Here is a 72,089-nt window from a genome sequence, read left to right as displayed (position 1 = left end):
AATTGTTCATTTTTAGTTGTCCATGCGGAGAATTTTGTACCGAGGTTAGTGGTCCATTTTATCCTGCGCGGGACTTTATCACATTCTTCGCCCGTGTATGAATTTACACGATGCAGCAGTGGAAAGACTGAAAGATGCTCTAAGGGGCCTGTGTGCAGCAGGCATTCCTCAATGTTGGTCTCAGTGCTCACGACCAGACACTGCAGCGTATCCATGAAACGACATCGCTGCTATTTTGGGTGAGGTGATGTGGCTATGTTGTCAAAGTTAGGGACGTAATTTTGTGTTTATGCGTCTGGGTTTAAAGCCAGAGCCAGTTCTGGTTGGTTTGTGTTGCCACGCTGACGCACACACCTTACTTCCTTTACTTGGCGTTGTGTGCTCTGTGTCGGTGACACGCACACCATGCTTCCTCATTTTGGCAGCCAGTGTGTGAACTCCATTTCGATGACACGCACACCATGCATCCTCCTTTTGGGCAGTCTTAGAGGAGTTAACTGGGGAGCAAGGGTCAGATCAATGATGTTGGGGCCCACGCATGTATGTTTTACTTCAGTTACATGTACACTGCCTCGAGGAGGGGAGATACTTTTTGGGTAGTGGCAGATTACTTTTAACCACTTGGAAAAGTACTTTTAACCATTTTTTATGCAAACTACTCACTGTACTGGCAGATACTGGCAGTCACACGCTTGCCATAACGTAAAGGTGTTCTGTTCTGGGTAATGCCCATTATATTGTTGTGGGGGGTGATCTTTTGGGCAAGTTGTTAGCAGGAAGTTGGAGATGAGTGGTGAGCTGTTTTTTATTTTTATAAACAGGAAACGAGAATATACTATCTTAAAAGAAATATACTACAGGGATTGAGGAATTTTGGTTTAAGTGTTTTCTAGCTGTCAACTGCAAGCATGTCTCAGCCTCCGCAATATCTGTATGATAAGGGTGAGCCTGCTTTGCCCTGGAAATGATGGAAGCAAATATGATTTCTATTTACTTGCAATTGGGGTAAAAAGCTTTCAGCTGTGCTTGAAAAAGCTACCTTTTTACACAACCTTGGGATTGAAGGCAGGAATTTATATAAACGTCTAGATGAAATTGTGTTGGGGCAATGGGAAGGTAAGTCTAACAATGTATATGAGCTGTACATGTTGATGTTGGAGAATCATTTTGGCTCGCAAATCAATGCAGTGCTAGAAAGGCATGCATTTTTTACAAGGATGCAAGGGATACAGGAGAAAATTGGCAGCTATGTTGCCTCTTTGAAGACTTTAGCACACTTTAGCACACACGTGTGATTTTGACCAGCTCACTGACTCCTTGGTCAGATTGTGAGATGCAACAATAATATTAAGGTGCAGTAAAAAGCAGCTTACAAAGAATCCTTACTTGAAAGAAGCTTTGGCCATTGTGAAAGGAATGGAAAATACTAGTATGTGGGTGTGAGAAATGCAGGATGAGAGGGGAATAGATGCTCAGGCATCAGAAGAATCTGTGCATGAAGTTAAAGTGCTGAGCAAGAGTGCAGATAGGGAGGGTGACAGGAATTCGAACACCAGGAGTAGAGTGGGAGCTAAAAAATTGAACACTAGGAAAAATTCTCATGGCGAGAATTTCACTTTGACAAAAGGCGTTCGAATAAGGTGCTTCCAATGTGGTAGTGAAGGACACCTGTCAAACAGTCCAGGATGTTTTGCTAGATTTGCTACTTGCAAAAAATGTGGCAAGAAAGGGCATTATTCTTAAGTGTGTAGGGGGGCTAAGTCATAAAGTGTTAATTGTGTGGAAACTGAAGAGAAATTTGTGTTGAGTGTGAGGGATGACAGATTAGTTGATGTAGAACCCATAGAGATGCCAGAGTGTGGAAGTTTTATAGGTGGAAAGAGCATATCAGTGCTTGCACATTCTAGGTCACCATACACCATCATTGGTGATAAGAACTGGGAGGTGGTGTTTGTGGAGGATAACATTTAACTACAACACTAGACATCAGTCTTGTGGGTTATGGGGGTATGAAGATAGATGTGTTGTGATTTACTGTGATGAAAATTCAGTTTTCCAATCGTTAGATGGTGGGGAAGGTGTATGTGGTGAAAAGGGGTGTAGGAGAGTAGGATCTGCACTTATGTTGCCCCCACTTTTTTTCTGATGTATACACTGGTTTCTGGCTATAGTCTGGCTGGGTCCCTGCTAATCAGGGCCCCAGTCTCTCTGCTCTCTCTAAACGACTTGGTGTGCATATTAGATGCACTAGTGATTGGATACTGTGCTACCTTAAGAGCCCCTAGTATATGGTACCCTAGGTATCTAGGGCATAGGCACTTCACAGGCCTACCAGGGGCTGCAGCATGTATTATGCCACCTCTGGGAAGCATTCTCAATCTGACACCACAGGCCTGCTACTGCAGCCTGTGTGAGGTAGTGTTAGCACTCCTCACTGAGGTATATGTTCCTATATCTCACCATACACACACATATAAACCTATCAGCCACCCCTATGGCAGGCCCTATCAATCCTGAGGGCAGGGTGCTTGGTTTACAATGTGAGGGGGTGCCTCTGCCTGAGCAGGGCCCCTCTGCAGCTACCAGAGTCTATTCTCTATGGCTGTTTGTGGATGCGGTTAAACCATATACTCTTAAGTGCATTAAAATGCTAACTTTGGAATGACTGCATCAAAACATGTCGTGTTTGGTGTCAAACAACTTGGAATCATACCCCCACATCAGTCCATGATGTGGGAGCATGATCCCACCCTTCTAGAGGGGCCGACATGTAAAACGACAGAAATCCTATAGAGCCCTGACATCACAAAATGGATGCCACCAGCACAGACACTGGGCTGCCCTCCTGCTGCTGACTGAAACTCGCAGTGGAGGAAGCCCAACAAAAGGCATCCTGTCACGGGGAGGTGTCACCACCTTCGAGACAGGATTTAGTGTATTGGGGCTGGGTGGGTGCACTCCTAGAGTGCTTTGAAGTCCTGCACTGGGGGAGCAGTAGGCTCCTCTGTGCATATACCAGCTCAAACCGGTTCAGGGGCTACCTGTCCCTGCTCTGGTGCGAAACTGGACAAAGGGAAGTGGGTGTAACCACCCCCTCCCCTGACCCTCCTAGAGGAGTTGTCATAGAGCTAGTCCCTCCCCTATCTTCACTATAAGATAGCAAACTTTGCCATTGCAAAACAGATAACCCTGTACGACGCTCTACAAAGAAGAATCCTGGTCCTTCGATGTTCCACTACCTTTGGAAGACAAAAGACTCTCCCTTGGAGTCAAGAAGTGACTCCCCTGCTTGGCAGGCTCCAAACACCTTAATCAATGGTTGCAAACTTTCCCGCTTCCGCCGGAGTTCGAAGTCCCTGCTGGCCTGGAAGTGGATTTCCTGACTTCTCGATGGCCATTGTGAGTCCCCAGCAAAGCTGTGGTGAGTGGACCCCACGAGTGATGGGGAACAGCAGTACCTGGGGAACATGCACTATTGTCAAGTGCAAACCTTTCCCGACGTCCTACAGACTTGTGCTTTAGACCATTTGTGGCCCAAGCCTCCAGCACATTTTGCAGAGAAAATCAGATGCCTACCCCATCCCGAGTGACCGTGGGCTCCTGTGAAACATTTCCTGAATAGGCGTCTTTGCGATCACTTGCCCATTGGCTAGTGGGTCCCCCGAAGACTTTCTTATCAACTAAAAGAGCTCCTGTGGTTGCTCCAGGCCTGCCCTCACTCACCCTTGCTGGGTGAGTCCCTCAGACCTTGCTGGTCTGCACCATCAACTTTCTTCAGTCTACACAAGACTTGCAGTTGCTAAGGCTTGTTGGCTCCAATTTGGTTGCCAACACTGCCATCAGCTGCAGACGTCATGGGACACTCTGAATCCAGCTGCTGGTCATCGTTGATCCCTCCTGGACCTCGTGAGCAAAGAGTCAACAGACCATTGATGACCTGAAATCACCCGACATCCGTGGTCAGCCATCTTCCTGGCCAACGGTCACTGGCAAGTGACTTTGAACACTGTCCCTTCAATTGTCAGGTCACCTCTATCTTGAATCCACCCTTGGATTCCACCGTACACTTCTTCAGTCGACGCAAGCAGCAAGTCTTCTTTGGTCTCCATAGAAAACAGCGACGCGACCTGACACCAAAAGACACCTATGCACCTGGCTTCCCTGGGTGAGGTAACTCGTGCACTCCGGTGCCCTAGTGTGTGTTGGCACTCGAAGTACTTACCTTGTAAGTGGCTTGCTTGTAGACTTCCTCGAAGTACCCTAGAACTTTAAAAATCAAACCGCGACTTGCACCATTATAATCAATAGGGAACCCGCGGCTGTGTTCACACACTGCACGTGTCTCCCGTGGGCCTGTTACTTACCTGCTAACACTGCAGTAGTGGAGCCCCAGCGATTCCCCAGGCCCTGGGCCTTGTCATTTTGCAAGTCGACACTGTTATACCATTTTTTTAGTATATGGTCTGGTACGCTCCTAGGGCTCCAGCCATATTTGTGCTTAATTTATTGTGAAACGTTGACATTTGAATGTGTATCTGGCTTCAAATCTCATAAAGAGATTAGTAGAGTGTGTCTAGTAATAAATACATATATATTTGATATATATACCTGTGTGGTGTTCTTTCATTTGGTAATTCAAGAGATTATAAGGTAAAACAAGCTGCTTTACATTCCTCTGAGACTTAGCCTGAAGGCTGCTCTCCACAGCTACCACTAGGATAGCTTTCTTTAAAAGGTTGTCTTAAATCTATCTACCATAAGAGTCGAATTGGACTGGTGCAAGGTGGCCACTATAACTAGTGACCAGCATATGCCAGGCCAACTTCTCACAAGGGGGGACAGCTTTTTGGGCTGGAGACATCAAAGGGATATGGGTATAACCTAGATTCCTAGTGCTCAACAAAGGGCGCAGTTGCTGTCGGCTCAGGACTTACCTGAAGAAATTGGGTCTAGGTATCCAGGTGTTTTTGGAGAAAAGCTTGGGTTACTTAAGAATTTCCAGCAGAAACTTGTGCTGAAGAAGGGAGCTGTGCCGCGTGTGTGTGTTTAAGGTGAATAAAGTGCCTCACATGATGCTTGGTCCCTTAGAATAAGACTTATGCAAGGTGAAGGACAATGGGGTTATTGAGGAAATAGAGTGTTCAAAAGGGCTTGCACCCATAGTTTTAGCTCCCAAGGATGGTGCCAAGCAGTTGAGAATGTGTGCCGACTTGAGTGGACTAAACAAATACAATTGGGTGGACAAACAACCATTACCAAGCATTTCTGAGACTTTGCCGTTGATAAAGGGAGCAAAAGTGTTTAGAATTATGGATTTGTCCTTCACTTACCACCAGGTTTTACTTCATCTGGATTTGAGACCGTTGGCATCATTTGTGACTTCTCTGTGTGCCTTCAGATTCATCTGAATGCCGTTTGGGCCAGCCTCTGCTATTGCATGTTTTCAAAGGGTCATGAAGAAGGTTTTGGATGGGTTGGTAAAAGTGTTGTTTTTCCAAGATGACATTTTAGTTTATGGTGAAGATGATGTAGTGGAACATGATGCAGTTCTGGGTAAGGTGTTGGAACAATTTCAGGAGGCGGGGCTGGTGATAACGAAGGAGAAGTGTAGATTCAGGGTGTCATCAGTGACATATTTGGGTCATACCATTTCAGAGGAAGGGATTAGCCCGAAGCTTGATCTTTCAAATGATATAGTTGGAACTCCCACATCAGAGAAAAGAGACCAGGTACGCTCCTTTTTGGGATTGGTCGAGTGCTTTTCCAAGTTTACCTGTAACTTTGCGAGCTTATCCCATCTTCTAAGGGTGTTGCTGAAGAAGGGGACTCAATCTGAATGCACTGAAGAGTGTGATGAAGCCTTTAGGAACATCAAGGACAATATTGGGAAGTTGCCAACACTTGGTCATTTTGATGTTTACAGGAAAAATGTTTTGTCAAGAGATGCTAGTATCAGTGGGTTGGGTGCAGTTTTGGCTCAGGTGGTTGATGATGAGTTGAAAGTGGTGGCTTTTGCTTCCCGCTCATGGAAAGGTGCGGGGAACACTACTCAGTCAATGAGTGAGGAAGAAGCATTGGCCATGTATTGGGCAGTTTCCATGTAAAAAAGTTTCCTGTGGGGAATACCTTTCACTGTTAAGTCCGATCATTAACCACTTGCTTGGATTTGTATGTGCAGGGAGATGGGGAATTTGTCCCCTAGGATTAAATGGTGGAGAGGTTAACCTGTTTCAATTTCACTGTGGAATATGTGCCTGGTTCGAAGAATTGCGTTTCGGATTGTTTATCAAGATTATCCATGGATCAGAGGGAACAAGGGAGTGAAAGCACTTTAGTTGGATGGGTGGATAATATTAAGTGGACAGCTGCTTATGCAAGGGATCTAGATTTGTAGGATATGAAGAATTTCATTGTGAAGGGATGGTCGATTGACAAAGACATTTCTTCCAGTTTAAGGGGTTTCACCAGTGTCAAGGAAGAGTTGTGTACTGTGGAAGAGAAGATTTTCTGTAAAGATCGTGTGGTAGCTCCTGGCAGTCTAAGAAATAAGTTGATTAATTTGCTCATGAAGGGCATTTGTGCAGGAATATGACAAAGGTCAGGCTAAGAGAATGGTATTGGTGGTCTGGAATGGATCATGAGGTGGAAGAGGTAGTGAAAGGTTGTTGGCAGTGAGAGAACAATGACAAGAACAAGAAGACACATACTGTTCCCATGTCTGCTGTGGAGATTCCTGTCGAATCCTGGATGAAGTTGGGGTTGTACATTGCTGGGCCATTTGAGCTGATGTCACATGATGCAAGGTATGTTATGTTGTTGGTGGATAATACATCAAAATAGATGGTTACCAAGTGTGTGTCTTCTGTCAATGCCAAGATAATAGAATAGAATTATTTACCGAAATTCTCAAAGAGGAGTTCTCTCGGAGGGAATACCAAAGTGCCTTTTCACAGACAACGGGGTGCAATTTATCTCCCAGGAAATATGTACGTTCCTCTAGAAGTTGTTCATCATGCATTTCAAGGCTGCTCTTTACTCACCTCAAGCTAATGGTTTAGCTGAGAGCATGAACAAAGCAGTTAAGAATTGTGCTTAACGGGCACTTCTTACTAAGTCTTCTGTGATGATGGTTTAGAGAGAAACATGGTGAGCACATCATAACACACCTAATAACGTGACATTAATGTGACTTTTTGCCTCATTGAGAGGAAGGAAGCCTCACAGTAAACTTAATCTAGCTTGGTTGAAGTTGTATGTAAGCAACAAGTTACATCAAACTGATAAAGATCTATTGATGCGCAGATCTATACATCAAAATAGATATAAGCCCGATTTGATTTCAAGAATGGTGTACAGGAAGGAAGGTGGAAGGTTGGTGACAGAGATTTGGTGAGAAGACCTGGAATGCTAAATAAGGGCTGTTCAAAATTCATGGGTCTTTTCATTATTTAATCCACCAAAAAGAGTAGAGAGTAATACAATGATTATTTGTGATGGCCCTCACTCACACAAATGCGTGACATGCTTCATCATAGGGCTGCTTACAATACACTCCAGAGTAGCCACGCATGGGGAAGAGCAATAGGGTGGGGGAAGACAATACAACACAAAAAGAGACAAAATATATCACAGTGGCTGGGAACGATGGTAGTGAAAGTGCAGTGATAGGTGAGTTAAAACTAGCTCAGAGGTGTCGCCGTGACTAAGACTTTTATTCCTGGATCCACCGGCCAGAGTTAAAAACGTGAGAGATGGAGGTGATTAGGAGATGCCATGTGCTCCTACCACCACTCCTTTACCACCTGGCAGTAAAGGAGGGGTGGTTCTGTCAGCAATCTCATACTTTAATTGGCTCTGTGTAAAAAAGTGGGTTTTTTTGTGTTCTGTTCTAATTTTTCCAATCCTTATCATCAATGATTTGGTATGGGGGAAGATGTGCTGTGAGTTAGCTTTCACTGGTAGATTGTTATATTAGTTCAGCTATGACCTAGTTGTGTTCTCTGAGATGCTTCAAACGTGTTTCCATCATTCTAGTGTGAAGCAGTTGGATTGGAGATGTAGGAACTGGCAGTTGTGTTGATGGTCTGTTAAGGTGAACTGAATTAAAGCATCTTCGAAACATTCATCGTGTTATCCTTAATACTGAACATAACAGTCCAGTCTGTCTCAAACTGCCAGACTAGGCCCACTCAGAAAAGACCACTTGTAACCCCCTTGGGACTCATCAGTAGGGTATAGCCTGAGCCCAAAGCTGGGTCTGGTGGCTTAGTGCACTAATGCGTACACTGTAGGGGCCTGTGCTTGAACTTATGGTCACAGGTTCAAATCCCAGCGGGTCGACTCACCCTTTCATCCTTCTGAGATTGACAAAATGAACACCATTGAGTTGGGTAACAATAGGCAAATGTTTTTCAGCTCCAAGAGACCCTTCTGGTTGAACGTGCCTTTACTAATACACATGTTATGCTGAATGTATGATGTTACAACGCATACATTTACAATGCATGCCTTTACAACGCAGTTTTTACATCGCAACATCCTTTACAACATATACATTTATATCGCATGCCACTACAACATATTTTTTTTATTACATTTACAACGCATTACATTACATCGTATTATACCTTTACAATGCATACCAGTACAACGCATACCATTAGATTGCATTTAAGGTAAGTGTTGGATAGTGTAGGGGCAAACATTACTATTCTAACTCCAGGGGGTGCAACAGTAGGGTAAGTGTTGGATAGTGTAGGGGTAAAAAGAACTATTCTAACTCCAGGGGGTGCAACAATAGGGTAAGTGTTGGATAGTGTAAGGGTACTATGCATTGTAATGGTATGCGATGTAATGACATGCAATGTAATGCCTGCATTGTAGTGACATGCGTTGTAGTGTCATGCGTTGTAGTGACATGCAATGTAATGGCTGCGTTGTATTGACATGCATTGTAAAGGATGTTGCTATGTAATGACTGCATTGTAAATGTAGTGCGATGTAATGACTGCGTTGTAAAGGTTGTTTCCAATGTAATGCTATGTCCTATGGGACGATGAGCATGGGACCTATGTCTTGGCATACCCGTTGCACTTAGGGCATTAACTGCAACAGCAATAAGGTGATGGGTGGAATGCTTGAATTAAATCTCAGAGGGGCGTAATCACATATTCAAAATTGCCAACGAAAAGTTTTCATAACATTTATACACAATGTGTAATCAAATTCAGGCTCAATCCTTTCTATAGTGCATCAAACTTAGATGAAACACAATTAAAGAAATAGTTCCAAAAATAAACTCCAAGAAAACAAATGAAGTCTTCTGCCTTTATTCTTGGTGGACGCAGATAGCTTCTTATTTAAAATCAACAAAACGTTGCTTGTAGTCAGCCGTGTTACATTCATTAAACTTCACAAGTCAACGGAAAATCCCAATGCATTTCGGGCTATCGAATGAGCCCTTCGTCAGGGAAATCTACAAATATAAACGATAATCATGTGTGGTTTGCAAATATTGAAAATAACAACAATGAAATGCTTTACAAATAGTAGTTGTGGACTCAAAAAAAAGCGAGGGGCTACCCTGTGAAAGTTATCAATGAAGCTGAAACAAGATAATTGACGAAAAGTCGTGATGCTTTATTACAAAAGCAAGAAAAGCCATCAGGACCTAATCGTGAAGTATTTGTATCCACTTTTTCCACTAACTCTGATTCTGCTAAAAAAAAGTATTCTACAAAGATGGGATTTGCTGCAATCAGAATCTGACTTCAAAGGTATCTTTTCTGAGCTACCTCTGTTTGCATATAAAAGATCTAATAATCTAAAAGAAATTTTGAGTCGCACCACATTAATTTCTGATACTGCTTTTAGAGGTATGACAAAATGTATGAATTGTTCACACTGCAACAATGTCATTTCTGGCAGGTATGTTTCACATCCTTGGACTGGTAAAAAGATAAAGTTGAATTTTGATGCGAATTGTAACAGTCATCATGTGATTTACTTGATCAAATGTCCTTGTGATTTGTATTATGTGGGCAAGACTGAGAGGGTTTTACGTATTCGCATCACCGAGCATAAGAGTAGAATACGTACTAAAACTACAAGTTCACCCCTAGCATTGCATTGGTCAGAAAAGAAGCATTCTATTGCTCAATTGAGATTCTGTGTTTTGGAAAAAGTTGAACCACGTTTAGATAAGGACATGACGAAATTCTTGTTACAGCGTGAATCACACTGGATCTGGTTTTTGCAAACCCTACTTCCAAAGGGGTTAAATGATAAATTCGAATTGGCATGTTTTCTCCAAAACAGTTTTTTCGTGGTTGGTTCCTACTGCGCATTATTCATAGTATATAGTGAATGGTTGTTTATAGTTCACATTGAGTTGACATTGTGATGATTATGCATTTTGTAACAAAGCTGATATCGTGATGATTATACATTCTGTAACAAAGCTGATATTGTGACATTTATCGATGTTGCTTATTATGTATCTGTATTTGTTCACAGGTTCTTTCATTCCTTTCCATTCCTTTCATATTTCAAACTTTATTGCTTTTGTCGTAAGTCATTTCTCGACATTTTTCTTGGTGGTGGGTTTCCTGGTACAACATGGCGGCTGTTTTACAGCTTGCTTCTGAGGTTGAGCGCAGTATAACGATCGGTATGGGCGTGTGGCCTGCAACTCAACAACCTACTTGCACCTGTTTCTATGTTTGCTTCTTAGCACGGTAATAAACACTTGACCACGCTATGCTTTACGAGCCAGAAACTCGGTGTGTCTTTACGTGGAGTTGACTCTGTACACATACCTTTTTGGTAAGTGAGATATTTTTAGTGTTATCCACAGTTTGTTCGAGGATTGACATCTCTTTGAAATTGTGGATTTGAGGCAAGCAATTTATTTATTTTTCGCTATAGATAATTGATGTTGGAAATCTATGTTTGACGCCAACGATAAGTGTTGGAAATTCATCTTTTGATGCCACGATAGGCTGATTGTTGGTAAGCAGACCTTGTTGTTCTTCGACACACACACACGTTTTTTGGTAACGGGCACCCTTGACTGATGTAGTGTTTTTGGATTGCAGACATTTAAGATAGTCTTGCTACAGCTCCATAAACTGCGTACAGATTGACTCAACGTATTTGTATTTGAGTCCACGAACTTCAGTAATCCAAGGTACGCTTTTGAGATTTTGGAGACCAGTATTAGAATGTATTTGTTAAATGTGCACGGGTGTTGATCTTTATGTATTTTCAGTCTTTTCTTGATGTGGGACTTAACTTTTAGTTTTGCACGGTGGATTCTTCCCTTGCCTGTTGACTCTACATCACATTTTCATAAACCCCTGACTTCTTTTGAGTCCACAACTACTATTTGTAAAGCATTTCATTGTTGTTATTTTCAATATTTGCAAACCACACATGATTATCGTTTATATTTGTAGATATCCCTGATGAAGGGCTCATTCGATAGCCCGAAATGCATTGGGATTTTCCGTTGACTTGTGAAGTTTAATGAATGTAACACGGCTGACTACAAGCAACGTTTTGTTGATTTTAAATAAGAAGCTATCTGCGTCCACCAAGAATAAAGACAGAAGACTGCATTTGTTTTCTTGGAGTTTATTTTTGGAACTATTTCTTTAATTGTGTTTCATCTAAGTTTGATGCACTATACAAAGGATTGAGCCTGAATTTGATTACACATTGTGTATAAATGTTATGAAAACTTTTCATTGGTAATTTTGAATATGTGATTACGCCCCTCAGACTGAGGCATTATGTAGTGCACTCGGTATTTCTAGACATATGTCCAGAATCTCCAATACTTCAGTTTAAGTCAGGTGGCTGGCAGTGCCACTTACCTGGTGCACACACTACAAACTACCGTTTGTTTAAATTTTTTAAAATAATTTTTCAGTATTGATTAAATTGCTTAAACGATTGCTTACCTAGCTGCTACTTCTTTACAGTGAATTAAATCTCAGCCACTGGCAAATGTTTGAGACTTTTTCCAGTCCATCGTTTTTTGCCCACCATGCCACTCTACAAAAAGGCCTGCTTTATGCAAATCAACACCAATCTTGCCCCTAATGGGGACAGTCTGACCCAAACAGCCAGGCAGCTCTGGCTGGACCATTCCTCCTTTGGTAGGATTAAGACTGATTAGCATATGGCTGGACCTAAACTAAGTGGGTTAAATAATGGTGGGCAAAATAATGATGGCCTGCGATGCTGCCTGAGTGACTGAGATTAATTCAAGCTTCCACTCATCCCTTCTTTGTAAACTTCAGTGCAATGCCCTAAGTGCGACAGCAATGCCCAGATGTGGGTCGCATGCTCACTGTGTCACTGGAGCCAAGCAGAACCCGACTGAAGAGCCCCAATCAATGTGAAACTGGTTGTGCATTGCTTGTGTTCAGTTCATGCAGGACCAGGCCACGCAATTTGATCAGGACTATTCCTATTACAGCAGGGTCAAGATTGATTTGTATATGGCTGGGTCCAAACTGAGATGGTATGGTGTGCAAAATAATAATGGGCTGGGATGCTGCTTGTGTAAATACCAGTGGCTGAGAGTAATTCAAGCATTCCACCTATTACTTTATTGCATACTTTTTTTATTAAGAAAAAGCATAACTACACTTGTCCAAAATGCTATGGGCCTCATTTATGAGGCCCCTTGCAGCACTTTTGCACTGGAAAAATGTCACTTTTTTGGCGTTTCTGTCACGCAATGTGCCACGGCATATTTACAAGGCCACACAAAGCCACTTTACGTGGTTTTCATGGCATTGTTAATATATGCCCCTTTCAAGCAGAACACTGCTTGTAAGGGGCGTTCCATGGGTGTTGCCGTGGGTGTCCCCACGCCACACCCATGGAATCTGAAGCATTCCCGGAATTAAGAGAAATCATAAACCTGGGAATGCATCAGACTCTATCGCCACCCCATTCTGCAGCACACATAGAAAGATGAAATTGCCTGGTGCCCCTTCCTGCACAAAATCAGGCCCACAACGCAGGTACCCTTACACCATGGTGCAATAGTGCCTGTGTTGGTGCAATGCAAGGCATTGTGCACCAGTGCAGGGGAAAAGGGCAGGAATGTGCCATATCTTATAGATAAGGCGCATTCCTGCCCTTTTCTTTTGACACAGGGCAGGACATCAAGATTCCTTGTGGCGCTGCCCTGCGCAAAACCTCATACACGAGGCCCTATGTATTTAAGCACTTTGGTCTGACTGACATTTTTCTAGTGAAAGCCCTGGTCAGATGTTTTATTCTTTTGCTGTGCTGCTTGCTATTTTGCATTAAATGCTAGTTGGACTTTAGGCTTTTCAATGTGTTTTGTTTTATTTTGAGCTGATGGTGCATGTGGAATTGGGAAAAGCCTCAGCATAAAGAAAGCAGGGGTGCACTGGACTGAGATCCACATAATGATTCCAGGCACCAGAGGTAACCAACATTTTAGGTTAGGTCTAACAGTGCTTTCCTTCTGTTTGTTGCTTGGTTGCCTGACGTGTACTACTTTGTGACTAATGTATTGTCAAAGAGTCTATGCACAAATGTCACCTGGGTAGGAGCTGATGGGAAAGATACAATAAAAATAGTTGGGCAGGAGGATTTGGAGGAGTCCAGAAGAACAAGAAAATTATCTGAGTGTGAGCCCATGATATAGAGTGAGAGGGCTCAAGAGGTAGTGAGGCAGCGGTCACAATAGCAAGGAGTGCCAGAACCTGGACCACAGACCCTTGAAGAATGAATATGAGAAAAAAGACACCCTCAGATCTGGCCACCTAACCTCTTTGAGAGCCCCTCCTGGTGGCGAGCCACCCCTTATCGTGATACAAGTGGCATTGCTTGACTTCAGGAGACCCCCCTGGTCAGACCGCCATCCCCAAGAATGCCGATAGGCGTTTGAATGTAGCTAACACCTTCACCCACCCCACTGTGAGTGCTGTGGGGACTCGGGATGGTGTGGATTCATTTGTCCTTGCCACTGTAGCTCCTGCACTCTGCATCTGAGCAACCACAGAGGACTGGAAGGTGCTTGGTAGTTTACCTGAAAAGGACGTGCCTCAGGCCTTAGATAGGAGGTCTTTGTTGTAGTAGCAGTGCAACACACTGTGAACTGGAACCACCCTGGACCTCCATGTTGCTGTACCTGGCTGGGGATGTGCACTGTGCCAGATCAAGGACCTACAGCCTGGGCCCCCTGGGAGAACATCAGCTTGGGGCTATGTCAGCTTGTGGGGCTCATTGACCCAGCCCAGTAAGTTTAGGCCTGGCTGGAGCGGTGCGAAGGGGTGAATTGGCAGATGCAGCAGAGAGAAGGAAGGCAGGGTATCCCCCCTTCAGGCTTGACAGACATCGGTCGTGATAGGACAGATAATCCAGAAACATCCTATATAGAACAGCCAGTCCTCTGGTGCCTGGCAGATTAAGCAGAACCTGGAGAGCCAATGTGCACCAATTCAAACAGACTACGTGGTTACAATCATTGGTAAGCACATCTTCCAGTGGAATGCTTGATGAGAGCATGGGAATGACACCTAGATGCAATTCCCTGATGCTGAAAATAGTGATAGCATGCATCCCTGTACTGGCCCTTCTAACTAAGAGGCTGTCCTAGAAACCACAAGATTCCACACTGCTGTAAAGAAGAGATAGGTCTGTGTGAGCCCTGCTATTGAGGCAATGTAACTGGCCTGCAAACAAAGTTGGACAAGTAAACCAAACTCTCAAAAGGCTCCCAGACAGAGCTAGTTTCTATGGCAATACATGTGACCCCCTCCACTGCAGCAATCCTGCAAACCATCCAGGAGATAAGGACCTCACCTGAAGGGTTTATCAGTTTGAGTTGCCCTGATGTTTCACTGCATAACCAAGACTTGCACAACACAGTTGACCAAATCACAGAAACAGAGGGATGTATCTCTGTGGCAGAGGATTCGCTTCTGGCTTTGCAGACCGTGGTCTCACTACTCACATGCAGTGGCTGGAAGACAGGGTCTAATATCCAGAGTGGAAGGCCTGCCAAAAAAAATCAGATTTGAATAATTCTCTTCTTCTTGAAACAGGATAGGTGGGTAGGAGGAATTTGAGTTACTTCTTATGTGAGAGTTCAGGTCAGAGGACCTTTTCTGAGTTGCTTTCCCTTCAGACCACCAAAATAAGTTGTAGAGACCATGTCCAGGTCAAGGGGTGGGTGCTAGACCATTCATAAGTTGAGGAGCGTAAGGTTAGAATTGCATAACATGAGAAAAGTGGGGTTGGGGGATGTCATATGTTATTAGAAATTCAAGTTCTAGTTTGGCCTGAATGGAAGAATTTCAGGTTGGGCAATTTGACAATGCAGACACATAAAATAGTACTGTTGTGGGATATTAATGGCTTAGAAGACCAGATTAAAAGGGTAGTAGCTATGCAATACTTAATAAGACTGAGTCAGGACTTGTTCCTTTTGTAGAAACTCACATGCTGGAAAATGAATGAACGTTTCTGCATAGAGAGAGCTATCCCACATTAGCATATGTTGGCTACACCTGGGGCTCTAAGGAAATGGGCAACATGGCTAGGAAACCACCATCTTTTATGGTTAGAAAGACATGGTTTCAATCATTCAGGATTTATAAAGTGCGGCTAATCACCCAATTAGGTATCCAGGAACTTGCATGCCTTGGAGGCTTATTCAAACAGCCAGGTTTTGAGGGCCATTTGGAATTCCGAAAGTGAGGTGATGGTCCGGAGGTGTGTGAGGAGGCTGTTACAGGTATTTGATGAGATGTCGGAGAAGGAGCCTCCTCCACTTCTGCTTTGATAGATGCGGGTAGTATGTGCAAGTGAAAGGAAGCCGGAGAATAGTCTTCTAAATGGTTTGTGTAATTTCAGGAGGTGCTTAATGTAGGCGGGTCCTTGGATGTGCAGAGCTTTGTGTGCGTAGGTCAGCAGCTTGAATTGGCATCTCTTCTGTACGGGGAGCCAGTTGAGTTTCCTGATGTGGGGTGTGATGTGGGTTCGTCATGGAAAGCTGAGGATGGGTCTGGCATGGCGTGGTCTGAAGTCTCTGTAGAAGGTGTGCGGCGATTCCTATGTAGAGGGCATGCATTGCCGTAGTCCAGTCGGCTGGTGATGAGGACTTGTTTCACGATGCATCTCATGTGTAGGGGTAGCAACTTGAAGATCTTACCTAGTGTGTGCAGAGTGAGGAAGTAGGTGGCGGAGATGCCGTTGATCTGTGATTTCATGGTGAGCTTGTTGCCAATGATGATTCCGTCAGGCATTGCAGCGCCGGCTTGACGAGGAGCGGCTTATGATGAAGCACGACACCCTACCAGGTGTGTGAGGGCATGTTACATCCTGCTTTTCCTTCTCCTCTGTCCTTCTTCTGTTTTTGTTCTAAGCCCCTCAGCCTGTATCTGTGATGTCACCTAAGAGTTCCTTTTGTGTATGTTTGATTCTACTGCCAGTTAGATCTGAGGCTGAGCAGCAGGGCAGCTGCTCCCGGTGGGGCTTAACTGGGTTTTAAACTGGGCCTTAACTGAGCTTTAACTGGATCTTAACTGGGGCCTGTATCCTGTACATTGATTCCTGATTAATGAGAATAAACCAACATATGGATGCAGCAACTCAAGGACCCATCTTTTATTTTATGAAATGTTACAGGGCATTAAGATCTGACCTCTCGGATCCCCTGTGATCCCTTCAGTTGGTCCTGTGATTCCACCAGACTTAGGGTCTTATTTTTCCCTAGAGAGGAACTACTCCAGTTGAAGTTTTCAGGAACATAATTCTTGGAGGAGCATGGGTGTAGGACCTCATTAAATATAGCTCATCGTCCCTCCCTTTTTGATTACCCATAAGACAGACATCACAATTTTTACCTCTATTCACCAATGAGATTAAAGAATCGTACACTGAATTATGTTATCCCCTTCCTACTGGTGACACCCCACTCGTTCTACATATTCAACAGAGACTTTAATGATGTAATGTCAGAGGAATTTGACAAGTTGGCAGGCCATGAGACATGGTCTGAAGCACCCACACACCACGCTCCACGCATGAGAGCCCTGGGCCTGGCTGATATCTGGAGGATGGTAAAAACTTCAGAGGTGGGTTATAAATATATATTGAGGGTGCACAAGAGGTTTTCGAAATTGGATAACGTTTTTATCCTGTCAAGTGAAATCCCAAACAAAGCAGAAATGCCTAGTGTGAGGCAGTTGTAAACACAGACTTTGCATGAGTGAACTCTGGTCTATTTCAGATAGCATCACAAAAGACACCTTGACCTGCCACAAAAAAAGATACTGGCATCATGTTCATTGCCTTCAGTAGTGCTGATACTTTCTGTGCAATTTCCGCAAATGACGAAAAAATAGCCCCACTAGAGGAGCATGATTCCATACATGTGGAAACTCTTGCCAACAACCTGAAAAAAGAAACACTTTAAAAGACATAGGGCCATATGTAGATAATTTCTATTCACCGATTGATAAATACCGAATTTTACCGATTCGGTATTTATGAATCAGTAAATAGAATGTAGGTAAACATTCGGTAATTATTACCGAATCGGTAATATTCGGTATTACTGATTCGGTATTTACCGAATCGGTAATAATGCATCCCTTCCAATTCATTCCTATGGGCCTGGAGCCCATAGGAATGAATGGGAAGCCATTCACTATTACCGATTCGGTAAATACCGAATCGGTAATAGGGGGAGCATATTCATGGGTGGCAGGGTGTCACATTGACACCCTGTTGCACCCCTGAATCGTGCATGTGTGCACATGTGGCGCACATACATGCCCTAAGGGCATGTATGTCTGCCACATGGCACTTTTCAAAAAGCACAAAATTGCTTTTTAAAAGGTATTCGTTATTTACCATCAACTTGTAGTTGGTGGTAAATAACGAATCCAGACACCAAAAATGCACTCACTTGAGTGCCCCCTACATAGGATTTCAGGATTCGGTAATTTACCGAATCGGTATTTTACCGATTTCTTATAATTCCGATTCGGTAAATTACCGAATCCTGAAATCAAGCCACCTACATCTCAATTGCCTAAATACCGGTCGGTAACGGGATATTTACCGATTTTCGGCCGTTACCGACCGGTATTTAGGTACCTACATATGGCCCCAAGTCCCCACCTGAGACCATCTGAGCCTTATACCCTGGTCTTTAAGAGAGAGCACACCTTATGCCTCAGCCGAAGTCCTAGCACCACCATTTAATCCACCAATGACTAAGGAGACGGGGTTGTGATCGCTACATGGGTTGTGAACTATACTAAAGTTAGAAATAAGCAGAAACAGGGGAGCTGACATGAAAATAAAATCAATTATAGTGACACAGCCCCCTCCCTCTAACCATTGGTAAAATACATGGTTTTTTTGGTTTTTTTACAGAGTTTTATATAGCGCGAACATGACCCGAAGGTATCAGCGCTTTACACATGCACCAGTTGCGTTAGATGAGGACACATTCATTAAAAAGAAAAAATCTTTAGGCATGTGGAGATTAAGTGATTTGCCCAGAATTATAGGATGTTACACGTCCTTGCCAAGACTCGACCCCAGTTCCTCAGATTTGTGGTCAACCGCTCTGGCCGTTAGGCCGCATCTTCTCCGCTTAACTAATTTCTCCATAGGAAAACAAGGTGCATAAGAGTGTATTTAGCTCTGAGCCCTCCCTCGTATGAGCTATGTGAAGCCCCTCTGCCAACATACACTTGGGCTTGCTATGAAATGAATCTAAAGTACAATCACACAAATGGCAATTAAAATCACCCGCTTGTGTAAACTTCTCCATCCGTTGTCCATAACCCGCCATGGTTTCAATGGCGGAACTTAGTCTAGAGATGTTTGATGGCTCCTCAAGCCAGGCTTTCGCATTATAAAAGTGAATTAATGACAGCGATATGCAGTCTGGAAAAGATAACTTCAACACTTGTGGAGCCCATGCAAGATCCTTGACTTTCCTTCACATTTCAACAAAGACAAAAGTGATTAATCCCCATTGCCCCTCCCTGCTGCTGCAGCCGCTGCATGGATATTATAGGTTTTATATCCTTCGGAAAAAAAGTGTTTTTTCTCTTCCCAGGTTTTTTGCAGACAGATCACCTGTGTTCTAACAAATTATATCTAGTTGCAGTCATTAAACTTGGAAGACAGGCCCACAATAGTCCAGGATAACAACAACAAATCATAAGAATTACCAGTCAGGATGTCCAAAGGGTAGGTTGTACGAAAAGTGGTGGGAGGGGTAGAGCAGAGTGGGTCACTCAATTACAGGTATTAAAGGTACCCAGGGGAGCTAATCTGTTAATTATCTGCAGAGCTGGAGACCCAAAGGGGGCGGATATAAATGTGCCCCAAGAGCCCTACCCTTTGCTGGACCTGTTTCCATGGGGGTTGACAAACTGTTTCTGGCTTTGTAGAAAACCCCAAAGGGGAGGGCCTGAATGTTAGACAGTCTAGAAGATCTAAATGTGGCTAAGGTAGTCAGAATACGTGCAGAAAAGGTGGGTTTCTTAAACTTTACCACAACACAATCCACCGCCCACCTCTTGCCATCAGATCCCAAGCAGTTTACCCTTCAAACTATGTTTATGGATCCATAAAGCTGCGTGCCTAGATTAGATGCATGTTAAAACTATGAACCACTTTTTTTTTACCTCCTCATGTTTCAAGTATAGGTTTAGTTGAGGGGGGTAGGACATTCCCTAGGATCACCATGCGCGGGTTCTCTCCAGGAGGCATGTTAATTACAGCCCCTGTCTTAGGGGTTGACGGGTGACCCACTGGCAGAAGACTGGACCATGCGATGGGAACTAAAGGTCTGAGGAAACAGAAGGGACACCAGATAGCACTCTAACCTTGTCCACTGAAATACTCTTGCAGTCTTTGTGACTAAACAGGACAAGTCTTGTTGGGCACACCGCAGGATAATGTACTCCATCCCGGCATTGGTCTGCAAGATTTTCATATAGTCCAGGATCTCCGATAATCTAGATTCAATGAATGCTAGACTTGACATGACTGGGTCCTTTTTAGCGTTCAAGACAAAGTAAAACTCCCTCAAGTGAGCATCAGACAGAAGGTATACTTGGTGGGAGGAGCATAGCATTGTCTGTTTGCACACCCACATTGACTGCACTACATCCCTGTTTAGCGACTACTGCCTGTCTCCTGCGCTTGTACCTGGGACTTGCAATTGAGCTTGATTGGATAAGCTCCTGGGTGAGATCAGCTGGGACGCCCACTCTCAAAGGCAAGGCTATAATCACTGAGGTTCCATTCAGGTCGCCCTCCGACGGGCTTATCGCTGATAGAGCGCGATGGTGCTCTTTTCGTATGTAGGGATGCATCATAATCATGGGTAGGTTGCATCTACATTTATTCTTTTGTTGAATTAACATGAGGGTGTTAGAAATGTATTGTAATAACATGGAAATTATGTGTTAAAGTCTCATTTACATAACATGCACAATTAATGTTGCAGAGTAATTTGTGCTTGCCTGAAAGCAGTAACGTGTAGAATGTTGTATATCCTACTTACAAGTATTGACATATTTGATGTGCTCATGTAACGTGATGACTTAGAAATGCTCAGTAAAGTGTCCACATATATCTAATGTTATGAGGCTTGCATGCCACTTTCTTATGTTGGCCGATTTCTGAAGGCCTGGAAATGCTTTTTGCCCCTCTCTAAGGAGGGGGGGGTTGAACGTGTTAGTTTGAATTTCATGTGCATGTTGGATTTTGTTCTTTCTCACTTTCTCATGTTCTGTTGCAGGTGGTGAATTTCTTGTAGTTAGTCAGAATAACGCTTTTGTTTTAGGAGTTAGGCTTAGGGAGGAGAAGATACAATGAGCGTATGAGAAGCTGATAATGAGAGACGGTGTATTTTCTCGCTAGATAAGGCCTGGCAACCAAGGTCATTGTGTCGGGAGCTGGGAGTGTCGAGGTGGAGTGGAAATTCACCTATGAGAAGGTGTCCAGTGGGATGAGTCGATCAGGAGACCCGAATAGGCGTGTTGTGTGATTCTGATGTTGGAATTAGGGACAGTGACCTGAGGTTCCGTGTGGGACGGAACGACACTTTTGAGTGGTGACGAATATGGATGAGTTGGGTATCTACGAACCGCAAATGACGAGTATAGTGGGTGTACGCAGTTTCGCTACGCAACCACGTATGGTTCGTCTTATTTTTGGGTTTATTCATCTGAACCCTCGGGTTCCATTTTAGATACGGCATCCATTTTGTTTCTTGCCCTCAAGTAGCCAGCGAACGGACTTCTGTCCGCTTCGTGACCCTGGGACTCTCAAGCTTACGCGAGAGACATGTGTTCCCTTAAGTATGACTTTTATGATGAGGGAAACGACACGACGAAGGCAGATGGCCCCGCTCGAGGTTCATCTTGCCGTGCCGGTCTATTGTTTCAGCCATGCATACATTAGACACGGTATCTCTGATCCCGTTATCAAGTTTCCTTTATTACTCCTAACACTCTTCTTTAACCTGTTGTGCATCCTTGTTCTTCCTTTGCATCTGTTTTTGTCCCTTCTCCTAATGTGTTTACGATCAGGATGGAATGTGTTTTATATGCTTTTACAGTTGGGAACTGGCAATACTGTGGTAATCATGTTCCGGCCTCCTGAAACATGAACGCGACCCTTTTTGAAGTTTATTGTGGGAACTGAGTTGTAATCTTTGTTCACTATATTGGGCTATGGGAAAAACGTGTATAAAAGGAGCGATCCACTTTTTCAAATTGAAGCAGTCTCCGAGAACCTACACGCTGTGTACTTCTTGTGACCTCTGTATCCCTGCAGTAAAATAAACGCTGATCTCTGACGCCGCTGGAAGTGTCCCGTGTCTCTGTGTTTGGTACGCCAGAACAGGTAACCCACGAAGGTTTCAGGTGTTGTTCCCTGGCACCGCTGGGTCTTAGAAAAACCCAGTCCTTCAGTTGGCGCCCAACGTGGGGCGACATCAGCGGTACCGGTCCAAAGCCCGATGATCGTGAGGAACTTCGTGTGAAATCTCCGAGGGAAGGTGCACCCCGCTTCATCGATCCAGTTGTCGAAATAAGTGGCCCGACGTCTTTTCCCGCGAAGATCCCCGCCTCCTGACGGCTGCGACGGACTGATGCCCTGTCGACCTGTTTTTGGCGCCTGGCGTAGTCCTTTGTACGGCGAGACGATAGACGGGCCTTCCTGGTGACGCCATTGTTCTTTCAGTTAAGTATTTGTGGGTCGCTCCCTGTGTTCCTTTGTTGTTTACATGGTACCATAGCATTTGTGGTTCTTAGTTGTTGGGTTTTATTTGACGATTGCAATTGCCAAAAACCGAGGGTCTCGCAAACTTTTTGCGAGGATATCGTAAATTCGATAGCCCTTGAAGTTTGTAAACTCGGTTAGTGTGCGCGATGCCTAGCCGTAGTACTTTGTTTGGGTTTCTTAAATGTTGCAGAATGGATTCCCGGCTGGAGGATTCATGCCCGATACCTCCGGTTGGAATTCCGATTTATGAGCTCTATAGTCGCCATGGCGTAGGTCCTATCGTGTATAATGAATATTGGGTCCGCTACACTAAAAATGATGGCGTTCTTAGTTGGCCATCTCATGGTAGTTTTGAAACTGCCGTTTTAGATAATTTGGAAGCTAAACTGTTTAAAAAGAAGGCTAGGCCGGCCATGTTTGATTCCTTCCGGTTGTGGCGGAAAGAGGCCAAGCAGAAAGAAATCAAGCAGAGTAAGAAAAGTAAAAGAGAAGGCGTTATCGCGGTGATGCGAGATGCTGAACAGTATCAGCGAGACAAAGATGAGAAAGAGCAGGAAGTTAGTGCTCGACTTCATCATATGGCGGTGGATAAGTGTTATCCGGTGCTACCGTCTAATGTCGATAAGTCGGGAGAAGAAGCGGTAGAGGATTCGCTATTGTCTTATCTGTTGAAATCACCACCACCCTATGCTCCCGATACTCTGGGTCCTGTGATTCTACCTCTTCCTCCACCTGCTGTTTTGGCGGCTGCTGGTCAGCCCGCTGTTCCTCCCGCTCTCCCGAATCCCCTTGTGCCACAGATCGTTCCTCCTCTTTTACCGGCTTCTCTTCCTACTGCGCCTTTTCATGTCCCTCCTCAGTCTGTTGTTCCTGCTACTCCTGGTGCCGCGTCAACTTCTATTGCCTCTACCCCTACTGTCGCCGCGCCTGGATCTTCTTCCTCTTCTCCTTCTGTTCGTAGTCGTCTCTTGACTGCTGTTGCTTCTCTTTATTCTCCGCTTTTTGGGCCAATACTCGGCTCGACTCTTTCGGATGTCGCTCAGAGGCGCAGCCAGCTTCCTAACGATAGAGAACGCGAATCGCTGGTAAAAATGGCACGTAAATGGATTCGTAATCCTGTTAAATATCCTTCGCGTGTAGTGTTTGACACATTTTCTCAGTTTAATGCGCCCACTCAACGATTCGTGTTTGAGGAATTGTGTAAATCGTTGAAGGAGGAGTGGGATCACGATGTGGTAGATACTGTACCGTCTGAGGTTTCTGAGCTCCAGCATCGGTTCACAACTGGTGTGATTGTAGGTGACAAAGTTCGAGAAGCTCTAGAACGTTTGTTATCCTTTCGATGTACAGTGCACCCTCGAGCATTGTTTAAGGAGGAGACGGCAGCATGGATGGCGCAACCTGGTCAATATCCGATGCGGGAAGTTCCCCCAGTATGGATGCCAGGCGATCCTAATGCTAACCCTGCTGTCCCAGGCCGTTTTCAGAGAGTGTGGATACACCTCCCTTGGAAAAGATCGGAAGTCTTACAGGTGAAGCAAACTTTGCCTGATCCCCGTAAAAATCCAGCAGGTTATTATAAGGAGTTGTCCCAATTGGTGGATGCTACTGTTATGAATCTAGCTGATATTGATATGTTGTTTGGCAATGTAGTGCCTCAGCCGATTTGGGCGAAAATTCGTCACGAGAATCACGCGGCTGAGTTAGGCGGTGACTGGGCTGCCCTTACAGCGGCAGACGCTCAGCAAGTCGGTGGGGCTAAGCCTGAGCAGCTTATTGTGGCATTGCCCCAGAGGATTATTACCCTCATGAAAACGCTTATGCCAGCGATGCGCGTTAATTGGGACAAGCTGTCCGCGTGCAAGCAAAAGAGGGATGAAAGCGTCTCCGACTTCTTTACGAGATTTGAGGAAGCATTTGTCGATCATAGTGGCCAGGACATGGGCTCAGAGGGTGGTCAGCGGCTGTTTGTTGATAAGTTTGTGTCGAACTTGTTGCCCGAACTTAGTAATAAGTTGAAAAATTCTGAGAGTTCGTGGGCCGTTTCTACCACTGCTCAAATATTGGCTACGGCCCAATATTACGAAAATAGGGAAAAGGAGGAAAGTGAACGTGCAGATAAGAAAACAAAGGATCTTAAAACTAAGGTCTTATTGCAGCAAGCGTATCCTCCGCGCTCGAATTTTAATGATTCGCAACAGCCAAATAGATCGCAATCACAGTTCTCTAGATCGCAGACGCGAAATGACTCTCCCGCACCCCGTTTTGTGTTGGGATACAATCAATGTGCGTACTGTCGAGGGGAGGGCCATTTGAAGTTTAATTGTCCGGTTCTCCGTGATAGGAATAATGGTGTGTCAGCTCGAGGAGGACGTGGTGGTCCTCAACAAGCTTCACGTGGTAGAGGTCGTGGAGTTACTCAGAGTCAGGCCGAGCGTTTTGCCACTTCCTCAGACTCGCAGAATTGTTTCGATCGACGTGAACCATCGTCCGGTAGATCTGCACAGTATCATGTGGATGACTGTTACGTTGAGCGTGATGTTGATATGGATGGTATCTACTAGGACAGCCATAGACGAAGGAAGGGAGAAGTATCAGTTCCGGTTGATCAGAGAGGGCCTTATGTTGACGTAGCTACACTGGGTATCGTCGAGCCTTTTCTGTTGGACACTGGTGCAGCAAAAAGTTCCATTATGCATTCGAAACTCCCTGGCGCGCCTTTGTCTGGCTTAACGAATGTTTCCGTTGGATTCTCTGGCGCCCCCGTTAGCAATCCAGTTTCTAGCCCCTTGCCACTTACGATTGGGTCTCATGAGCTAGAAGCTCCTTTGATTTTGACTACTGGTTGTGGTGAGAATCTTTTGGGTTTGGATTTGTTGAAGAGGTTACATGCGACTTTGTACTGCTCTCCTACGGGTGTGGAGCTCACGTTGGGTGAGAATGTGATTTCCCCTATGTATCTATCGATCGATAAGCTCCCACCGGAATTGAGTTCTCTTCCAGCTTCTTTGTGGGCAACAGGTCCCAATGATGTGGGCCTGTTGGATATCCCACCTTATGTTTTTCAATTGAAAGTTGATGCGCGCTTACCACGCATACCACAGTATCGAATTTCTCTTGATGGTGAACGAGCACTATTAGCGATCATTTACGATCTGATCGGTAAAGATGTTATCGAGGAGACACGAGGTAACGTGTGTAATAGTCCCGTGTTGCCTATTCTGAAACGAACTGATCCGTCCAAGCCTCCCGTGTACCGTCTAGTTATCGACTTACGGGAAGTCAATAAAATTGTTGTCCCACAGTTTCCTGTGGTTCCAGACATTACAGCTTTACTGACTCTGATTCCAGCCTCTGCATCATGGTTCTCGGTAATAGATCTGAAGAATGCGTTCTTTAGCATTCCGATTGCTGAGGAAAGTCGTGATTTGTTCGGATTTTCGTTAGGAGGTCGCAGTTTCCGGTTCAAACGCGCACCTCAAGGCTATTGTGAGAGTCCATCGATCTACAGCCAAGCTCTTAAGAGTCAACTGGATGCATTTGTACTGCCGACTGGTGCGGCTTTGATTCAGTATGTTGACGATCTGTTGGTAGCCGCAGATACTGAACAAATTTGCAAGACTGCTACTGTGTCACTGTTGCAGCATCTCTGTGACTTACACCACAAAGTGTCACCTTCTAAATTGCAATATTGTTGTCAAGAAGTTACCTACTTAGGTCACTTATTGTCAAAGGCGGGAAGAAGGTTGACCCCTGAAAGAATCGCAGCAATTGCTCGAATGACTGTGCCAACAACTCAGAGAGATGTGCGTGCCTTTTTGGGTATCACGTCGTACTGCAGACAGTGGATTCCGAACTTTTCACTGTTAGCGAAGCCATTGATAGCTCTCACGTGCAAGGATGTTTCGACTCCTTTGCCGTGGACGGAGGAATGTCAGAAAAGTTTTTCTGAACTACGTGATGCGCTGTGTTCGGCTCCCGTGTTAGGTACTCCTGATTATAGTAAGCCATTCACATTATACGTTCACGAGAGGGAAGGTTGTGCGTTGAGTGTTTTAACGCAACAATTTGGCGACAAGCAGCGCCCGTGTGCATATTTTTCCTCGACCTTAGACCCGGTAGCTAGAGCGTTGCCAAGTTGCTTGAGGGCGACAGCGGCAGCAGCGGCGTCTATACGATAGTCCGCAGGTCTTGTTATGGATAATATGCTCATGGTGATGGTTCCGCATGCAGTTGATACTCTCTTGAATCGGACAAAGACTCAACATCTGACGAGTGCAAGGTTGTCTGGGTACGAGCTGACCCTTTTGGCAAGTCATATACAGATCAAACGTTGTAATGTACTGAATCCAGCGACATTGTTGCCGATTAATATGGAATCAGATGATGTGCCACCACATGATTGTTATTTACGAACTGAGGAGGAAACAAAAGGTCGTGTGGACCTGAAAAACACTCCCTTGACAGATCCCGATGGTACCTTGTATGTGGATGGGTCGTGCTTTAAATTGCCGAATGGTGATGTGACGACTGCGTATGCTGTAGTAACGTTGAGCACGATTGTGGAAACTGCGAGATTGAATCAGAATTCAGCACAAGCTGCAGAGTTGATCGCATTGACAAGAGCGTGCGTTTGTCTAAAGGAAAGCGAGTGAATGTGTTTACCGACAGTCAGTATGCATTCGGTGTTGCGCATAACTTTGGAAGATTGTGGAGAGAAAGAGGATTTATGACATCGCATGGTACGAAGATCCAGCATGGACAGCTCGTGAATGACCTTTTGGATGCACTTACACTGCCTAAACAAGTGGCAATTGTTAAATGTAGTGCACATCGGAAAGTGACGGACGATGTCGGTCGTGGTAATGCATTTGCGGATGAGATTGCTAAGGAAACGGCTAAGGATCTTGCGACCCGAATGTATGTCACGAGTTCAGTAAGGTGGCCGACAGAGACTGGTATGTGTGAAAATACTATTGAGAGTGTGAAAGCAATTCAGAACGAGGCTACCAAAGTTGAGAAGACTAAGTGGAAAGAAAGTACGGGAAAGTTGGATATGTATGGATGTTGGGTTGACCTGACGGAATGTCAGAGGTGGATGTTACCAGATGCGTATGTATTAGCTGTTGTGACGATGGCTCATGGGTTGGCACATATCAGTGCGAAAGGCATATGCAGGTTCTTGTCCCCTGTATGGAGAAATGAGGGTATTGCTAAATGTGCCGAGAGAGTGGTTAAGAATTGTATGGTGTGTTTGATGCACAATCCTGGCAAGGGTACCCCCACTCCACCTGGTCATTTTGCTCCTCCTGTTTGTCCCTTTGAGGTTATCCAGCTGGACTTTATCCATATGGAGAGATGCAATAACCTAAAGTATGTTTTGGTTGTGGTTTGTGCGTTCTCCAGATGGATTGAGGCCTATCCTCTTAAGGATAACACTGCCCTGTCCACAGCAAAAATCCTGCTGAAGGAATACTTTCCTCGGTACGGAATGCCACGGATTGTATGGTCGGATAATGGGAGTGAGTTTGTGGGAAGTGTAATGCAGAGTGTGTGTAAGGGCCTTGGAATTTGTCAGAAATTCCATAGTGCTAATCATCCTCAGGCAGCGGGTTTGGTTGAAGGGTACAATGGTACCCTGAAACTGAAACTCGCCAAGATTCAGGCTACGACTGGTTTATCGTGGCCTGATGCCTTGCCTCTGGCCCTCCTATCGACCAGAGCGACCGTACACTCTCGAGTAGGGCTTAGCCCATATGAGATTGTGTTCGGCCGCCCTGCGAATATTTGGGGGGTTCCGAGACCAAGGGCCTTTGATAGTCTTGAGTATCCAATGTTAATTGATTACTTGCATGATTTGACCACTAAACTACGGTTAATCCATCAACAGGTCTTTGAAGCTCTACCGGCGCAGACAGAGGGTCCTGGACACCAGCTCCGGCCAGGGGACTGGGTCGTTACCCGAAATTTTGGTCGAAAGCGTAACTTGGAGCCAAGATTTGTAGGACCCTTCCAAGTCTTATTGACGACGAGGACTGCGGTTCGACTGGAGGGCAGGAAGAATTGGGTACACGCCAGTCACACGAAGAAGGTGCCGATCCCCTTACCAACGGATGGTTGGGTGAGGACTGGGATTTCGGCAACAGAAACTGAGACTCCTTTGCACTTTGTGCCGTTTAGCGACGCTCAACCTAGGGGCAATGATTTGTCACTGCCAAACCCACATGAAGAGTCATCGGTAGCAGAGAACCAAAGGTCTGACTCGTTGTCCATTTCATCGAACACTGTTGCGCCAGCTGAACAATTGTTTGTAGAGCAAACTCAACCTGGAAGAAGCCGATATTTTCTTCGTTCAAGGACTAATAAAAATTAGTTATATATATTTGTTTTTTTGATGTTATGAACATTATGGACAATTATATCCTTTCTTTTTGAGTTTTTATGTGCTGTCCCGCGGCTAAGAGATTTGTGATTTGAGTTTTTTTTGCGAGGAAACCTCTCCATCCGGGTCACCGTAGGGCCGTGTGGGTACTCCTTTCTGTTTAGCAGGTTTCTGACGCTAGGTCGGTTACTTTTGTCGATTCCTGGGAACTCCTGGGGATTGATAATCGCTTCTCAGAACGAAGTGCGTCAAGTACGTCACGGACGGTTTGTAGAGGATGGCATTCTCTAAGCTATTGGAAGCAGAAAGGATGTCGGCGCAGAGATCAGAATTAAGAAAAGTTGTATGTACAAAATGTTTTTTGTTTCAGGTGTTCCTACTGTTCCTGACCGTATCTATGTTATTGGTGGGTGGAGTATATTTTGGAGTACAGTTGTTATTACCCTCTGTTTCACCTACCCTTTCTCCTAAACTAAGCTCCCTCACCACTGTTTCCCCACATTCTTTTCATCCTCTGCCTCAACATGAACAGGTTAGACGTGCGGAGTTCATGAACAACTCCTTTGTTCAACTTCTACATCAGCATCAGTTGGTGATGAACACTACCAATTGTTGGGTGTGTGGGTTAATGCCACATACCATGGATAGGGGTATTCCGTATTTGGTTCTTCCCTACAGTTCCCAGGGTTCGGCTCGAGCATTCCAAACTATGTTCCGTAGTGCACTAGATTCCTACCCCAGTCGAGAGCCACGTTCTGCCAATTTTGGTCCTGGGCCGTATCACAAACCTTTGGCGATAGCGATAGCGGATTTAGATAGAGATGTTTTTGATGCATCGCTTATCCCAAGTGAGGAGGTACAGGCTTACAAGGATCTGAGTATAGTACGTCAGTGGGTGATAGACAGCTTAAGAGCTCGTCCCCAATATGGATTGTACCACACCTCGGTAATTTCTGCTTGAAAGGTTTGGGTCGAAATCCGAGAGCACAACTTGGGAACAGTGCTTGCACCGACACGTATGTTCTGCCGATGCTCTCTTCCCCTGTTTTTCTGACCGCCAAGGGCACTTATTTTGTATGTTATGAACGCGCATATACATGGTTACCCCGTGATTTTTCGGGTACCTGTTATATTGCGAATCTTCTACCACCGACTTTCACTGTCGCCTCAGATTATCACAAAACTAGAGTTGTGAGAGGTGTTATTAGCAAAGAGGATACTGCCGGTCAAGAAGCAGGAGACTTCTTTAAGGGTTTCCTCCCGTTTTGGGGACCTATGGTTAATAGTAGGAACTTAAGACAACTGACACGTGTAGTAGAGTCGACTGCTAATATTACTGCAAGTGCCCTTGGTAATCTCACAGCTGAACTTCAGGCGGATAGACTCATGACGTTACAGAACCGTATGGTTCTAGATGTTGTTCTCGCAGATAGAGGTGGTGTGTGTAAAGTTATCCATTCGAGTTGTTGCATTTATATTCCTGACAATGCTCCAACTGTTTACCAAGCCATCTCGAAGTTGCACAAGATCTCCGAGTCCATACACGTGGACGAAGGTAATTGGACGCTCCTAGGATGGTTTTGGGGCCTGATGTCAACTTGGGGTTGGAAGATTCTGATGATCGTAGGGGTTGTTGTAACATTTCTGTTCACGTGTTGTCTTTGTGTACAGTGTGGTCCTGCCTTATGTGGCCTATGTGCTACAACGTGTATAAGACGACCATCTGTTACCAAGGAGACGTTGATGAATAGAATGATGTTCCAGCAGCAACTGAACGACCTGATGAATATTGAAGTAGATTCTGATCTTGACTAGTGCTTGCCTACATGAGGGCAAAAGGAGCGTCTGAGGTTCCGTGTGGGACGGAACGACACTTTTGAGTGGTGACGAATATGGATGAGTTGGGTATCTACGAACCGCAAATGACGAGTATAGTGGGTGTACGCAGTTTCGCTACGCAACCACGTATGGTTCGTCTTATTTTTGGGTTTATTCATCTGAACCCTCGGGTTCCATTTTAGATACGGCATCCATTTTGTTTCTTGCCCTCAAGTAGCCAGCGAACGGACTTCTGTCCGCTTCGTGACCCTGGGACTCTCAAGCTTACGCGAGAGACATGTGTTCCCTTAAGTATGACTTTTATGATGAGGGAAACGACACGACGAAGGCAGATGGCCCCGCTCGAGGTTCATCTTGCCGTGCCGGTCTATTGTTTCAGCCATGCATACATTAGACACGGTATCTCTGATCCCGTTATCAAGTTTCCTTTATTACTCCTAACACTCTTCTTTAACCTGTTGTGCATCCTTGTTCTTCCTTTGCATCTGTTTTTGTCCCTTCTCCTAATGTGTTTACGATCAGGATGGAATGTGTTTTATATGCTTTTACAGTTGGGAACTGGCAATACTGTGGTAATCATGTTCCGGCCTCCTGAAACATGAACGCGACCCTTTTTGAAGTTTATTGTGGGAACTGAGTTGTAATCTTTGTTCACTATATTGGGCTATGGGAAAAACGTGTATAAAAGGAGCGATCCACTTTTTCAAATTGAAGCAGTCTCCGAGAACCTACACGCTGTGTACTTCTTGTGAACTCTGTATCCCTGCAGTAAAATAAACGCTGATCTCTGACGCCGCTGGAAGTGTCCCGTGTCTCTGTGTTTGGTACGCCAGAACAGGTAACCCACGAAGGTTTCAGGTGTTGTTCCCTGGCACCGCTGGGTCTTAGAAAAACCCAGTCCTTCAGACCAATGGGTTGAGAGAAGAAGAAGAGGTGAGGCATGATGAGGAGAAGGAGCATCTTAGATCAAGCTCTATAGCTTATGCTACTTGACCCATTCAATGTGAGTGTACTTCTTAGGAAGTCTACATGTGCTGACACCTTTTTCCTTAACTTGCTTGAGAAGATTCTAAGTAGGGATTCTACCTTAGAGATAGTGTAGGGATAGACTAATGATTTACTTACGAGCCTCAGATGAAGTCTGACCTAGACATGGGGGCTCTCATTGCCTGCATTCTGGTCTTGAGTTTGTCATTCTGTTTATGATACATCGAGTTAACTTTGCTCATAGGTTTGCCTATGTATTAGTTCCAATGTATCCTTACAACCTTGTCTTGAGGTACTTGTATGTCCAACTATCTTTGGCTTTGTAATAAGTAGACTAAAGGTAGAACTGGAGTCTGATGCTTCGGAGTCATGAGTCAAAGAGGACAACAACAAACATCAACATTTTGCGCAATGAACTTTCAACCTTATACAGAATGCTCAAGGCCCTGATATTATGCCTACGAAGACGTGTAATTGTAAGCAAATCCATTTAAGAGAATATTATCCTATATGTGCGAGCATGCAAATGTGTGTCAAGAGTCAATGTTTAAGAAATATGTCAGCTTTAAACGTAAACATGTAAAATGGTGGTGTTTCTTGCCCGAGGCCTAAATAACCATGTAACACCCACTCCTTGGACATAAGGCAACTAAAAGATTCCTAAAATATGTGCTAAAATATAAGGTCAAAGTCACCTTTAATATTAAAAACATAAAGAAAGCCAAAAGTATTAAAAAGGCCATATAAAAAAGTTCATAAAAGACTACATTTGAGGCAATTTTGTGAATAAAAACATTGTTGAATTAAAAAATCTTCACTGCTCAAAACTGCCAGAAGAAACAAAGCTGTTTCCAGCTGTCGCAGACATTTCCGTTGGCACCCCTCTCACAAGTTCCAAAGAACGAACATGGTCAAATCTATCCCTCTTAGCAGCTGCTGAAAGTGTGACAGCCAGTAGTGTATGCGCAGGGTACTCGCCATGATTCAGAACTCCAGGAGTCAAAGCATCCCAGGAAGGTTAAAAATATACATTTTCTAGCATTGGTAATTGCATAGGGCCACTTCGCAAGTGAGCTTTGAATGGGCCCACCAGCAATCCTATGTCCATCGATTGAATCAGTTGCATTGCAAAGCATATATAACCAGGGCACACTCGAATGTGCACAGGAGACAGCGAAAAATAGACTGCACGCTGTGTAACCAGATAGGCCAAAAGGACAAGAACCAGCTATTATTTAGTTCCTGAAACAAGGGTGTGCCAAAATACTGTATCATTCTTTCATGACATAGGAGCACATGTGACAGTGCCATCCCCATTTGGCCATGTGACGGAACATCCATTGTGGAGCAGATAAAATAAGATCAGTATACCGACAATGAGGAACAGGACAAGTGATTAGCCTCCAAAAATTGTTCCAACCACTGACTGTATGAAAGATGGAATTACTCAGAAGACAGTCTGGAAGGTACTAACAAACCTAGAGCCAATTGTCTTAAAAAAGTGAACTTTACCCACAGTATTTGAGGCATTAAATATGTGGTGCACAAGCTCCACCAAATGGTGTGGGAGGTTAGTGTGTGGTAATGACTGCATCTCAGAGGAAGACTATCCACCTGAAGATCAAACATCTCCCATGCAAATGTTAAGGCAACTTCCCTCAGAAACAATATGGCTTTCAGTTTGCTTAAAGCATCAAAATGAACATTGAAATCGGAATTGCAGGCCAAACTGTTACCTCCCTAACTGTGCGGGCTGGTGGAAAAAGCACTTGTGTATTAGTCACAACCATAGAAACTGTCACCAGATATGGTATTCCCAGTTTCATCCCACAACATCCTTTGTCATTCAATATCAAATAGGTCCCATTCAAAAGTAATTTGAATGCCAGACAAATTATAGCAGCTGGGGAGCTTTTCAGATAACAGGGCATGTTTTCCTTGGATGCATTACATGCCCCATTAAGTATAACTTCCCTGGAAACCAAAGAATGTCCTAAAGTGTTTTTGCAGTCTATATCACTAAGAAAATCCACAAATTCACCGTTCCTACATCTGTAAGTGAAAAATAAGACCCATGCCTCATGTACAAATCCCTCCCCTAGTGCCTCATACCTGTCTACCTGATACTGTTGTGAGCAGTATTTAAAGTGAAAAGTGGAAATTGGCAGAGAAATAAACTTGTGTATTATACAATCAGCTGATGTTGTCTCCGCTACAGTGAATGGTAATTTCTCTAGTTTTTCTATGTGTAACATTATGTATGTCGCATCTTTCCTGACAATGGTTTTTTGCTCTTTGTTCAAGTCATGTGGTAAAAACAAATTTGTGGTGTGCATAGAATGCGATCATTGCGTAAAGCCTGCAAAGTCCAGCTCAGTAACATAATTAACCTAAGCTGCAGCTGCCCATGTTGTAGAAGGGTCATGCCACTGTGTATGATGTCAATAGCGAATGACACAATGTCACTCTTAGAATATATCCTAGTGGATAATGTAGTCACACCATTGTTCAACTACTGCTAGAGCCTTCTCCAAATTTGCTCTGCCAATTTCACGTATTCGCGATTAGCAGCTTCCTGCTGCGAAACCTTCCATACTTCCTTGTATAGTGCATATAAAAAGCGTATTTGATGTGGTTTCGAGGACCTAACAAGAAATCCTGGAGGACCATGTCATCAGAAAGGAGAGACAAGTGTTGTTTCACCTCATCTAACATTGAGTGTCATAGCCAATCTAGGCATAACTTCCCAATGCTATATGTTGTTACCGCTCCTGACTGTTTTGTCTGCTCGTAATATGGGTCTGACCTATTGATCCTATACCCTTTCATGTGCATGACATCCATTAGTATCTAATGGCCACACTAGCCATCCCTCTGGACTGGAAATGAAATAGTTGTATGTACCATTACTAAGCATGCTGTTCATTGTTTCCTCTGTGTAGTTTGTGAGTTATTCCCAATTCTCAAAATGTTAATTTGTGGGAATTTTTGGTGTATTCATATCGTTTGTTTGGCTAGGCCAAGACAGGATGTCTGCTGCACTATTGTGTTCAGGAAAATCGTTTGTTATGGTATAAGGCATGCCCCAAACAAGCCCTCATTTCCCTGAACCTGTCAATCTTTATTTAGTGCCCCAGGTGGATTTCAAATCAATGTTATCTTTCCAAAAGTTATACCCTTGTGTTGACATCTGTGAAATGAAAGGGGCTCAATAAATTAGCATGGTGACTGGTAGCATATTTTTCTTTGCCGGGATGGGAGCTGTTGATAATAATACAGCTCCAATATCTAATTATGTGCTTGAAAAGTCTAGATTAAAGCAACCATAAAACGGTTTTACCTGCTGTGCATGTTCTGGTTTATATGTTATGCCAAAATTTTGAAAACCCAGTATTGATGGGAGCTTTTTCAATCCATTTGGTGTTTGTAAAAGTGCACACTTCTCTAGAAAATATTCTGCTAGACTTTGGCATTCACTTTACAGCTCGTATCCCAAGAACAAAACACTGAGATAAACAATCTTTGACTTTTTTTTAATTGAATTTGTAGCCCATCTGAGCAAACCCTAGAATTATGGGTTCTTCTCTGACCAAATGTATTGCTAATTCATAATCCGTCAAGTATATGTCATTGACCTAGGACGGGCTTGGCCATCAAAGTCTTTTAACAGTTCTGTTACACGGGCCGAGAACAGCTCAGGGTTATTTTTGTACCCTTGTGGCAATCAAGAAAGTCAGACACCTGCTTTCATGTGCTATATTTTGGCAGAAAAACCCATTTGAGATGCCTAATGTAGTTTAATATATTTTGCGCACTATATTTTTCATTAGTGCCGCGCCATGCGCATTTTGTACTGCAAATGCGTGTGCACCACTGTTCAATTGTCTATAGTCTAAGACTAAGCGATATGAATGGTCTAGATTTATTATTGCAAACAAAGGACTGGTCATGGGTGAGGTGCAACTTTCTATTACATTCTGATATTCAAGTTGTGTGACTATTTCCCTAACGTTGTTTTGCTTTATGTTTAATGTGATATTGTGTTTGTGGGCTGGAGCTTATGGGTATGATGTGGTAAGGTGATCCTTCATCCCAACCCCCTTGCTTGTGGTATAATGCCAGGGCTTGAGCTAGACTCCACTCTTTGGCGGAGGCGTGTTTTACTGATTCGGAAACGAGGTCAGAAAAAGCTGGTAGTATTACTGTTTCGCCTCGTGGGACATTTCTAACAAACTCAGATGTCCAATCTCTTTCAGCCAAGAGAATGTCATAGTGGAATGACAAGTTCTCCCAAAAGAGAACATTAATGGTATGTGGTATATCTCCCTCCATCTAGAGTTGTAATTCATAGAATTGACTTGGGACACTTAGACTCTGGTCTGGTGTTTCCACCTAGGCAAAGTCGATCAGTGCTATTGTCGCCAGATGCTCCATAAGATTCTGGCAAACTGTCATAACTTCAGCCATGCTGTCTAACAGAGTCAGAGCGCATTCCCCATTCAGAAGCAGAGTCCTCAATGTTTGTGGAATGTTTAACTTTTGTCCTAGCCACTTTCTTCTTTCTAAATTGAGGCTTTTGCCGTGGAAGTGATTCTTCCATTTTTTATTATGAAGTCAGAATAGCGTTGTGAGCCCTTCTTTGGCTTCACATACTCCTCTGATCTGGCTCTGATCATCCTCCTCTCTCCGAGTGTTTTTCAGATGATTCTTGAACAGAACAAGAAGAACGAATATCAGTATCCCGATACCTATTAGGTTGTTTAATTGTATCACGGTTACGCAGTTATAGTTGAGGAGATCCACACTGTGGTTTAGTCTTTTCTTTATTTTTCTTACAATCCCAGACTTTTTTTTTCAGAAGACTCCTGTGCCTGTTTTGGGTTATCCTTTCAGAATTACAGTTTAGTTGTGGTGTATTTGGTCTGGCTCCCAAATTATCTTGGTCCATTGAAGAATAGGTCTCTACTTTTAGTTAGTTTGTGCTTTTGCTCCACCGAAGCAACCTGCGTGAGCCACTGGCGTACTGCCAACGCTGCTGCCTCCCCTTTATGATACTTAACATCTTTGAGGATACTGAAGCAAAATTACCCATTCATTTCATCCCCAAATCCAGGACAGGGGCTGCTCCGTATTCATTTCGAATCTATTTGAGCACCTCTGGCAAGACAGATAATGATAGTGTACCATTTGTAATGGTATAGACTGCTGCAAAGACTGTGCCCCAAGTGGAGCAGTCTTCCATCGGGGAACCAACCCTCATGGCAGGCACGTTGTGAGAGTTCTATGTTTTGCTTGGGGTCCCGTATAGGGAAACACTGTTTCAAGCTGATTGATTTTTTGGTGCAATCCAGAACGCAATCACATCCCGTCTAACTGGAATTTTACTCATTATTGTACTAATAGTCACTGGACTAATTCCAGGTGTTGGCAATTGTGGTTGAGCAGCTTGAGCAGACTTTGCTGGGTTTGCTGTTATGGTTCGCATAACAAATTGCATAAGTCATCTATAGAATGTAACTATACCTGTGTATAGTACACATAGCCATGGAGCTGTAAGGTTCCACATATCTGGATAAGGTGTGTAACAGGCTAAGACTGGGCATGTTGCTCCATCATTTCTGAGATGTCCTAGTCTAACATTTTTCTATTGTATGTGGAAGGGCACCAAGGAACCAATTCATGTGTTACTGATATGTTAACGGGATCTCTAAATCCTCATATAGGCTATAGTTTTTTGGTACTTATGCTTCAGTGTATGTGTAAAAATTCCCTGTGTTTCCATTTGCTGCCAGGAATGTGATCCATGAATAGAATACCTCTTTTCTATATACTTCGTGGGCCTCTACTGTGAAGGTAACATCTCCACCCATCATGATGATCCCATGGTGTAATAACATTTGTGTTAATGGATGTCAGCAATTTAGTGGCAGAGCCACTTGTGCTTGATTAGCCATGTGAAAATCAAGAATCCAGAGAGGGAACCTCTGTGGGGTGATACTTTTAAAGATTCAAGCTTGAACAACCTACAGCCAAAAATAGGGGATCCCTACTTTGTTGAGGAGGAATGTTTCCCTGACACCACGGATGTATTCCATTAATTGGTGAGTAGGGTCTTTGGGCACACAAAAGAAAAACTATTCAATAGACCCATTAAATAAGTACCCAAGCTCTAACGTTGACAGTGCCATGTCACACTGTTGTTATTTAATCAGTAAGACTGTGTGTTTGGAGAACATAAACGTCAAAACTGTGCAAGACTGTATCCACACACCCTATCAGGATCTGGATCTATAAACCTTGCAAGGTACCGGAGGGCATATGCAACCTCAGAACATGACAACTCTGACTCCCAAAGAAAATCGTGGCAACAGATCAGTCTTTTTCGTTAGTAACTCATGCATGCCCAAAGGGAGACACCAAAATACTTTAATAGGGATTTCAATTATTTATTGAAGCATTATGATGATTGTGTTAAATATGTGCACTCCAATGATTATTAGGAGACTGAACAGAGTAATCAGCATTACTAGAATAGTAAAGAAGACAAACAATTCAAACATTGCGCTGTTAAATTGATTATGAGCATACATGTATGATCATATCTATACTCCTACCTAGTGCTTCTTAACCTAGTGGGTTTAGGGGGTGCAAATCTGCCAGAATACCCTAGGCTAATCTGAATCCCAGTTACGTGTGGGTATGTTTCTTCTGGGTGCTTGTTCTTGTGTAGAGCAGGCCATCATCCTTTTCAGAAAGGTAAACAGGATTCAGCTGGTCTGGAATTCCCACATGGGGCTACCTTGACAGTGACAGCGAAATGCCCCTCTGCCTAAACAAAAGGATTGGTCTTGTTTATATATTAAACTTCACCCTTGGTACCATACCGGAGCCCCAGTCATGACGTCATTATTGATTCTAACCTTGCAGGGCTGTAGCCTAGGGGAAAACCACAAACAACATAATTTTGCTCAGTGAACTTTAAGCCTGGTACAGAATGTTCGAGGTGCTGTTAATATACCTACAGAGAAGTATAAATGTAAGCAAATCCATTTCAGAGATGTAAAATGTGAGCATGTAAAATGGTGGTGTTCCTCACCCAAAGCTGATGTAACCAGATAACATCACCCATTAGACTCCGGAGAGTTGCAGTCCATAACACCCCTTTGTTCTCTAACGCGCCCTGTAAATAGGAGCTTACCTCAAAAAACTTTATAGAATTTTTCAAAATAAAGTGCCAAAAGAAAACATGTTGCAACAGAGTCATGAAATGGCCCAAACACAAGGTTTTGCCAGGGTCACAATGTTTTATTCCAGATAATACTTCATGGTTTTACCATCTATCAAATGGCAGTATGCAGGAAGACTAATTGGCAGCCCTTACAGCAAAACTACCACATTTAAATATTAAGGGGAAACCTGACTCATCAACTTCAGTGTCTACTTCCTCTCCCTCCATGCCAGCAATATGATTCCACTTTCTAAGGAAGTAAACTCACCTTCATCTTGTGTACATGAGCAGGCCAGTGGCTTCAAAAACAAAAACTACAGGCCTCATTCACTCTGGTTCACTCAGACATGCACTATGTGTATTAAATACATACATTCAACCACATGTGTGCTGGGATGATACTGTGAGGATCCAGGTTAGTTCATAGCAGTGGATTTTACATGAGCATGTCAGTAGGGCACCATTCATGTGACCCAGGTTAAAAGATTCGGTCATACTATAGGATTACTAAAACACAGAATGCTACCACCACCATTATACACCTGAACTTGTGACATGGACAGTAGTCCCCTGCCACTACAGAGAGTGTGATAAGTGAGCCTTTCCAGGTCCAGAACAATATTCACTTCAAAGAACAGGCCTAAGCTTTTGCTCACACTCTAGATCAGCGTGACACTGGGACCAAAATCCAAACCTCAGGATACCAGATCCTTGCAGCTGGGCCATCAGGGCAGGGGACTCAACTGTGTACCATGCCAGTCTGAAAAGATAGCATCCTATTATTCAAGACTGACATTAACAAAAACATGCATGCAAACAAATCATACCAACTCACATCCCTACTAAAATTCAAGCTGTTGCTGCCAGAAGCTGAATTCAGAACAGGTGATAAATTCTAACATTTACCTGGTGCCAATGAAACAGAACTATACATGACTCATTAAAAGGCTTTCAGAGAAATCATCAAACCCTCTAATCCTGAAGGAAATTCACTGACTGCCCCTGCAAGTCCACATCATCTTCAACATTTTCCTTATTGCCTACAAGGCATCGAATACCAACATGCAACCTAGCCTGGTTCCAAAACTCAGTCACAAGTGGCACAATACAACATGATATTTTCACACTCTCAATCAAGAATTGAACAAAATATATGAAAGCGAAAACTAGACTTCTCAAGTTACTCTCTAAGCGTATGGAATTACATCCCACTTAACATCAGTCTTGCCTTCGATGACTAAATGTCAGGAAGATACCGAAAGCCATCTTTTCTTATGCCATGGGTAAACAAGCATTTGCAATGCAATAGGTCTTGCATTAGTAAAAGTTTGAGCTTTTGGCATTGCAAATAATAATGCAACACCAATAGCTGTAATTTTCAGTAATGCAAGACCTACTGCATTGCAAGGCGGATGGTAGTCAGCACCTTACAACAAACACTATTCACTGCAGCAGCCGGCACCGGAGATTAGGTTTCCTTGCAGTGCACAGAAAAACTGCGTTTTGTTTGTCAAAGCTGTGGAAAGTTATCTATAATGTCCATAAAGTACGCTTTTTTCTATAGAAAACTCAGGACGGACATTTCTTTTGTGCTTCCAAAGCCTGGAGCAGCTGGTGAGATCGCTCGGTGGGTGAAGCACCAGCTGCAAAGATCTGTGTGTAACATGCAGGCCACTCACACGCTCAGTCTGTAGCAGGGTTGACTCAGTCCATCGTCTTCCTAAGGTCGATGCAATGCTGAATTCACTAATGCTGAATGCTCCAGTCAGCTGCGTAGTAAAAACTCTTAGTGGTCAAGGGTTCGGCCAGTTTGTGATACGCGATAGGAACACACGAGTGCAGATATGAGCTTGAAATTAAAGTGCCACTACTGTTTAATCAAATCAGTACCCACTTAAAAGTTTAAAGCCCTGCTCAGAATATCCACATTTATAACATTAAAGAATAGCAGATCTGCTGAAGAGTGCAGCAAATACATCAGGGCTTCCTGTTACAAAGTGCCAGTACTGTTCGATCGAAAGTATAAGAACCCTGCTGCGAAGTGCCGCCACTGATCCATTAAAATGAGAGCAGTCTTGTTGAAAAGTCAAGCCTTGGCACATTAAACCAGAGGCGCAGCTAGCAGCACTGTCTAAAGGACTTAGTAATGGGGAATTACTGACAGGACCAAAGATGCAGCTGCAGCACTGCCTAGAGGACTTAGAATGAGGAAATACCGACGGAACTAGAGAAGCAGCTAGCAGCACTGCTTAGTGGACTAAGAATGAGGAATTGTCAGTGTGAAAAAAGACACAGCTGCAGCAACAGCTAGAGGACTTAAAATGCAGACATTACGGATGGGACCTGAGTAGCAGCTCGCAGCACTGTTTGGAAGATGGAGAAATTACTGAAGGGACCACAGTAGCAGCTAGCAGTGCCAAGTAACAAAATATGATAACTAAACACAACCACATATGGTCACAGAGAGCAACACAGAAGGGTGGGAACATGATGCAGTGGACATCGTGGAAATACATGAAGTTGTGAAAGTTAAAATAATCACTCCCACCAGGCAAGCAGTAGAAGGACACAAGTATGTTGGCCATGTTATATAAAATGCAGAAAAATGAAAAAAGTTTTTTTTGTATTTCGTGGTAGGTGTGAAAGGAGAAGGTGATGTAGAGGAGGAGAATGAAGGTGATGTAGAGGAGAAGGTAAGTGCATGTAGAAGGAGAGAGTGAAAAGACAGCAATGGGGAGGAAGGAGATGAAGCATGAAACCTGTAGATGAGGGGGCTTCAGAAAGAGATGTACGGAATTGGTGCTTCAAAATGTTAACTGAAAATGTCTCCTATGAAATGTGGTGTCCTTTGTTCTGAACACGCCCCAAAAAATTCCTGAGTGATATTGTTACCGTTACTCTTATACAAAGATACCGGCACCATTACCAGACGCTGCGATGAACTACACAATAACCTTGGTTCGCCATCTATCTACTAACTTATTGCAAGTTCACGTTTCATAAATGCACCAGATACAATATTTAGCATTTGCTTACGTAATGTACGTGCAGTAGTTTAGTATGGGTACAGTAGACCCTAATGTAACCATGGAAAATGACCTCCTATTCTTCTGCTGAGCAGTATACGAGTGCTGAGAGCCCTTTACAGCCGGGTCCCAGCGCCGCTGCTGCCCCATTGATAGCCACATCCCTGTACTAGCACCAAAGGAGTGGTGTGCCTAAACTAGATGAGTACAGATTTACCAAAAGGGCCATGTTCAGGGCCAGCTAAGTTGTGCAGCCGCACATGTTGCTGACCTCGGGCGCCCTGTGTTTAGAAATAAGTCATGGTTTTAAAAGCAGCTGCTGCAGTGAGCTTTGTGCATCCAGCAGTTTTCAGGCAGCAAATAAAATGTCAAGATAAAGATAGTAATTAATGTTCCTGTTGTCACCGGCTAGCGTGGATTTTTATCTCTGAGATAGCGTGCTATTAGCAATGCTTATCTCAAAAGCGATAAAAATCCTAGCGCTAACTGCCTAACGTGAGATTATCGCTGGAAACCTTAGCGATAATCTCACGAAATGTGGCGTTAGCTTGTTGATAGGGACTCACAAACTTAGCCATGATATCCACCTTCCATAGGATATCATGGCTAAGTCAGTCCTGAAGCAGGCGTAAGGAAAGTAGCAATAACAGGGGTTATCGCTACTTTTCCTGCTGCTATGCTTCATAGCGTGGGGCTTGATGATAGGAGAAATGTCGCTTAGCAACATTTCTCCTGTCATGTCAGGTCAGGAACGCCCACTTTGCATCTCATTAGAGATGCAAAGCTGGGCGTTAAGAATATGTGCGCTAATGCAAGGTTTCACGTGTTAGCGTGACCTTGCTAATTAGGCGATAAAATTATCGCCGCTTTTCGGCCGAAAACGGCCGCAAAAGAGGCAATAATTTTCTATTGCCGCCTTGTAAATATGCCCCCATGTTAGTAGGGATTAAATCCTGGGAGAACCTAGTAATCAAACAGTGTAAGTTTTTCATATGGAGAGTAGAGATAGGGTTTAAATTAGAATAGTATTTTTTATTGCACAGAGTAGTGGAGCAGATTGGTACATATGCAGTGAGGATCAGTTATCCCATAAACAGCACTTTTATGTTATGCATATTTGTAAAGATTTGTGAGAAGATAGCCACAATTTTGGTTGCTCATTGTGAGGATGTCCTTTTAGCCAGTTTCAGTCAGTTAGCAATTGATTTTTACTCACATTGTGTGTTGCTTCATGCTGGTGTTTGCTGGAATGAGAGGTAAGACGTTGTTAAATGGCTGTGGAAATGAAGCTGGGACAAAAGATCTAATTTTAAGAATGGAATCCTTGCATGTGAGTGACTGATTGATAGATATATCAGGAGGAAACAGATTGGGTCGGTAGAGGGACATCCTCAATTGAGATTATCGTACTATCACAAAAAAACAATCACTGCCCAGTCTCTTTGAATAAAAACAATCCCTTGCCCTGTTACCTAACTTTGTAACTAGGGTTTTGGGGTCTCAATGTATGTTCCTCAGAAACCATGATCTGTCTAACTGTTCATTCAAAGCATATGTGTAGTGTGGTAAACGAATCTCCTAGACCAGAAATGTTTGATTTTGTAACGTATAAATGGTAGTCCAATGCAGCTGATTTTTAAGTCCCTCAATCCATATGCATGAGAAATGTAGACCGAAAATCATAATGTGTCCATTATTTAATTGAAACTCACAACATGTACTCCTGGTCATAAAGTGAATACAGCATGGCAAAAACCATACATCCAAATAGTGTACTGTATACTAATTAATCTAATTAATGTATGTGTGACAGAGCTGCCAGGGAAGAAATCAGAGGGTTCCCTCCTAACACCCAAACTGCAAGGTCCATGGTGTGGGCTACAACTCCCCTACAGGGATTTTGTTTTCTTAAAAAAGATTTCCCTATACTTCCAGTAATGTACCTACTCTCCAAAATTCACAAGGATAGGGAAAATCCACCAGGGAGACCTATCATTTCCTCAAGAGGCTGTGTCTTAGAGAACATCTCACGGTATGTGGACCATTTTTTGAGGGATTTTGTTTTCACCCTACCCTCTTACGTAAGAGATACCAAAGATTTATTTAGCAAAATCGAGAATTTCAAGTGGAGGAAGGACTACATCCTGGTCACCTTGGATGCTAATTCCTTATACACAGTAATCGATCATGATCAAGGAATAGAGGCATGTGCTAGTTTTTTAAAACGCAGAAATATTAGATTTTTGGGTCACACAGCAATGATTTTTGACATGATAACATTTTGCCTATGTAACAATTTTTTCATGTTTAACAATGACATCTACAAGCAAACACTGGGAACCGCGATGGGCACTTGTTTTGCACCTAGTTTCGCAAACCTCTTCATGGGAGGAAGATATCCACATGAACCCCAATCTTCGAAATACTCTTACCAAGGTTATACTTTGGCTAAGGTATATCGATAATATTTTTTTCATATGGGACGGAGATGAAAAAGAGCTAGGACTCTTTATAGAGACCCTTAACCAGAATAACAAGCATCTTACCTTTTCAAGTACCATCAGTCGTTAAGAAGTCAACTACTTAGACACTAAAGTACAAGTAGTGAACAACAAACTACAGACTATTCTTTATCGTAAAAGTACAGCTGGGAATACTCTGCTCCATGCTATGAGTAGCCACCCTGACAACTTGAAATGGAGTATACCCTATGGTGAACTACTCAGAGCCCAAAGAAACTGCAGCAATTTGAACGATTATCAAAATGAAGAAAAAACAATGGTGAAAAGGTTCAAAGAAAGGGGCTATCCACTGTGGGTACTTAAAAGGGCAATGGATAAAATTTCCAACATTGACAGGAGTAAACTCTTGGAGGACAAACCCAGTAGGGATGATGATGAATCTAATACTACACGCATGATCCTAACATTTAATGGTAATTCTTAGCCAGTAAGAAAGATCTTGGCACAAAACTGGAAACTCCTAAAAAAATGACCCTATAATAGGTGATAATCTACCAGAAAGACCCAACATAACCTATAGAAGAGGCCGCACTTTTAGAGACCTGTTGATCCACAGTGATTTAACAACGAACACAGATGTGAGAAGCATTAACCTGCAAGGTTTCTTTCCATGTGGGCACTGCAAGGCATGTGCTAATAGTCGTATGATTAAAGAATTCTAGAACACTAGTACCAACACTATGATCAGCATTAATCAGTTCATGACTTGTAACAGTACATTTGTCATTTATGTGTTGGAATGCCCATCTAAACTAAGATATGTGGGCAGTACAACGCATATGGCAAAGAAACATATCTTGGAACACATGAGGGCAATAACTAATAAAGACAAACAATACCCTATTGCCCGCCATTTCGAAAGGTTCCATTTCTCAGATTGCAAAAAACTTTCTTACTATGCGATAGAACAAGTCCTCCCGAATAAACGAGGTGGAAATCGCATACTGAGACTTAGACAAAAAGAATCGAGACACATTATTGGTATGTGCACAAAATTTCCTAATAGCCATAATATTGACAAGGAAATGTCAATTCACTTACAATCTGAATGATTTTGTACCAGTATATGTAAAAGTATCAGTAATAAGCAAAATTTTTACCTAATAACTGTGTTTACAACTAATGTACAGATGCTCTTCAGGTGCTCATAAAAAATTGCTTCATATTATTCAAAAATGTTTCTTTAAAAAAATGGTTGAAAAAGGTCTTTTAAAATTTTTTTTTTAAAAATGGTTAAAAAAAATGGTTAAAAGTTTTAACAAAAAAGTTTAGAAAGTGAAAAAATTATATTTTTATTCTCTCTTCTAATTCTTCTTCCTTCTTGTTCTTCTCTTTACAGGAGGAAAGGAAGGGGCCATGTCTTACAATGGACAACGGGATCCCTACCCTTTTCTTCATTAATCTTCCAGAGATTTCAGACAACTATCAAGTAACCTATTGAGATTTTGAGTTTATGTCTAACACATGACCTGTTTATTGCTGCTCAAACTAGTTCTTTAAAACAATGTGAATTTGATTATTGCCTATGCTATTGGACAGGGAATATGACTTCTTGCCTCGCTGTCTTCCAAATGTATTTTTCTTTCTTAAATTAATTTGGTTTTCACTTATGGGTGTTGTCTAGGAAGAAGGATGAAATAGGGTAAGTACAACATGCCACTTACTAACTTCCGATGAAGGCATTGGACGATATCTGAACAGATGTTATAATTACCAATACTAGCATTTTGTACATAGAGTATTTGCGATTGTGTTTGAGGCCACTATATGTTTGTGATTTTTACTGTTTCACAGACGTAATGTTTTTTTGCCACTATTGGCAGTACACTTTTGCTCACGTAATCACTCGTTTGAGTAATTTTCTATGTTAAAATATCTTGAACTGGTATTTCCGTAATAGCCAAGAATATATTCGTGGCCACGATAAAATCATGACATTATTCACATTATCGCTCAGACAGAATTAGAGTTGTCGATTGGCACTATTGGGCGAGACATTTCCTTTTCTGTTTCTGTAATGACTGGAATGTATAAAGTTTTATTCAAATATCGCCTACCATACAAAATGAAGGACTAAATCGACAAGTCTTATGCACATCATCACAAGAGGCTCTTGTGTTCCTAACGCTTTTATTTATTTACTTTGTTAGTTAAAAGTTGTGCAGAACAAAATGTGGAAAAAAAACGTGTGCAATATATGCAATATAATTTTTACTCTGCAATAACCCTCGCAATTGGCTGAAAGAGGAACCTAAATACAATTGAGTTGCCGTTAAACGTTGTGGGGAAATAATACCAGCTGAATGGCAGTTTTAATAATGAATGTGGACTTATAGCGTTTGCCCGGACTGTGAACACATTACAATATGGCGCCTAGTGAAACGTAACTTTGAAGACACTTTGAAGTCCTTTGTCGATAGCATTATTTGTGAATCGGAATAGTATGTATTGTGGCAAATTTGTATGACACGCTGTGTGAACAAGCCCATTTTACGGGTGAAACGTGTCACGGCTGGTGTATGACTTGAATAAACCTACCTTTGTTGATTGGACCTTTCGTTTCCCTGGTGTAATTTCTTGCTCCACGAGCGCGTTTGGAACTCCGTTTTTTGGACATATTGATTGCCGGTTGTCTCCACCGGTCCGCGCCACCCCTCCTAAGGGGGCTTGAACTTCGGAAGGAGTAACTCGGTGAAAGATATATATACATATATATATATATATATATATATATATATATTCACTGAAAAATCATAGATTTCAGGCACGTTATAGTTAGGAATTAGAATTTTAAATACCTCCGGCACGATGCCAGTCTTTTATTTATTTTAATTTTTTAAGAAGGGGGGCTGTGTGGTTCCCCTTCTTATTCTAATTTATTGGCCCTGATGACCCCATCCCCCAGGGCCTGTCTCCTAATTATATTTTTTTGACCCCAATCCCCAGGGCCGGCCACTGTTTTTTATTATTTTTAAAAAATATATATTTATAGACACACCTAGGACATGCTGGACAAACCGTACGTACCTATCACCATGACGATTTGCGTGATATTCATTAAAAGGCGACTATGCATGCAATGAATCCACGTGGAATGTATTTACACCACTAGTGAAGCTCTGACATGTCTGATGCCCTACCGTGCCTATTCCCGGTAGACACCCTTGTCGTTTATTTTTACAAACATGGGTAGCTATTGACGGGCACATTTAATACACATGCACACCAAGCCATTCAAAGGGGATTCGACAAAAATTCGACCAAAACTATGCAAGAAACCCCCCTCACGGTTAATAAAACACACATCCACTGCCGGATGTGTAATACTTTTTATTTTACTCTCTGGAAAGGGGACGAACATCACTTGAGAGTCACAGCGCGCTCCTGACAGAGCCCAATGCTGTGTTACACCCACCATTGCCTTCCGAGTGCCACACACCTCTGTGTTGTATTCCACTAGCTAGTGCATATGCTATGACACTCTTTAGCCCATGTGCACTGTAACACCACCCCGTGAATATGTCATGCCACACTTGTCTTCGCACGGGTTATATTGCCCCATCTAACGTGCCTTCCTCGATACCTATGTTATAACGCACAGTGCTATGCCATACATATTACAATCTGGGATCCATATCTTTGTCACAGTGCATATGCAACGTTACACTCCCCAGCACATATTTTATATTACAACTTTAGAGACTAGTTAGGTTACACAACACTGCCCTGTGCATATTACACTCCAAGGCGCATATCGCATAGCACGCGCTAGTGCCTGTGCTATCTCGCGCTCTCCAATGAATCTGTCATTGCGCACAATGTATTGCATATTATATTTCACGCCCGGTTCATCTTATATCACGCTTTTTGGTGCATAGTTTATACCATACACTATATCTAGTTTTCATTTTCAATCGTGCTCTTAGGACTATGTTCTATATAACACTGTGTTCACCTACCCTTTTCACGGGCATTACATTTTGCGATACGGGGTGGAGGGTCAGGGGGTGTTTCTGCCAAGTGAGCCCGGAGTCACAGTCACAAACGTCCTCTTCTTCCTGAATAAAAGTGAGATTATGCTGCATACTTGTTCATATTTTAAGTAGTTCGCACAGACACAATGTTTTAAAAACAATAAAGTTCCTAATACCTGCCTTCTCTGAACAGTTAGCTTGCTGCCCCATCCCCCTCCTCCCTATCCTCTGTTGTGTGAATCCATGGACTAGCCTCCTCCCTCCTGCCATGCATGGTCTGATGTGCTGCCACTGCCCTCAATTTAGTATGATGTACCAGTCCACTCCTCCTGCCCTCCATTGCCCAATTCTATGCCCCATCATTGACCTCCTGCTTAAACTCAGTGCTTAGCTTGCTGCCCCTATTCTCCTTCCCCCTGCCCTCCGATGTCTTTGTGCATGCCCCTGCTCCATCCTTTTTGCCCACCATGTCCCATGGACCTGCCACTCCTATCTACTCTGAGTGTTCTGTTGAGCTGCCACTCCCCTCCCACCTGCCTAGCATTGTCAGATGACTGTAACCTGTCCCTGCCACCTCCACCCTGCCTGTCCACATGCCATGCCCCTATCCTCTTCCTCCTGTCCTACATGGTCCATTGTACTGCCACACCCTTCTGCCCTCCCTGGTCTGTTGTGCTGCAACTGCTCCTCCTGCCTGCCCCGTGTGGTCTGTTGTGAGGCCCCTTCCCCTGAACTTTCTTGTCTGTGCACAGGTCCTGACCCTCCCTTCTATCCTCCATCGTCCTTTGTGCATGCCCCTGCACCCTCCTTCTTGCCCATCATAGCCATTGTGCTGCCACTAACCCTCCCACTTGCCATGCATGGTCTTCTGTGCTGTCATGGCCCCTCCCACCTTCCCTGTGTGGTCAGTTAGCTGCCCCTGACCCCCTCCCACCATCCCTCCATGGTCTGTGTGTATGCCATCACAGTCTCACTGTTGCTCTTCATGGTGAGTCTTGCTTCTAGTGCCCATCCTGCCTGACCTCCATGGCTATCTTGCTGCTCCTGCCCTGCCCCCTTGCCCCCAGCCCTCTGTTTACATGTGCAGACCCCTACTCCCTCCCTCCTGGCTTGTCTGTACCATTGTAATGCCCCTGATCCGTCCCTCCTGCCCTTTATGGTCTGTTATGCAGCAGCTTTCTCTCCTGTCTGTCCATTATGGTCAGCTAGCTACCATTGCCTCTTGCCCCTCTGTTCTCTGTTGTCCATGTGCATGGTCCTGTCCCCTCCCTCTTGCTTTCTATGGATTGTTGTGCTGCACTCCCGTCCTGCATGCCCTGTGTGGTGTATTGTGCTGCTGCAAACCCTGATGTCTGCCCTGCAGGGTCAGTTTGGTACACCTCTCCATGTCCCTCCTGTCCTCTGTTATCCAAGTCCATGTCCCTATCCCATTTCCTTCCATGATCTAATGTACCATACTTGCGAACATTTTGAACTTGGTAAGAGAGAGATTTTGAAAAAAACTGGGGTATTGATTTTCCCCTTTGAGTTACATTGAAAAAGAGGAGATTGTAGACAGGAGACAGATCAAATAAAGCCCATTTGAGCTTAAAAACATTGGACGTTTCCTGGCTGAATCGGGTCTGTTGGCATGTATGGTTGTACTACCATTGCCTCTTCCTTCTGCCCACAATGGTCTATTACATTGCCACAGCCTCTCTTGCAAGTCCTGTATTGTTGGTTTGTTGCCCCTGCCCCCCTTTCCACTGCCCTCCATAGTCTGTTGTGCTTCCACGGCCCTTCCTGCCTGCTCAGTGTGGTTAAATTGTTGCCTTTGCACCCTCCTACCTGCCTTCAATTTTCAGAGTCCGTGCCCCTGGCCTCTGCCTCTCAACAGTATCCTAATGAACAACTAGATTGCTAACATTCTATATTTATTACAAAAGTGTGGAACGCCTGACATCATCTTGATGTAATCAAAACTGTAATACCTAGAGCATTTCCTTTAGAAATTACATATATGAGAGGGTCTTATTTGCATCAAAATTATGGTTAGTGCTCTAAAAGACTAAAATAAGGACATATTTTCTGAGTTTTCAAATAGCGACAAAGCACTGTTAAATTATTTGTTATCTTTATGTTTTTTTATCCAGTTGACCACTTGATTAAATGTTGCACTTAGGGGAGAGGATGTGGTGTTACTTCCAGAACTGCAGACTTTGCAACTGGGGAACCAGGTTGAAGTTTCTGCTTCAGCTCGACATTCTGTGATTCTGGTCAAATCACTTAGTCTCCCCATGTCTACAACCAAAATGAATTTGTTTTTGTGTGATGTAACCAATGCTCATGTAAAGCACTCCAATACCTGACAAGTCTGCACTATATAACACTGCAAAAACACAAAATAATAAGTGTTTTGCACACTTCTGTCATTGGGCTATATTTGGGCTACATCTGGGTGATTTTGGGCTACATTTGGGCTCTTTTGTCTCCGGTGGCCATCTTGGGAGATTTATTTGTTATGAAGTTTCCTAATTTCCTCATGTACTGCAGTCTCCTCAGTAGGAAATGCTTTCAGTTTTTTACTTTGATTCCCTCATGAAGGTATTCAGATATGTCACATATTTGCCATAAATTCTGAATGTTAGTACTCTAGTTGCTCATTAGATCACTGTAGTTAAACTACTGTTCACCATGGAAGTCTGCTCCTGGTATTAAAAGTGCATGTTTCAGTTTGCATGTCAGAATATTTTAATGTAATAGAAGAGGATTTGAGAAGTCACTCAAAATGTGCCCTCATTTTCTTTCTTCAGCATTAATCATAATTTCTATGGCAAAATGAACCCCCTCATTGTGTTCCTTTTTAAATTAAATGTTTTAAGTGTTACCAGTTTATTCCAATCAAGATGGCTTCAGGTGTGCCATACTTTTGTCATAATGAAGACAGTAAGCGCTCTAGTTGTTTTTAAGAACATTCTGGGACATTCTGTCATTGGGCTATACTTGGGCTACACCTGGGTGATATTTGGGCTACATTTGGGCTCTTTTGTCTCTGGTGGCCATCTTGGGAGACTTATTTGTTATGAAGTTTCCTAATTTCCTCATTTACTGCCGTCTCCTCAGTAGGAAATACTTTCAGTTTTTGACTTTGATTCCATCAAGAAGGCATTCAGATGTGTCACATATTTGCCATAAATTCAGAATGTTAGCACTCTTTTTGCTCATTAGATCACTGTAGTAAAGCTACTGCTCACCAGGGAAAACTGCTGCTGGTATTGAAAGTGCATGTTTCAGTCTGCATTTCAGAATTTTTTAATGAAATAGAAGAGGATTTGAGAAGTCACTCAAAATGTGCCCTAATTTTTCTTTCTGCAGCACTAATCATACTTTTTATGGAAAAATGAACCCCCTCATTTTGTTCCTTTTTAAATTAAATGTTTTAAGAGTTACCACTTTAATCCAAGCAAGATGGCTTCAGGTGTGCCATACGTTTATCATAAGTAGGACTGTTAGCGCTCTAGTAGTTCTTTGGAACACTCTGGGAAGCTGCAGTAGAACACAAAGGAATCAACTGACAATCTCTGCCCTTGTTGGATGTACATGTTTTACTGAGAATGTCAGACTTCATTCTCACATGACTGAGAAAGATTATGTGAATTTACAGAAAATAAGCTCTCAGTTTAGCTTATAGATCACCTTCCAAACCTCTGTGGTAAAAGCATGAGAAAATATTTTTCTCTCAATCATGATATCCCAGCAGAAGGCTTTTTCACATGGTGAAATCACCTTAGAACATACCACAATTCCTAAAATGAGTATGGTACCATCAACAAATGATTTATAATGTAACTAAAGTCTTAAAACCTTCTATTAACTGCAATGCTTTTTAATGAGGTGCTATCATGTATATTGGTCCCAAGATGGCTGCCAACACTTCTTGGATGAAGTGCTGACAGCCAATCAGATCTCAGGATGAGATGTGTGGTTAGGCTCCGCCCACATTTATATATGCTTTTAAATGCTATTTTCTCAGGAAATACTGAACAGATTTACACCAGACCTGCAAAAGGCACTTCCTTGACCTTATGGCTACCTCTCTTCCAAATTTCAAGTAATTCTGTTCAGCCGTTCGGGCTGTAGCTGTGTCTAAAGGTCCTATGGAAAAATGCATGGGAAAAACGCGTTTTTGGACCCCCCTTTTATCTCAGCCCCCGCTTGACGAATCCCCCCGAGACTTTCAGGGTAGGAGCGGAGCGTAGCGCCCCACCTATTTTGAAAAATTCGCGAGGATTCGTCGACCGGCGCCAAAGTTATTCAAAATAGAATGTTGCGGATTTCCTATGGAAACGTGGTCCTAACTATAACTACCTACTGGCGACCGCCAGTAGGTAATATATATATATATATATATATTCACTGAAAAACCATAGGTTTCAGGCACGTTATAGTTAGGAATTAGAATTTTAAATACCTCCGGCACGATGCCAGTCTTTTATTTATTTTAATTTTTTAAGAAGGGGGGCTGTGTGGTTCCCCTTCTTATTCTAATTTATTGGCCCTGATGACCCCATCCCCCAGGGCCTGTCTCCTAATTATATTTTTTTGACCCCAATCCCCAGGGCCGGCCACTGTTTTTTATTATTTTTAAAAAATATATATTTATAGACACACCTAGGACATGCTGGACAAACCGTACGTACCTATCACCATGACGATTTGCGTGATATTCATTAAAAGGCGACTATGCATGCAATGAATCCACGTGGAATGTATTTACACCACTAGTGAAGCTCAGACATGTCTGATGCCCTACCGTGCCTATTCCCGGTAGACACCCTTGTCGTTTATTTATACAAACATGGGTAGCTATTGACGGGCACATTTAATACACATGCACACCAAGCCATTCAAAGGGGATTCGACAAAAATCCGACCAAAACTATGCAAGAAACCCCCCTCACGGTTAATAAAACACACATCCACTGCCGGATGTGTAATACTTTTTATTTTACTCTCTGGAAAGGGGACGAACATCACTTGAGAGTCACAGCGCGCTCCTGACAGAGCCCAATGCTGTGTTACACCCACCATTGCCTTCCGAGTGCCACACACCTCTGTGTTGTATTCCACTAGCTAGTGCATATGCTATGACACTCTTTAGCCCATGTGCACTGTAACACCACCCCGTGAATATGTCATGCCACACTTGTCTTCGCACGGGTTATATTGCCCCATCTAACGTGCCTTCCTCGATACCTATGTTATAACGCACAGTGCTATGCCATACATATTACAATCTGGGATCCATATCTTTGTCACAGTGCATATGCAACGTTACACTCCCCAGCACATATTTTATATTACAACTTTAGAGACTAGTTAGGTTACACAACACTGCCCTGTGCATATTACACTCCAAGGCACATATCGCATAGCACGCGCTAGTGCCTGTGCTATCTCGCGCTCTCCAATGAATCTGTCATTGCGCACAATGTATTGCATATGATATTTCACGCCCGGTTCATCTTATATCACGCTTTTTGGTGCATAGTTTATACCATACACTATATCTAGTTTTCATTTTCAATCGTGCTCTCAGGACTATGTTCTATATAACACTGTGTTCACCTACCCTTTTCACGGGCATTACATTTTGCGATACGGGGTGGAGGGTCAGGGGGTGTTTCTGCCAAGTGAGCCCGGAGTCACAGTCACAAACGTCCTCTTCTTCCTGAATAAAAGTGAGATTATGCTGCATACTTGTTCATATTTTAAGTAGTTCGCACAGACACAATGTTTTAAAAACAATAAAGTTCCTAATACCTGCCTTCTCTGAACAGTTAGCTTGCTGCCCCATCCCCCTCCTCCCTATCCTCTGTTGTGTGAATCCATGGACTAGCCTCCTCCCTCCTGCCATGCATGGTCTGATGTGCTGCCACTGCCCTCAATTTAGTATGATGTACCAGTCCACTCCTCCTGCCCTCCATTGCCCAATTCTATGCCCCATCATTGACCTCCTGCTTAAACTCAGTGCTTAGCTTGCTGCCCCTATTCTCCTTCCCCCTGCCCTCCGATGTCTTTGTGCATGCCCCTGCTCCATCCTTTTTGCCCACCATGTCCCATGGACCTGCCACTCCTATCTACTCTGAGTGTTCTGTTGAGCTGCCACTCCCCTCCCACCTGCCTAGCATTGTCAGATGACTGTAACCTGTCCCTGCCACCTCCACCCTGCCTGTCCACATGCCATGCCCCTATCCTCTTCCTCCTGTCCTACATGGTCCATTGTACTGCCACACCCTTCTGCCCTCCCTGGTCTGTTGTGCTGCAACTGCTCCTCCTGCCTGCCCCGTGTGGTCTGTTGTGAGGCCCCTTCCCCTGAACTTTCTTGTCTGTGCACAGGTCCTGACCCTCCCTTCTATCCTCCATCGTCCTTTGTGCATGCCCCTGCACCCTCCTTCTTGCCCATCATAGCCATTGTGCTGCCACTAACCCTCCCACTTGCCATGCATGGTCTTCTGCGCTGTCATGGCCCCTCCCACCTTCCCTGTGTGGTCAGTTAGCTGCCCCTGACCCCCTCCCACCTTCCCTCCATGGTCTGTGTGTATGCCATCACAGTCTCACTGTTGCTCTTCATGGTGAGTCTTGCTTCTAGTGCCCATCCTGCCTGACCTCCATGGCTATCTTGCTGCTCCTGCCCTGCCCCCTTGCCCCCAGCCCTCTGTTTACATGTGCAGACCCCTACTCCCTCCCTCCTGGCTTGTCTGTACCATTGTAATGCCCCTGATCCGTCCCTCCTGCCCTTTATGGTCTGTTATGCAGCAGCTTTCTCTCCTGTCTGTCCATTATGGTCAGCTAGCTACCATTGCCTCTTGCCCCTCTGTTCTCTGTTGTCCATGTGCATGGTCCTGTCCCCTCCCTCTTGCTTTCTATGGATTGTTGTGATGCACTCCCGTCCTGCATGCCCTGTGTGGTGTATTGTGCTGCTGCAAACCCTGATGTCTGCCCTGCAGGGTCAGTTTGGTACACCTCTCCATGTCCCTCCTGTCCTCTGTTATCCAAGTCCATGTCCCTATCCCATTTCCTTCCATGATCTAATGTACCATACTTGCGAACATTTTGAACTTGGTAAGAGAGAGATTTTGAAAAAAAACTGGGGTATTGATTTTCCCCTTTGAGTTACATTGAAAAAGAGGAGATTGTAGACAGGAGACAGATCAAATAAAGCCCATTTGAGCTTAAAAACATTGGACGTTTCCTGGCTGAATCGGGTCTGTTGGCATGTATGGTTGTACTACCATTGCCTCTTCCTTCTGCCCACAATGGTCTATTACATTGCCACAGCCTCTCTTGCAAGTCCTGTATTGTTGGTTTGTTGCCCCTGCCCCCCTTTCCACTGCCCTCCATAGTCTGTTGTGCTTCCACGGCCCTTCCTGCCTGCTCAGTGTGGTTAAATTGTTGCCTTTGCACCCTCCTACCTGCCTTCAATTTTCAGAGTCCGTGCCCCTGGCCTCTGCCTCTCAACAGTATCCTAATGAACAACTAGATTGCTAACATTCTATATTTATTACAAAAGTGTGGAACGCCTGACATCATCTTGATGTAATCAAAACTGTAATACCTAGAGCATTTCCTTTAGAAATTACATATATGAGAGGGTCTTATTGGCATCAAAATTATGGTTAGTGCTCTAAAAGACTAAAATAAGGACATATTTTCTGAGTTTTCAAATAGCGACAAAGCACTGTTAAATTATTTGTTATCTTTATGTTTTTTTATCCAGTTGACCACTTGATTAAATGTTGCACTTAGGGGAGAGGATGTGGTGTTACTTCCAGAACTGCAGACTTTGCAACTGGGGAACCAGGTTGAAGTTTCTGCTTCAGCTCGACATTCTGTGATTCTGGTCAAATCACTTAGTCTCCCCATGTCTACAACCAAAGTGAATTTGTTCTTGTGTGATGTAACCAATGCTCATGTAAAGCACACCAATACCTGACAAGTCTGCACTATATAACACTGCAAAAACACAAAATAATAAGTGTTTTGCACACTTCTGTCATTGGGCTATATTTGGGCTACATCTGGGTGATTTTGGGCTACATTTGGGCTCTTTTGTCTCCGGTGGCCATCTTGGGAGATTTATTTGTTATGAAGTTTCCTAATTTCCTCATGTACTGCAGTCTCCTCAGTAGGAAATGCTTTCAGTTTTTTACTTTGATTCCCTCATGAAGGTATTCAGATATGTCACATATTTGCCATAAATTCTGAATGTTAGCACTGTAGTTGCTCATTAGATCACTGTAGTAAAACTACTGCTCACCATGGAAGTCTGCTCCTGGTATTAAAAGTGCATGTTTCAGTTTGCATGTCAGAATATTTTAATGTAATAGAAGAGGATTTGAGAAGTCACTCAAAATGTGCCCTCATTTTCTTTCTTCAGCATTAATCATAATTTCTATGGCAAAATGAACCCCCTCATTGTGTTCCTTTTTAAATTAAATGTTTTAAGTGTTACCAGTTTATTCCAATCAAGATGGCTTCAGGTGTGCCATACTTTTGTCATAATGAAGACAGTAAGCGCTCTAGTTGTTTTTAAGAACATTCTGGGACATTCTGTCATTGGGCTATACTTGGGCTACACCTGGGTGATATTTGGGCTACATTTGGGCTCTTTTGTCTCTGGTGGCCATCTTGGGAGACTTATTTGTTATGAAGTTTCCTAATTTCCTCATTTACTGCAGTCTCCTCAGTAGGAAATACTTTCAGTTTTTGACTTTGATTCCATCAAGAAGGCATTCAGATGTGTCACATATTTGCCATAAATTCAGAATGTTAGCACTCTTTTTGCTCATTAGATCACTGTAGTAAAGCTACTGCTCACCAGGGAAAACTGCTGCTGGTATTGAAAGTGCATGTTTCAGTCTGCATTTCAGAATTTTTTAATGAAATAGAAGAGGATTTGAGAAGTCACTCAAAATGTGCCCTAATTTTTCTTTCTGCAGCACTAATCATACTTTTTATGGATAAATGAACCCCCTCATTTTGTTCCTTTTTAAATTAAATGTTTTAAGAGTTACCACTTTAATCCAAGCAAGATGGCTTCAGGTGTGCCATACGTTTATCATAAGTAGGACTGTTAGCGCTCTAGTAGTTCTTTGGAACACTCTGGGAAGCTGCAGTAGAACACAAAGGAATCAACTGACAGTCTCTGCCCTTGTTGGATGTACATGTTTTACTGAGAATGTCAGACTTCATTCTCACATGACTGAGAAAGATTATGTGAATTTACAGAAAATAAGCTCTCAGTTTAGCTTATAGATCACCTTCCAAACCTCTGTGGTAAAAGCATGAGAAAATATTTTTCTCTCAATCATGATATCCCAGCAGAAGGCTTTTTCACATGGTGAAATCACCTTAGAACATACCACAATTCCTAAAATGAGTATGGTACCATCAACAAATGATTTATAATGTAACTAAAGTCTTAAAACCTTCTATTAACTGCAATGCTTTTTAATGAGGTGCTATCATGTATATTGGTCCCAAGATGGCTGCCAACACTTCTTGGATGAAGTGCTGACAGCCAATCAGATCTCAGGATGAGATGTGTGGTTAGGCTCCGCCCACATATATATATGCTTTTAAATGCTATTTTCTCAGGAAATACTGAACAGATTTACACCAGACCTGCAAAAGGCACTTCCTTGACCTTATGGCTACCTCTCTGCCAAATTTCAAGTAATTCTGTTCAGCCGTTCGGGCTGTAGCTGTGTCTAAAGGTCCTATGGAAAAATGCATGGGAAAAACGTGTTTTTGGACCCCCCTTTTATCTCAGCCCCCGCTTGACGAATCCCCCCGAGACTTTCAGGGTAGGAGCGGAGCGTAGCGCCCCACCTATTTTGAAAAATTCGCGAGGATTCGTCGACCGGCGCTAAAGTTATTCAAAATAGAATGTTGCGGATTTCCTATGGAAACGTGGTCCTAACTATAACTACCTACTGGCGACCGCCAGTAGGTAATATATATATATATATATATATATATATATATATATATATATATATATATATATATATATATATATATAACCTAGTGACAGTTGCTATTAGGTAGTTTTAGCTAGGTCTGTTATTTCATAGAAAGAACGCTTTATGGTGGGGGGGCGTGACAGATCAGTCCAACATGGCGGACGTGCTCTAGACGAGCTCCCGAGGCCCGCCGATAAATCCTCTTGTTATCGAGTGCCATTAGCACCCATTTCATCATAGACCCCCCTGTATCGTGCCTACTCACTCCCGGCATGCCGCGGTGACGCCAGGAGACCGGTTTGGCGCCGGTGGTGCCAGTTGGAGAAGCCGCTCCTAGACTGGGGCTTAGTGCTCGGGCCTTGATTTCACTGCGCCCTGGCCCCTCCGGCAACTGGCTGCCGGATCGTGCCCGAGATCAGCTGACGGACCGACAGAGAATTCACGGAGCCGAACTGTGTGGTCCCCACAGCTGGGCCGCTCCTAATCTTGTGGAGCGAATGCCCTGGCGTTGCTGCGTCACCCGGCTGCCCCTTGTGACTCGGAAAGGAGAACCTAGGCCTGTATCTTAGTGATCCCCGCTGCTGGCTCAGTGCGGACCGCTTGAATGTGGGCTCCGCTGCCTCCCTGGTCATGGACAGGCTCCTCTTGGGGATGCACGGATCTGGACTGGACCGTGCTGGGCAGGACTGCCGCCGAGGGACGCCATTGCTGGTGACCATGAAAGCTGCTGCCATTGGGCCTGGCAGCTCATCGCTAAGGAACTGGAGCCTGTGCTGGGGCCCTCCTCTGCGGTTGCAGTGAGCCATGTCCACGGTGAGTGAGTGGCCCCCCCTTGCCCCGGATTCACTGCCGAAGTTGCTGACTGCCTCTCTGATGGGCCGAGCTTTTGCGTTGGCCTCCTGGCTTTGCTACCTTCGAGGCACATCGGGGCCTTTGTATGATACTCCCCTGTCTTCCAGATTGCTTGTGCAACAGTAGTGTGTCTTGATTGTTGACACGTGGGAGCAGACGTCAGGGTATCTACACTACCTCCTTCATGAGTAAGACCCCCCTCCGTACATCACTTCCTGGGCCGGTGACCTTCCGTGGGACCTGGGGCTCCTTCCATAGCCCGGTAGGGCAGCAGAGGCAGCGTGGCAGACTCTTGCCTCATGCTGCGCTTGGAGTGCAACTATCTTTCAGCGAAGATCCAGCGAGAGGCCTTCCCCCTCCCATGCATTGTGTGGGGTGCAAGCAAGTGCTGCTATTGGAGTGATCTAAAGCCTATTGTACTTCGATTGCGCTTCTTGGGCATTACCTCCACCCACGAACCATGCTGCGCAGTCAGAATACAGCCTGGCGGTGGCACCCATTAGGGGGGTGGGGAGTCGCCTGCGTGCGGAAGCAGCCGGGCTAGGTCCCGGTGCGGTTTGCATGTGGGTTGACTCCACAGGTGCCTCTCTGCCTATCTTGGAGTGACTGTTTGCTGGTGGGGGGCCCCCTCTCCCCTGTTCCACCTCTGGCACTCGTACCATCCTGGGTTGGGCTGGGTTTCTGCTGGCTCTGCGAGACCTTTATGTTGCAACCCACCATAACCCGTGAGAAACTGCAAAACGCCAAACAAAGCACTCCCGATCGCTATGTCGCCACTGGGGCGCAATCGGCAGATCCAACGAGTCAGAGTTCTCCTGGTCCGGATAACGCTGCATTGATGGCGGCTATAACCCAGTCGTGAGACGCTCTTGAAGCCAAGATTGGGGCAGTGGGGTCAGATGTGATGCTGGATCTTCGCAAGGCGGTCAACAGGATAACAGAAGCTGAAACCCAGATCTCCACCACAGAAGACACAGTTGCCTCCCTCCAAAAGAGGGTGTCCTCCCTAGAATCCATCATCAAGGGACTCGTGCTCAGAGCGGAGGTTACCGAGGGCAGGTCCCGGAGGAACAATCTTCGCTTTGTGGGGTTTCCTGAGGGATGTGTTGCTAATAATGTGGAACGATTCCTTACCATGTGGATAAGGAGCTGGATCCATCAGTCGTCCCTTTCTTCCTGCTTCATCATCGAGCGCTCCCACCGCGCGTTAATCCAGAAACCCCCGCCACGGGCTAGGCCTCACCCCATTATAGCCAGATTCTTACATTTTCATGAATGAGACACGATCTTCACGCAGGCCAGATTGGCAGGCAAGGTCCAGCATGATTCTTACCACATCCTCGTCTTTCCCGACTACACGAAAATGGTGCAACAACATCAGCAGTCCTTTGGGCTGCCAAGGTCTGGCTACGAGATCTTAAACTCCAATATGCCCTGCTCTTCCCGGCCGAGAGTCATCTATTAGTCGCGCATTCTCTTCTTTGACACCCCTGAGGAGGTTTTTACCTGGATAGACGAACGGCGAAAACTCAGCTCACACACCCCGCCACGTCTTGATTCTGAGTTGTCCTCTGGAGAGGCCATGCTGCTCCCCCCTCAGACTAAAAAGAACACAAGCCGGAGATCATGGCCAAGGCGCTGCTCGAAATCCCAAGGCGCCTCCGGCTCCCGGGGTGCACAGGGTAGATTCATTGTGATATACGGAACACTATATGGAGAGCCCATTGTCTTAGGTAGTGGTTGAAAAGTTAACAGTGCTCTGGACTTACTATCCGCCGGCGGTAACAATAGTTGGGGGGGATTGGAATGATGTTATGTCCTCTATGTTCTCATCACAAGATAGATTGCGTGCCATAGTTGTAGTCGCAGAGCCTCCAGATTCCAAACTACTTCCCCTGGTCCGCAGCTTGGGGTGGTTTGATTCGTGGAGGACTATACACCCTGATACACTTATTTCTCTAATGCTCATGATTCCTTCTCCGGTCTAGATTACATCTTCCTTTCAGAGACACACACGCATAGACTGACTGAAGCTGCCATTCTCCCTATGGTGCTATCTGACCATTCCCCGGTGTCCATTCTCCTTTCCCCGGATCCCAGGCGTTCCCGATTTCGGTGGCATTTGTCGCCATGGTTACTAAGGGACGAGAAATACAGGATGTATATACTTACATCTCTAACAGATTATCTAATACTCAAAACCAACACGGTGGAGTCGCCGGTCACCCTGTAGGAGGCTATGAAAGCCACTCTCCGGGGAGCAGACATTGTCTTCTGTACTGCCCAGCGTAAGCTGCGACGTGACGAACTGCTCAGAATTTAAGCACTGCTACTTGATTTAGAGCACGCTAGTAGGGACGTGGCAGGACAGGCTGCACGCTGTGGGATTCAAGTCAACATGTGAAGTTAGCATAATGTATCTTGGTCTGTATCTCTACTCCATAAACAACGAGACATGCTTTAGAAGATGGCCCATTCCTTTTCTGTGTCTTGTATGATAGAAAGGGCCGAAAAGCCATACAACGGCCATCTTGGATTATGACCAGTCGTGTTTTAGATCACGTGGTTCTCTCTGCCTACCGTCTACATGATTTAGCTCGTACCAGCCTAGAGACAGGTTGAATTGTATTTACGACTGAGGCCCAAGGTCACATCTGCTGTAGGGAGTATCAAGCGAAATTCCTCTGGGCCCGAGACGAGAAGGGAGTCACCCCGCCGACCTTCTCTGTAAAGATAGTAACCTTGTGTGTGCAGCTGAAACTGGATATGGTATGACCTCATTTAGGAGCTCCTGGGCTAACTGGTGTTTTTCCACTTGTAAGGCTTTGTATGTCGAACCTGTTATGTATATAAGTGTGATTCTGTCAAGGGGCCAGTAGTCTTCCTCAGCGCACCTGATAGGTGAGGATCGATGAGGCTCCTCTATGTAGAGTTTTGTCATGGCCAATAAACGCTTGAACCTTCTACGTTGCCAACTGCTTATTATTGACTTGATATTGCGGGCCACTGGTAAGTATGGCCTTTGGGATTACTATTTAGATTACTACAGTTGGCGACCACGAAGGGACCCCGTGATAGGGTCTTTCCTCCCCCGTATTCGGGTGGCAGGATTGAGTGCGTCTTGGCCGGGCGGGCCGAGGGGAGTACGTCCACTCCGTACTCCCGATTGGGGTGCCCTCGGCTGTTAGTCGTCCTTCACCGGGGTCCTACGGGCTTAACCCAGGAATTGACCGTGTTGGTCGTAAGAAGTTGGCAGCGGAGAACGAACATTCGTACCTGGGTGCACCCGGTGAGTAATTTGAAATTGTTTGAAGCACGCGCTGTGGAGTGGTGCATTTGTTTGAAACACGCGCAGTGGAGCGGTGCATTTGTTTGAAGCACGCGCTGTGAAGCGGTGCATTTGTTTGAAGTACGCACTATTGAGCGGTACATTTGGATTTTATTGAGGGGTCGTGATGACCTCAGGAGAATTAAGGAGGTTTTACAGGGTAGCCCGGTAGGGACTGACTGTAGGAACTCCACGGATCTTTTGTGATTTGAAGATACTGGTCAGATGTCTGGTTGTTATCTGGACGGGACGCGCAGCCGAACTGTACTCGGGAAAACCCATGGCCAAAACTGGGTAGCCATGAGACATATCTGAGGTGTGGCTTGGACCACGTCGGAATAGTCTCAAGTGGTGAACCAGGGATGCAGCGGAGTGGTCCGTAGTACCGTTTGTGGTTACCTCTGTCTAGCTGTCTCTTGCCAGTCGGTTGAGAGACTGCTTGTTGTGATTCCATTGGTCCTTTTGAATAATTCTCCACGAACAGGAGTCGACGGGCTCAGTTCAATTGTTCGGATGCATCAAGTGTGGATAGGTTGAACTGCAGAGAATAATGTTGACATATATGTTATATGTGATATAAAGTCAGTTATATGTTATTTGTGTCTGTCTACTAACCAACATGTCGTGTTTCAGCAAATTGAATTGTTTCGGTTGTTGTTGCCGGACTAGCGACTCTCGTTTGGCTGAGAGTCAGCCCGCCCCTCCGGAGGGCAGCCCTAGCCATTATATGTATGTGAAGCACGGAATTGCCCCCCTATTGTTCAACACCTTGTGGCATAAGTATACTAAAGGTAATGAAGAGTTGCAGTGGCCAAAGACTGGCTCATTTGATGAAAAGAAAATTGCCTTTTTACAGGAACAACTATTTTCTAGGCGCAGTAGGCAATCTATGTTTGAAGCCTTAAACACCTGTCAGAAGGAAGCAAAGCAACGACGAATGAGGGAGGAAAAGCTAGCAAGAGCTAAGGCTGGGCAGACCATAACTCAGAAAGCTGTAGCCTATGACAGAGCTAGGGTGGAAAAAGGAATCGATTGTATGAATCGTGAGTTTAGATTGAAGGTCGATAAAAGTTATGTGGCTCGACCTAACGCGGAGGATGAAATAGAAGACTTGCTGGACATGCGGCCACCGCCCCCTTATGTCCCGCAACGGTTATATCCGGAGGTACCAGCGGCTATTGTGTCGCCCCTACGCCGGCTCTAGTTGCCTCCACAGTAACTCCTGTTGCATCGGCGCCTCAGCCTCCCTCCCTCCCTACGCCTGTAACCGATCTCTCTCGGTTGTCTTCCTCTGTCTCGGAAGTTATGGCTTTATTGCCCAATTTGTTGTCAGCCACAACAGCTGAAGCTCCCCAGTTGTCACCAGGGGCCATGCATTCTCCTTCTGCCTTGACCTCCTCTTCCGCGAGTGCAACTCCTTTTGCAGCTGTTTCAACTCCAGTACATCCGGCCGGTTCTCTTGATGGCAAGAAGCTGTTCACGCGATCAGCTCTAGGAACAGAGGAAAAGGAGACCATTGCAGTACAGGCATCCCAATGGATGCGGCAATCTATTTATACCCTGTCTGACATATGGAGCACCATGAAAGATTATGAACCAGTGATGCAGCAGCACGCGTTAGCACACATGGCCGAACGCCTCATCTCATTGTGGGAGCAAGTTTATAGAGGGGGGAGAGCTCCCACCATACTGTATGATATTCATGACCAAACACATAAATCTCAGTTAAGTCCAGAAGCGGTATATGGGAATGTGAGAACTCTGGTAAATTACAGAATGCGGCTACAAGCTGCTATTCCCGCAGGGGTACAGCAGTTCCAAATGCGTGAGGTACACCCCATTTATCACCCGGAAGTAACTGAAATAGTAGACGCACATGGGACGATTACCCGTCCGAGAGTAGACGCCCGTTTTCAGGAACAGTGGGTATGCACCCCATGGAAACGCAGTGAGGTACTTTCATTGAAAACTCAGTTGCCTGACCCCAGGAAGAATCCTACGGCATACTATAAGGAACTTACGGAAGCCGCCTCCTCGGCGGTGATGACACTGGCTGATATCGAGCTATTTTTTGCTCTATTGGTGCCGGTGGACATATGGCGGCAGGTGCATGATCAGGACCATGTGACGGAGTTTGGGGGAACCTGGGAGCAATTGAGGGACTGGGATAGGGATTGTAAACCAGGAGATAAGCCTAGAACTGAAATATTGATTTTGCCGGAGAAAATAATCACTTACATGCATTCACTAATCCCTCCCAGGAAAGTAGATTGGGACACATTGACCGCGTGTAAACAAAAAAAGGATGAGAGTGTGTCAGATTTCTTTACAAGGTTCGAAGGGGTTTTCATTGATTTTAGCGGGCAAGATCTGTCCAAGGAGGGTGGCATACGCTTGTTTGTTAATAGGTTTGTAACTAACCTATTACCCGAGATATCAGCCCGACTTCTGGCCGCGGAGAGTACCTGGACGACATCCACCCCTTCGACTATCTTAAGTATGGCTCAATACTATGAGCATCGGGAGAACGAGAGTAAAGAAAAAACGGAAAAGAAATCGAAAGATTTGAAGACACGGGTCCTGTTACAGCAAGTTGAAAGATGCCGAGGGAGGGGTCAGGGAACACAGAACTTCGCCCCACGAGGGGCGGGTCCCGGGCAGAGTGTAGGACGAACAGATTTGGGAATAAATCAGTGCGCATTCTGTAAACAGGAAGGGCATTGGCGAGCTCAGTGTCCGTTGTTGAATGCGCAAAACGGCGTTCCGAGGGGCCAAGGGAGAGGCCGTGCTGGTGGTCATCGGGGTGGACATACGAGACAGGAAGGTTTCGGACAAGGTGAGAATAGTCAGAATTATTTTGACAATGGTCAGGGGAAGCAATATTACAATTAAGGATGTGTGAGCGATGACTCGGCAGGCTATTCTCAGGCATAGGATAGCCGAGGACAGAGTGGGGGACATGTGTCAATTCCAATAGATCAAAATGAACCTTATGTACATGCCCGTTTAATGGATACATCAGGTAAGTTTCTAGTTGACACAAGGGCTATGAATAGTTCTGTTTCACATGCCCTTGTCCCTGGGGCTGCTCTGTCTGGACAGAATAATGTGTCTGTAGGTTTCTCTGGAACTCCGGTGGTAAGCCCCATTTCCCAACCTCTTTCTCTTACTCTGGGACCAATCTCAATAGATTCACCCTTCCTTCTAACCTCACAGTGTGGTGAGAACCTCTTGGGCATGGATATACTGAAGAGGTTATATGCCCGTATATATTGCTCTCCAGACGGTGTTTATCTGACTATCAAGAAACCCCCTCCTCCTTCAGCACAATGTTTCTCCAAAACAGACACCCTACCCCCTGAGCTTACGAAGATTCCCCAGAGCCTTTGGGCTACCGGAGATACTGATGTGGGTTTGTTGAAAATACCACCTGTTTCGATCACCTTGAAACAAAATGCCCGGTTACCTAGAGTCCCGCAGTATAAGATTGCCCCCGCGGGTGAACGAGCTTTGTTGTCCATAATTCATGATTTGATCCGTACCGGTGTAGTGGAGGAGACAGCTTCCAATACGTGTAATAGCCCTATTCTTCCTATTCTTAAACGAGCCCGATAGATCAAAGCCCTGATTATGCTGACACATATCGTTTTGTGATTGACCTGCGCGAAATAAACAAGATTGTAGTGCCCCAATATCCCGTGGTACCTGACATCACTACTATTTTGACGATGATTCCTCCGACAGCTAGATTTTTCTCTGTCATTGATTTGAAAAATGCTTTCTTTAGTATTCCCATTCATTCAGATAGTCGTTATCTTTTCGGCTTCTCATTAGGAGGCCGAAGCTTCAGATTTTGTCGCGCCCCACAGGGCTATACAGAAAGCCCGAGTATTTTACAGTCAAGCGCTTAAAACGTTATTGGATACCCTAACTTTGCCACCCGGTAACGTTCTGGTGCAGTATGTAGACGATCTCCTCGTTGCCTCTGATACCGAGCACGGTTGCCGAGCGGCGACGACTGCATTGTTACAGCACTTGGCAAACCATGGTAATAAAGTATCGTTGCCTAAATTTCAATATTGTCGAAGGAGGGAAGACGACTGACTCCTGATCGCATCATAACTATATCTAACATATCTGTTCCTCGCACGCAACGTGATGTCCGCGCTTTGCTTGGCATAACTTCTTACTGTCGCCAATGGATCCCTAACTATTCCCTACTGACTAAACCTTTCTTGCATCTAACGACTAAAGATGTGCATGAGCCTTTACCTTGGACAGCTGAATGTCAGAATGCTTTTGTTTCTTTGAAATCTGCTCTTTGCTCTGCTCCCGTGCTTGGCACCCCTGATTACCGGAAGCCTTTTGTACTCTACGTACATGAGGTGGACGGTTGCTCGCTTTCAGTGCTAACACAAGGATTTGGTGGTAGGCAAAGACCTTGTGCGTATTTTTCGGCGGTATTGGATAATGTCGCCAGGGCACTTCCCAGTTGTCTGACAGGCTGCGGTTGCGGTGGCGATTCGACAATCGGAAGGGCTCGTCCTGAATACAGACCTGACAGTGATGGTGCCCCACGCTGTGGACGTATTATTGAACAGGACACAGACTCAGCACTTAACTAGTGCGCATCTTACAGGGTACGAATTGACCCTGTTTGCACCACACATCACTATCAAAAGATGTGTCACCCTGAACCCTGCTACGTTACTACCTCTCCCTTTGGAAGACCACAGTCGAGATATACATGATTGCATATTTCGGACAGAAGAAGGAACAAAGCGGCGGATAGATTTGACAGACATTCCTTTATCTGACCCTCAAGGGGAATTGTACGTTGATGGCTCATGTTTTAGGTTACCTAGCGGCGCTACGACCGCTGCTTATGCGATCACCACACTGCAGACAGTAGTCGAAGCGGCCAAGGTGCCTTATCGATCGGCCCAGGCTGCTGAGTTAGTCGCACTACTAAGGGCTTGTGAATTGGGCGATGGGTTAAGGATAAATGTCTACACCGATAGCCAGTATGCTTTTGGCGTAGCACATAGCTTTGGGAGGTTGTGGGCAGAGAGAGGTTTCCTTACATCCCATGGTCAGAAAATAAAGAATGGTCAGTTGGTTTCGAGATTGTTGGCCGCCCTGACCTTGCCCCAAGCCATAGCCGTTGTTAAATGTAGTGCTCATAAAGCTGTAATTGATGATGTAGGTAAGGGAAATTCCTTTGCGGACAGACAGCCTCATGCATCAACCCAAAATCCAGTCGGTAAAATACCGATTCGGTAATAGCTCCCGGTATTAAGTAAAAAATACCCAATCCCAATGCATCAACCCAAAAGCAGAAATCGCTATTTAAGGAATCCTTAAATAGCGATTCTTTAAATAGGGATTCCTTAAATACCGATTCCTTAAATAGCGATTGCATTTAAGGAATCCCAAAGTGAGATTCCTTAAATGCAATGCATCAAAGTTAAAAAATTTGCGATTTCGCTAATAGGGGGAGCAAATTACCATGAAGATGAACTGCATGGTCATTTGCAAAAACTTTGAAAAATGCACTTTTGTGCATTTTTCAAAGTTTCATGTTGCGCACACACATGCCCTTAGAGCATGTGTGTGTGCAACATATGTGCACATATCATTTTCAGGGGTGCAACAGGGTGCCCTTTTGACACCCTGGCACCCTTGAAAGTGCTCCCGCTATTAGCGATTCGGTAATACCGAATCGCTAATACAGACTGGCTTTACATTCATTCCTATGGGCCTCCAAGCCCATAGGAATGAATGGGTAGGTATTCCTTATTACCGATTCGGTATTACCGATTCGGTAATAAGGAATATTAAGGAATCGCTATTTGAATAGCGATTCCTACATGCATAGCCTTTTGCTATTCCTTATTAGCGATTCCTTATTTTTCGCTAATAAGGAATCGCAAATGGCATTGTTGATGCATAGGCCCCAGAATCGCTAACGAAACTGCCCAATCCAATACCACCTCCATGTTTGTAACCAGTCTGTATAGAGGGATGGTAGAAACAGAGACATTCAATAACACTATCGATAGTGTGAAAGAATTGCAATTAGAAGCGACCCGTGAAGAACTAAAGCACTGGCAGGAACAGATAGGGAAGCTAGATGACAATGGATGTTGGATTGACCTGTCAGAGAGATGTAGATGGCTGCTGCTGAATGCATTTGTGAATGCGGTAGTGTCCATGGCACATGGTCCCGCACATGTGGGGGTTCGAGGTATTTGCGCAGTACTAGATCCTGTGTGGTATAATACCAACATTCATAAGACTGCAAAACATCTAGTCCAGAATTGCATGATTGGTCTACAGCATAATCCAGGAGGTAGTATCCCTCTTCTGACTGGTAGCTTTGCGCCCCCCACTCTACCTTTTGAGGTATTACAAATGGATTTTATTCAATTTGAGCGGGTTAACAATCTCAAATACGTCTTGGTAGTGGTCTGTACGTTCAGCAAGTGGGTAGAGGCGTACCCCACCAAGGAAAATACTGCCCTAGCCACCACAAAGGCCCTAGTAAAGGAGTTCTTTCCCCACTATGGGTTACCACGGGTGATCTGGAGTGACAATGGGAAACATTTCAATGCTGACCTTGTTGAGTATGTTTGCAAGGGCCTATCAATACAGCAGAAGTTCCATGCTGCCCGTCACCCCCAATCAGCAGGGCTGGTGGAAAAATATAATGGGATCTTAAAATTGAAACTAGCAAAGCTACAGGATACAACCGGGCTAAAATGCCCTGATCTCTTACCCCTGGCTTTATTGTCTGTAAGAACTACTCCCCACTCCCGTAGTGGGATATCGCCGTATGAGGTGATATTCAGTAGGCCCGCTAATGTATGGGGTGTGCCACGACCAAAATCCCTTAGAGATATTGAGTACCCTATGTTGGCGGATTACCTTTATGCACTAACTAAAGATCTTCGTTCCATTCACCAACAGATATCAGCAGTACTGCAGCCTCTGCCGGAGGGTCCTGGACACAGCCTGGACAGTGGGTCTTGGTTCGGAACTACCAACGAAAATCGAGTCTGGACCCACGCTGGACCAAGCCCTTTCAAGTGCTTCTGGCTACGATAACGGCTGTTAAAGTTGAAGGGAAACGGCATTGGATTCATGTATCACATCTGAAAAGGGTTCCCCTTCCTTTGCCGGATGATCAGCAGGACCAGAGCAAAGTATTAGGGCATGAAAGTGATAAACTTACCGAAAAGTCACCTTCCCCAGAAGCCCAAGGAGGAACGAATGGGCGAGAGGAGGATGTCGTGAGTTCGGAGACATCTGCAACAGGTAATCTGACACCTGGGAATGCAATATCTGACAAGGGAAGTCACACACCCAGTCCTTTACCTGATCCCACTGTGCCTGTTCTTTTCATTAATCCCAAAATACCGGGTCATGTTCGTTACAACCTGCGGCCCCGACAGAAAGCAAAGATCCCAGGGTCAGCCTAGAGAATGAGAGTGAAGGTCTGAGTAAAACCCTGGGAAAAGCAAAACCACTGGACTGAACTCGTTGAGAGCTTGGAACTTTTTGATAAAGCTCTGTTCAGAAAGAAGATAGAGACATTGAGCAGTTGGTGGGGGGCCCAGGTAGAGTGTCCTTTCAGCAAGAGTTGTGTCAAGTGCAACTCCGACGCGAGAAGTTTTCGTGCCCTTCTTCCTTTTTCGGTTGCGAGGAACAATAGGAGTCTGCCTGTGAGGCTCTAATATGGACAAAGGAAAGAAGCACCCTCCGGCAGGTTGGACTGCTTGTAGATTCCCTTTTTCCCGAGATTATATCTGGACTTTTAGTGAGAATGTGCCCTTTTGCTCGTTTTGTCCCTGAAGAGGAACGTCCCATAGTACACCGCCCTTTGTATCCACATCTGCCGATGTTTTCTACCTGGAGTTTGCGTGCCAAGATTGTTTTCATTGTCATAATAGTTGTTTCATTAATTTTATGTTTGGGAATGTTCATCTATCTAGCATTCCGTCATCCTGTGCGCACCCTGATAGCTACCACCCCCGCCCCCGAGGAGCACCATTTTCAGACTTTTGCCCCACATAAAGAGAGGCATCGTCAGACCTATGTGAATAATGCTTTTATTGAAATGTTACACCAAACCCATAGTTCAACGAATGCCACGAATTGCTGGGTATGTGGCCTTCTTCCCTCAGTGATGCACAAACATGATCTATTCATTTCAATGCCTTTGTCATATTTAGGCAGTTGTGAAGCTTGGTTTAGATTACTGTCGATGATATATGAACATTATACTGTTGATGAGCACCGATTTTCAGAAAAAGATTACGATTTAATTCTGGCTTATATAGAAAGGCACCAGGGATTCACCCCAAATGCCGAAGGTACAGACGGTACTCTGGATCCAACCGCCTGTATGAATGTGTATACGGAACATGAAAACGACACCTGGTTGAGGGACGAAGTGTTAGATTTTGTGTCCTTCAATTTTACTGAATATTTCAGATATTTTCAGGAACGAAATGTGTCAAATGATAGGATCATTCCGGTCCCTGTGTTGAATACATCGTCCTCCTTTTGCATAGATGGTAGTGGCCATTTATTTGTTGGATTTAGTAAATGTAACTATACCTATAGATTACAAACATTTAGCAGCCCACCCATACTTACCCCTCCGAATGTATATTTTGTGTGCGGAGAAAACGCTTACACCTGGCTCCCCAGAGGGTGGTCAGGTAGATGTTACTTGTCCTTCCTATACCCTCCTGTTTATATAGCCCCTTCCGACTATCATAAATCTCACTCACTGAACCGACGGAGTTTAGAATCAGGAACCACTGATAGAGATGCTACGGATCAGACTGATACCCCTGCCCAACACTTTGTCGATATCATGAAAGGAGTCCTGCCTATATGGGGACCCATTTTAACCAGTAAGGAAATTAGAAGATTGTCCAGGGTAGTAGAGGGAGTGGTAAATACCACTGCTGGAATACTGACTAATATAACAGTTGAGCTTCAAGCGACCAGACTTGTGACCCTCCAAAACTGCCTTGTTTTAGACGTTATCCTAGCTGATCACGGAGGAGCGTGTAGAGTGATTGGCAGCTCCTGCTGCGTGTATATACCTGCCTCCGCCCCCTCGGTTCATCTGGCCATTCAGAAATTGCATCGATTAGCATCTGAGATTCATACAGAGACAGGTACTTGGTCTATTTCGGGGTGGTTCTGGGGTCTTGTCACCACCTGGGGTTGGAAAATATTCATGATCCTCCTAGGAATAGTGGGTTTCCTTTTTACTTGTTGTGTTTGCATCCAATGTGGGCCTGCCTGTTGCTTCTATTGTGCCACCCAAATTCGTCTTGCTTTACCTGAACCTAAAGCAAACCCCGCCAGGGTGAACGCTCAGTTAGTGCAGAAAGAGATACATGACATAATGCAGATAGACAAAGGTATTTTCGAAGAGTAATTCGATGAATAGCTACATTATGCTAAAAAGGGCCGTTCTGTGGGATTCAAGTCAACATGTGTGTTAGAACCGGCGGTCTCTAGTTGGCAGAGGTATACACTTCTGACAAATAGGGACCCACCAACTCTAGTCAGGGCAAGGGGATTACACACTCAGATAACCCCTGC

The sequence above is a fragment of the Triturus cristatus genome, chromosome 4_1 (assembly GCF_964204655.1).
Source record: "Triturus cristatus chromosome 4_1, aTriCri1.1, whole genome shotgun sequence".
Lineage (NCBI taxonomy): Eukaryota > Metazoa > Chordata > Amphibia > Caudata > Salamandridae > Triturus > Triturus cristatus.
The sequence above is the reverse complement of the archived record's forward strand: the minus strand, read 5'-3'. Positions refer to the sequence as shown.